Source organism: Bufo gargarizans, chromosome 6, assembly GCF_014858855.1.
Source record: "Bufo gargarizans isolate SCDJY-AF-19 chromosome 6, ASM1485885v1, whole genome shotgun sequence".
Taxonomy (NCBI): domain Eukaryota; kingdom Metazoa; phylum Chordata; class Amphibia; order Anura; family Bufonidae; genus Bufo; species Bufo gargarizans.
In genome coordinates, this window is record NC_058085.1 from 27,216,527 (window position 1) to 27,288,615 (window position 72,089).

Here is a 72,089-nt window from a genome sequence, read left to right on the forward strand (position 1 = left end):
CTAATAGCTTATTGGAATGGCGGAGTTGTCACCCTGGGACCCTTAAACGGGGTATCCCAAAGGGTCAATATCTACATCTCCACCGTAATTGTTCCACCATGAGAGATTTCCGAATGGCTGCAAATGATCTGAAACTGAGGTTCCAAAGCTGGAGATACCAGACACCGGTTTTGAATCAAGCGTATCATCAGGCTGAGTAGCAATAGGGAATCGTTGATAAACCCTCGCACGCGGATTGATAAATCTGACCAGATTCGGATCATTGGAAACTATGATGAAGCCCACGGTCCTGTGAGACAAATCTTGTCACAATATTGGGGCATTCTACAAGCGGACTTCGACATATGGCATTTGGTGGGCAGTACCCCCTCTATTACGTATCGAAGGGTAGACATATTAAGGACAGACTGGTTCACAGTTTTCAATACTCCAGCTGTGCAGCCTCCCTTTTGTAACACCCCAGAGTGGTGCTACCACTTTTGCACCTTTCTACTGTCTTTATAGTCTAACCTGTATGTCGCCTATATATTTATTTCCAGGTCCCTCAACACCGTGCATTTATAATGTTATGTAAATGTTCATGTAATGTGCCTGGTTCACCAGCAGGTGGCAGCAAACATGGCAGAGCTATAGTTAGATAGAATGGAACTCACCATTTCATCCCCCCCCCCCCACCTTTGGTCAGAAGTGGGCCAGTCCTGCTTGCTACCAGAAGGAGTTAGGGCAGTTCTGGTTTGTGCTGGTTGAGACTCCATGTTGGAGCTGCCAGGATTCTAACCTATTCCTTGGCGGAAGATAAGTCCGACTAAAAAGTGAAATGCAGCATAAGGATGAAGCCAAGTTATCAAGTCAGCGTGACAGTACAGCAGAGTGAGAGAAGGATAGAGCAGAGTTGAGTTTGCCTGCCAGTTTAATGCTAAAGCCTGCTGGAACCAAGACAAAGCCTGTAAACTGTTTAAATAAACGTTTATTCAAAGTAAAGCTGCCATCGAACTTCATCTCAAGTTCTGGATTCAAGTTATTATTTCCAATCCCTCAATTATTCCTCCTATTTATTGCTTCGGAGCCAAAGCCTGGGGTGCAGCCATATCAAGGTAGGAGCAGCGTGATACATAAATAAACAGATAGAATGCTGAGTGGTATAGTGGGGCCTTACACCTTGGTCGCGTTATTGGAGGGCCCTCGGGGGAGAGCCCGTTGCACTTCTTCTTCAGGGACTAATTGTTGGGGACCTATAGATGTGGGGGGGTGCATCGCGTGCGGCTCAATCAAGAAGGGTGGCACATTTTCGAGCACCACTACTGGATACATCTATTATATCAGATCTTTTATAAATTGTAAATCCATAGGTCTGATATATCTAATGACATGTGTATGGGGATTACAGTATGTGGGCAAAACGGTGAGAGAGTTCCACAGATGCATCGGGGAACACCTCAATGACAATAAAAAGGAGGTGGACACCCCGGTAGCAAGACATGTGGCGGAATGCCATGCGAGTGACCCTGGGGTTATTCAATTCCAGGGCATTGAATTAATTCAACCCTCACCTAGAGGGGGTGATTATGATAGGTGCATACTACAAAAAGAGGTGAGATGAACCTTTTCGGGTTAACACTGTATGACCAAAAGGTCTCAATGACCATATATCCTATACATTTTTTCTATAGGTCATTTTGCGGTACCCATGTGTCTTCAGCCCTGGTCTGGTGTTAATTGATACACTGACCGACTTTATGAAGGAACATAATAGGGCATACCCAATTGTATTCTTGCTCCAATTAGTATGGTATCTTCTCTGTTGCTGATTTTACCATTGCAACCATGGTTATTGATGCCGGATCATTTAAATACAGTATTAGGGTTGATACTGCTGATGTGGAACTGCACTTATTATATGCCATACTTGTATTATTGTTTATATACTGTACAATGGCATATTATTACCATCTATTAGTGGGGGTGTATTTGTAAATACTTATTTTTTCTCTTTTTTTATATATACATTTGCGATTTTGCACATTTGTCCTTTTTGATCGTGTGCATTCTATTACACATTTATGAATTTCTCTCTGTAGGCGTTTTTCTGTGAGCAGTATAATGAGCAATGAATCCCTCTCCCACAATGTATTTTGTTCCTGCGATTAGATATATCCGCCTTATGATCCCTGCTTTACCTAAAGGGGACATTTGGTGCCTCTGCATCTCTCCCTCCTCCGTGCAGTACGGGGTTCGTAGCGCGGCGCTTGATAACTTCAGCGCTGATTCCGGCACGGACCCGAGTGACTGGGAGGGCAGACTCGTGTCTGATGTAAGGATGGGTGGAGCCATGACATTTAAATAGCCGCGTTTCGGCGGCCACTTCACGGCCATCATAGCCCCGGAACGCTGCCCCTATGTGAGAGGGGTTTGCGTGCCTTTACTGCTACTATATTCTAAACCACTGCTCATAGCACTCTTCTGTCTGTTGGGCTCCTGAGGAGGCATCTAATGATGCAGAAATGCGTCGAGCCCGCGTTACTTCATAGAAGGGCTATTTAGTTAGAGCAGGGCAAACAGGTTTTACTTATGTCTGTGAAGGTTCTCATTTATCCAGGTCATGGTATATCTGTAAAGAATAAATCAAGGCAACTGGACGTACTGTCGATTTCTTGAAAACGTTTCACTCGTTCTTCCAACGAGTTTCTCAATTCTGAGGGATTGACCCAATGCTGGGTATAATTACCAGATGTGGATTCAGTTACATATTTATTCCCAGAATTTTTGTACAATCACTCAGAATTGAGAAAGCTCGTTGGAAGAACGAGTGAAACGTTTTCAAGAAATCTACAGTACGTCCAGTTGCCTTGATTTATTCTTTACAGATATAAGTTTTACTTAGCAAGCAGTATCTTTCCTGTTTGGACCGTTTGGGCCGTGTCCCAACTGCATACATAGCAGTGACTGTGTGGGATTAGCCCGTGCCCTCTCCATTAATTAGAGAAGAGTGGACACTTGCCTATTTAGTAACTACGGTTCATTCAAGATTTATTTTTATTCTGCAAGTGACTTTGGACCGTGGATTTGGTCTTTTATTTTCCCCTGTCCATTGCCACTTGCGTCTATTATTGCACCAGTGTTCCAATGTTGGACTAGGGATTGGTTTAGAGTGCAGAAGCTGCTCTCAACCCCTAAATCATTGAGTGTAGATCTCTATATCCATTGATTTCACAGAGTTATACCTGGTGCGACTATTTCCATGTACCCCTAATTTCTTTGATTACCGTAAAGTGGGGGGAAAATGGCCGTGCGTCTTATAAAGCGGATACTTCGCTGGCCGCTATGCTGCACAGCGCGGCCAGCGAAGTATCAGTGTGGAGGGAGGAGGCGGGGACACTCATGCTGTGGCCCGGTGCAGTGACTCTACTCTAATACACTGGGCCCCGCAACTGTTAAATACATTGAATCTTATCTATATCTAAATGTATACGCTCTGTTCGGTACTTACTGTAGTGCCGTAAGTATAGCATTAAGACGGCGCAGACCAGCATCTCCCTCGGTCATGCGCCGCCTGCCGCAGCTCCCTCTGTCATGCACCGCCTGCCCCAGCTCCCTATGTCATGCGCCGCCTGCCCCAGCTCCCTCTGTCATGCACCGCCTGCCCCAGCTCCCTATGTCATGCGCCGCCTGCCCCAGCTCCCTCTGTCATGCACCGCCTGCCCCAGCTCCCTATGTCATGCGCCGCCTGCCCCAGCTCTCTCTGTCATGCGCCGCCTGCCCCAGCTCTCTCTGTCATGCGCCGCCTGCCTGTTCATTCATAAAGTGAGATAAGCAGGCAGGCAGCGCATGAGGAGGGAGCTGGGGCAAGCGGCGCAAGACCGAGGGAGCTGGGGCAGGCGGCGCATGTGGAGGGAGCTGCGGCAGGCGGCGCATGACCGAGGGAGATGCCAGTCTGCGCCGTCTTAATGCTATACTTACGGTACTACAGTAAGTACCGAACAGTGCGTATACATTTAGATATAGATCAGATTGAATGTATTTTTTTTTTAACTCGCTTTATTGAAGAATAACAAGCAAGATATGCAATAGATCATTCAGAAAAGTATTCAGTGAATTACACATCTCCTAATACAGATTAGAATTCTTCAGCATCATGACAAGTAAGAACAAAGATACATCAATAACACAGTATGCCAATAAAACATCCATGTTAACAGTCTCACATTGTGTTGTGACTCCATTAAATTAACACCTTCCTATATTCCTGAATACTGAGTAGTAAGCTATGCAGGGTTGCTAAACCATAGAGTGTTGGTGAGCCGTCGTGACAGTCAGTGGAGAAGCACACCACGGTCCCCATATCTTTTGGAATTTCTGAGGGCATCCCCTGCGGGAATAGATAATCCTCTCAAAGAGAATGATATTATTGACAAGAACCTTCCATTGGCCAACCGTGGGGGGGCCTGTCCGCCATCCATCTGAGAGCTACCTAGGAAAAGGGCCTCCCTGATGAAAGTGAGTGTATAGCGTGAGCGCAAATCATCTTCAAGAATTCACAGAAGACAAGTTTTGGGGCAAACCTCTAAAGTATCTGGGATCAAGGTGGATATGACATCAGCTACCACCCTCCAGGATGGTCGAATGTGACTACAGTCCCACACTAGGTGCCAAAAATCTGTGTTTAACTGCGCACACCTGTGACATCTCGTATGGGGCCTCCTAGTCTAGTCGGGGTGAGGTAACATCTATGTAATATAAAACGTTGTATCAGTCTATTAGTGAGGGATAGTGATACAACTACCGGAGCCTCCAAGGCCTCACTCCATTCTTCATCCGATAAAGTAGGTATGTTCCCTCTCCATTTACACTCCGCACCCAAGGGAGAAGCTGAGATTTTGAGATTGAGCAGATGCGTATAAAGGGCAGATATCAGTCCCCTCGGCCCATGAGTTCTAAAAACCCCAATAAGTGGATATGCCGAGACTGGCCCTTTAAGAGCCCGTATCTGGGCCTGGAGGGCATGTCTCAACTGCAAATATCTAAAGAAATGTGATCTCAAAATTCCAACTTTGGTCTGTAACTGAGAGAAGGAAATCAGAATACCATTTTCTTTTAAATCTTTCAAGTAATGTATCCCGTATCCTTTCTACATAATTTCCCCTTCACAATGTAACAGATGAGGAAGCAGTGGATTATTCCACAGCGGAATATCATCCGGTAGATCATAGTATTGCTGCGAACCAGATACAGATGCCAGGCCTTCAAGAACGGGCCATAGAGCGGAGAGCCGCAAGTACTCCTGCAAATAATATTCCGAATTAGGAAGCGCATCCCGGGTCACCCATGGCACCAAATATCGCAGTTGACCAGCAAGGAAATACAAAAATAGGTCTGGCAAGGCCGCCCCACCTTTATCCCAGCTCCTCTGTAGGGACTTAATGGCTAGTTTCCACCTGTTCTTACCCCATATGAATGTCGCCATGATCGAGTGCAATCTATCAAAAAAAACAGGCAAGACAGCCCTATGCCTTGCCTGTATTTTTTGCACCTGAATTTCCCCAGTAAAGCACTCTGGTTTACTGCAGACCCTGACTCTATGGACTTCATTCCCATTGGGGTTCATCTTACCATCCCTTCTGGAGAGCAGCAACACATGGAGACACTTCGACGGAGTCTGGGGGATACAGAGTTGCAGCGCTACTGCAGTGCAAGGTATCAGACCCCTCAAACTCATCCAATCTGATAGTTATGGCCTATCCTGATAGTAGGCCATCAAGAAAACTCCTTTAATGACATACGCATTTATTAAGAGCATGTGGTGGTTTACTGGACCAATCTTAACCCCTTAAGGACCGGGCTCATTTTCACCTTAAGGATCAGGCCATTTTTTGCAAATCTGACCAGTGTCACTTTATGTGTGAATAACTTTAAGACGCTTTTACTTATCCAGGCCATTCTGAGATTGTTTTTTTGGTCACATATTGTACTTCATGACATTGGTAAAATTGAGTCAAAAAAATTCATTTTTATTTCCAAAATAATACCAAATTTACCCACAATTTTGAAAGATTTGCAAATTTCCAAGTTTCAATTTCTCTACTTCTATAATACATAGTACTACCTCCAAAAATTGTTATTGATTTACATTACCCATATGTCTACTACATGTTTGGATCATTTTTGGAATGCCATTTTATTTTTTGGGGACGTTACAAGGCTTAGAAGTAAATCTTGAAATTTTTCAGCAATTTTTAAAAACCCACTTTTTAAGGACCAGTTCAGGTCTGAAGTCACTTTGAGGCTTACATAATAGAAACCACCCAAAAAATTATCCCATTTTGGAAACTACACCTCTCAAGGTATTCAAAACTGATTTGACAAACTTTTTTAACCCTTTAGGTGTTCCACAAGAGTTATTGGCAAATGGAGATGAAATTCTGAAATGTTTAGCAAATATTCCATTTTAATCTATTTTTTCCAGTAACAAAGCAAGGGTTAACAGCCAAACAAAACTCAATATTTATTGCCCTGATTCTGTAGTTTATAGAAATGCCCCATATGTGGTTGTAAACTACTGTACGGGTACACGGCAGGGCGCAGAAGGAAAGGAACACCATATGGTTTCTGGAAGGAAAATTTTGCTGGACTGGTTTATTTACACCATGTACCATTTGAAGCCCCCCTTATGCACCCCTAGAGTACAAACTTAAAAAAATGACCACATTTTGGAAACCACACCCCTCAAGGTATTCAAAACTGATTTTACAAACTTTGTTAACCCTTTAGGTGTCCCAAAAGAGTTGTTGGCAAATGGAGATGAAATTTCAGAATTTAAATTTTTGGGCAAATTTTCAATTTTAATCAATTTTTTCCAGTAACAAAGTAAGGGTTAACAGCCAAACAAAACTCAATATTTATTGCCCTGATTCTGTAGTTTATAGAAACACCCCATATGTGGTGGTAAACCACTGTATGGGCACACGTCAGGGCGCAGAAGGAAAAGAACACCATATGGTTTCTGGAAGGCAGATTTTGCTGGACTGGTTTATTTACACCATGTCCCATTTGAAGCCCCACTGATGCACCCCTAGAGTATGAAATGAAGAAATGTTGTGGAATCGCACTTACCAGAACTTTTGGTCATCCGGAATGCAACAGCCTGTCTGGAGTCCAAGATCCATCAGGGCTCCTGTATATGTAGTCCAATAAATAGAGATGGAGGCAGCATGTCCGGTATAAAATGTCCCTTTATTGGGAGCCGCTACAGTGAATACACATGCAAAAGGTAGAGTAGAAACTCCAAAAAGTAACCCCATTTTGGAAACTACGGGCAGTTTTGTTGGGACTATTTTTAGGGTACATATAATTTTTGGTTGCTCTATATTACATTTTTGTGAGGCAAGGTTACAAAAAATTGCAATTCTGAAATTTCATCTCCATTTGCCAATAACTCTTGTGGAACACCTAAAGGGTTAACAAAGTTTTTTTTTTTTTTTTTTTTTTTTTTATTTGTATTTTTATTTTACAGACAATATAAAAGCAAATTTCCAATCAGATATACTATAATAGCGCACATTAGACAGTGTATCGTCTCCATGCCATATATCGGACACATACAACAAAACAATCTGTGACCAGAGGAGTCAGCTCTAATACCAGTACATAGGCATGGGATCCACAACCCAAAAAAAAAAAAAAAAAACACACAAGAAAAAAAAACAAAAAAAACCATAAACCCAACCCCCCTCCGCCCCGCCCCCTCACCCCCCACCCGTTTCCACCCGGCTTGGTGCGGCCGCCGCGAGGGGCGGCGGAGTATTCCTGCCCCCCTCATAAGGATTTTCATTAGAGCCTTTACAATTTCACACGTATTCTGGCGTGGGCTGTGTTGATAGAGTTTATCTAGGAATATATAATGGTTTGTTGGGGTATATCAGTGGTCTCCCCAGTTACTAGCCATCAATTCTGCTCTGGGGTATTACGGCTGGCTATTTCCCTTCTCTATGGGCCCATTCCGGTAGCGTCGTTTAATCCACGTCGTTTCATGCCCTCAAAATGTGTTATTCGCGTCATTAAACTTTGCCAATCATTGATTGTTGGGGGTCTATCTTTCACCCACTGTCTCAAGATTATCACTTTGGCCAAAAGAAACCCCTTTAACCAGTATACCTGTTCATTTTTAGTGGTTTTGTTTTTATACTCAGGAGGAAGCAATCCAAGAACTGCTACTTGAATAGTCATGGGAGGACTGTTCCTGCTGTTTGCCACCATTGTCTGAAATATGCAGCCCCAGAAAGTCCTAATAGCTGGACAGTCCCACAGCATATGTACAAGCCCTGCGGCTACACAAGAACATTTAAGGCAGCTAAATTCTTGACCCTTGTTAGTGTACATTTTAGTCAACAGGCTCGGAGTAACATATAAGCGATGTATTATTTTGAATTGTATCAATCGGTGTTGTCGTGAAAGAGAGGCCTTCTTTATATTTTGATATATTTCCTGCCATTGTGAGGGGTTACATTCCCCAATATCTGTCTTCCATTTATCCACACTTTTAAATTTAGTGATAGTGCTTATTTCCTCGATGAATCTCCTATATATTAGTGAAATCTTAACTTTATTCCCTACTATGTTATAACAAAAGGATAAGAACCCCGGAGTAACTTTTATCAAGGGTGTTTTTTTGAGAGTGTATGATAGTGCATGTTGTAGTTGACAATATCTATAGTGCTCTAGTGCAGTTATTGGTGCTTGTTTTATCAATTCCCGTATTGATTTACTATTCCCTTTTGTGTATATATGTGAAAATAATGAAATACCTTTTCGAGTCCAGAATTCGTTTTCGTTAAGTGTCAAAAATTCAGTTAGGGCAGGGTTGTCCCATAAGGGGGAGAAATCCAGAATTTGAGGGGCGTGGATCAATATCTTAATTTTATTCCAAACTTTCTGTAGCGCGGCTCCGATGGGGCAAAAGTAATCTGTACGTTGAAACATTCCGGATTCCAATATACTAAAAATGTTATTGGAGTGTAGTGGGCGTTGACCTAGGATATGTGATATTAATACACCATCCCCGACATTGACGCACCATTGTAATTGTGCACAGAGATAATAGATTTGAAAATGGGGCAGACCTAGGCCCCCGTTACTTACGGCCATTCGCAGGTATTGTAGTTTGATGCGGACCCTTTTTCTGCCCCATATCAGATCATTTATCAAGCGGTCAATCAGATTGAAGACGCTATCCTCAATCCAAGTGGGGCAGGAGCTGACCGTATACAATATCCAGGGTAACAAAACCATTTTAATCAACGCAATCCTATTGATCTGCGAAAGTGGGAGTTTCTGCCACACTCTTATTTTGTCTTTTATTCTCCCCACTAAAGGGGAAATATTTAACTGATTATATTCCCTGATATTATTGCTGATTTTTATCCCGAGATAATCTAAATGATCTGTCGGGGGAATAATTCTGATCCTAAGATCGTTAGGGGGGGGCATCCGGTTCAGGGGGAAGAGTACAGACTTAGACCAGTTTATCTCATACCCAGCAATTCTGCCGAATTCCTCTGTTATCCGCATAACATTGGGGACGCTTCTCCAACCGTCATTCAGGTAGAGTAAGACGTCATCTGCATATAAGCAAATCTTATCGTCTGTCCCTCTCCCCCCGAAGCCGGATATGCCAGGTTCAGTCCGTATCCTGCAGGCAAGGGGTTCCATAAAGATTGCGAAAAGGAGAGGAGAAAGGGGGCAGCCCTGACGTGTTCCCCGCTTTAGGGAAACAGCAGGGGTAAGCACCTCATTGACTTTAATTCTAGCAGTTGTTTCACTATATAGCAGTTTAACCCATCCAATAAATTCCTGGCCCAGATTCATCCTATACATAACACGCCAGAGGAAGGGCCACTCGACACGGTCGAACGCTTTAGCGGCGTCCAATGATAGTATCGAGCGGTCCTCCCCTCCGCCAATCTGGATATTAAGAAAGGTCCGCCGTATATTGGTCTGTATCTGTCGCCCAGGAATGAACCCTGTCTGGTCCACATGTATCAGGCGCGCTATTACTTTTTTTAAGCGATTGGAAAGGACTTTTGCAATTATTTTATAATCTGCATTGAGCAGTGATATTGGGCGATAGTCCTCAACTTTATTTCCCAGTTTCCCCTTTTTAAGGATCAATGTAACCGTTGCTTCGGCCAGAGACGGGGGCAGCTTTCCGCGTTTACTAGACTCATTTAGAACAAGCAACAGTCCGGGCAAGAGTATCTCCGCATGGCGCTTATAGATGCCAAATGGAAGTCCATCCGGACCCGGCGCAGAAGAACCCCGAGTCCCCTGCAGGGCCGTTTGTAATTCCTCCAATAAGATGGGGGCACACAAAGAGGCGGAATCGGAGACCGAGAGCGCCGGGATCCTGACTTGTTCCAAAAAGGCATCTATTTCGGTCACTATATCTACCGCCTCAGATCGATATAAATTATCAAAGTGATTAAAAAACTCTGCTACCATCTCCATTCCTCTTTCCAATCTGCGCCCATCCCCCGTCAGTATCTGTCTAATTCTTTGGGGGGGTTTTTGATTTGCTATAATAGAAACCAATAGCTTACTCGGGGTACCCGCCTCGCAGAAATCTTTATAGCCCATGAAAAATAGTTGATTCTGTGCTTTTTCCTTCATAAAGGTAATGTAATGATCTTTGGCAGATTTTAGCTTAGTACGCGTATTCATATCATTTCGTACTCGGATACAGCCCTCCAGATATGCAATATTTGCCTCCAGCTTTTTTTTGTTCGGCAGAGAAATCATTTTTTTTCGTTTTTATTCTAGAAAAATACAGCCCACGCATAAATGCCTTCATGGCATCCCAAACAAAATGAATGTGAGCTGTACCGATATTCTCTTGCCAAAATTGTGAGAGTTCTTTATCTATCCCAGCGGAATCATTTAATATAGTTAGCCAGTGTTCGTTCAATCTGAACGATCTGCTGATCCCGGTTTTTTGTCCGGTCTTCATCACCAGTAAGATCGGTGAATGGTCGGATATGCCATGGGTCTCGTATGTCATTTTTGAGATAGATTCAAGCATCTGCTCATTGGCCAAGGCCATATCGATCCTAGACATAGCGCTATACGCTTTGCTAAAGCAGGAGAACACCTGTTTGTTGCCGTAAAGCCATCGCCAGACGTCGGTTAAACCCATCTCCTCACAGAACCCGCGAAGTAGAACATGTTTATCCTGCGCACTTTTCCGGGCGGTTGAAAATCTATCCAGCGCCGGGTCGAGCACGCAGTTAAAGTCACCACATATTAATATCGGAGAGCGCTCTCTATTATGTATAAAGAGTGCCAGCTGCTTTAAAACTGTCATTGTGAACGGTGGGGGAATATACAAGAAAGCAAGGACGCACCTACTACCATTCCATTGGGCGAAGAGGAAGATATATCTCCCATCTCTATCAATCGACTGGTCTAGCAGGATAAAGTCGATGCTATGGTGTATATACACACTGATCCCTCGGGAATATGCCGAGAGACCAGAGTGAAATTGATGTCCAGCCCATCTCTTTATTAAATACTCAGGGATATTCGGTGTGGCATGCGTTTCTAATAAAGCAACTATTGCGGGGAGGTGTCGAGTAATTAAATCAAAGACCACTACCCTTTTCATTCTATCAGCCAGTCCACGCACATTCCATATCATGACTCTATTACTAGTCATCATGAATTATGGAGGAGGCGTCCGTCACCCCCCAAAGGCAGCCGCAACCAAGCCGGGGTCCCCCCCCACCCATTATCCACCCACACCCATTGATACCCACCCCCCATCAACCCCCTTACTGGTTCACTGATGCGAAGCATCGTTGTCAACCTCTTACATTTCGCCCATCCGTCCATGGGCCGCCCACCGCTATTACCCCACCCCTAGGTTGAGGGGCGTTGCTGCCACATCAACCGAGGTCCGGCGTCTGAACCCTGACAGAGTCAAGCCATTCAACGGTTTCTCTGGGGGAGTGAAAAAACATTACGGTGTCTCTATACACCACTCTTAACTTAGCGGGGTAAAGCATTGAATATTTAATATTCCCCTCACGTAATCTTTTCTTAATGTCAAAATATTCCCTACGCTTGCTTTGGGTGTCCCTGGAAAAGTCGGGGTATATCTGTATCGAATGTCCGTCAAGTGTAGTGTCAGCTAGATCTCTCTTCCGTCGGAGCACCCAGTCTCTATCACTAGAGGAGAGTATCCTAATTAGGATGGCTCGGGGGGGGCTACCCGGCGGCATCTTTTTTACAGGGATTCTATGGGCTCTCTCCACACATAGTGCGGGAGTATCTCCGCCAGAACCAAGCATTTCAATTAACCATTTTTGAATAAACGCCACGGGGTTGCCCCCCTCTACCCCCTCAGGGAGGCCGACTATTCTCAGATTGTTACGTCGTGCCCTGTCCTCCATATCAGTTAGTCTTGCATTAATACGTTTATTTTCCTTATCCAATTCTACAATTTTTTTTCCCATCTGTAACTGTTCTGTTTGAACCTTAGTTAACCCGGTTTCAACAAGTGCGATGCTGGCCCTAATTTGGTTCATATCTTCTCTAATAAGAGTAAGATCCGTCTGCAGTGTCTGTACGGTGATGGAGACATCTAAAACTGATTGATTGGTGGTCTGTACCACCGATAATATATCCGTTAATTTGTTCTCGATATTATCAAATCTCGTGTGTTGCTCAGTCTGAATAGATGGATCTATCTGTGTTTCAGCCAGTTCAGGTGTTTTCTTTCCCCCCCTCTGTCTCGGTGGGGGCGATTTCAAGTATTTATCCATTCTCGTCTGTGGACTACTACTGCCACCTGCCCTGGGAGATCCCGTACCCCCGGATCTCCTGTTATATTTAGCAGGCATGTTTTCGAAGTCTATCAAACGAAAGTACAATATACAAGGTTCCAAACCCAGATGCTGTCACAACGCCACCCAATGGTGAAGATATCCCAGCGCTACCACAGCATCTGGCGCTACAACACGACAATATTGACAAAATGAAGTTTGTATACAAACTTGACGTTATAGCTATATGGGGAGAAGTGTAACTACATGAACATATACGTACATAATGGAACGTCAGTTGTTTACGTAGCAAGGAAAAAAGGAAAAAGAAAATCAACAAAATATCAAGACCTTAAACGATATCAAGCTATAATGGCGAATATCAAACATAAGTCAAAAGCACTATTAAGATTGGTGGTGCAGACAAATTCAATAGTGATCAATAATAATGTGGAGGTAGTCCATCCAATCCGACCAAACTCGACACAATCACCTCTATTGATTTTTTTTTTTTCCCCTTCCTTTTCCTTTCTTTTTTTTTTTTTTTATGTGTGTTTTCTCCTTCCCCCGCTTCTTTTTTTTAACGGAAAGTATCAACTATAGGCCCCCATAGATCGTTATACGTTCCTTGTGGTGTAGGAATGCTCAATACTTATTCAGTATTGTTCAGCACGATACTGATTCAGTGTTAATCCATCATAGGGGAAACTGTGGGGGCTATTGCCGCCAAGGGATTAAATGACCAACGACAGGAGCTTGCAGGGGAACCACGTGTCAACCAGCCATGCAGTTAGCAAGTCCCCACATATCAAATGGAGTGTCGTCCCCGCCGTCACGAATTTCCTGAGGGGTTATGACAGGGCATCCCGCATCCCACACACCGTTCCAGAAAATATATGCAGGGATCCTACACCTAACTAACCCAATAACTGGTAGTTAGCAGATAGGCCGAAAATTGTACCATTCAGCCGGCGGCTATCCTTGCGCCCGTAGTTAATGTAAACAACCTGGGTTAGTAAGGGGGGTTGACAATAGGCGACTTGGCGCACGCAACACAGAGGTGATCTCACCGGTCTTCGGCAGCGGCCAACAGCCAGCATCCAGTCATCAAGTGCATCAGTGTGCACATAGCCCTTTAGATCGCAGCCATCCACCGTCGGCGATCCCAGCGTCGGCAATCCCGGCATACAGCATACAAGAAACTGCGCCCGACGACGCCTCTAGACACCTCCAGATCCACCGCCAACAAAGTCAGGTGAGTCAGGTGAGCGCCGGCACCGATCCTCAAGCCTCAGCCCGATCTTCACCTCAGTCCACGATACCAGGACGTAGCAGCAAGCAGCAAGATACGGCAGGGCACAGCAAGGCAGCAGGGCAAACATCCGGCCATTCAGCGTCTCAACATTTTCCTGCCACGGTCAGATCTCAGCAGGGGGACGCAGAGCAGCAGCGAGGGCCAGGGCGCCGAGACGCCGAGACGAGGCGAGGAGGTGGACGGTACCCATGCGGACGCGCGGCACGCCTACGCAGCTGCTCCGCTACGTCATACCGCTTGGCCACGTGTCTGGTTTATTTACACCATGTACCATTTGAAGCCCCCCTTATGCACCCCTAGAGTACAAACTTAAAAAAATGACCACATTTTGGAAACCACACCCCTCAAGGTATTCAAAACTGATTTTACAAACTTTGTTAACCCTTTAGGTGTCCCAAAAGAGTTGTTGGCAAATGGAGATGAAATTTCAGAATTTAAATTTTTGGGCAAATTTTCAATTTTAATCAATTTTTTCCAGTAACAAAGTAAGGGTTAACAGCCAAACAAAACTCAATATTTATTGCCCTGATTCTGTAGTTTATAGAAACACCCCATATGTGGTCGTAAACCACTGTATGGGCACACGTCAGGGCGCAGAAGGAAAAGAACACCATATGGTTTCTGGAAGGCAGATTTTGCTGGACTGGTTTATTTACACCATGTCCCATTTGAAGCCCCACTGATGCACCCCTAGAGTATGAAATGAAGAAATGTTGTGGAATCGCACTTACCAGAACTTTTGGTCATCCGGAATGCAACAGCCTGTCTGGAGTCCAAGATCCATCAGGGCTCCTGTATATGTAGTCCAATAAATAGAGATGGAGGCAGCATGTCCGGTATAAAATGTCCCTTTATTGGGAGCCGCTACAGTGAATACACATGCAAAAGGTAGAGTAGAAACTCCAAAAAAGTAACCCCATTTTGGAAACTACGGGCAGTTTTGTTGGGACTATTTTTAGGGTACATATAATTTTTGGTTGCTCTATATTACATTTTTGTGAGGCAAGGTTACAAAAAATTGCAATTCTGAAATTTCATCTCCATTTGCCAATAACTCTTGTGGAACACCTAAAGGGTTAACAAAGTTAGTAAAATCAGTTTTGAATACCTTGAGGGGTGTTGTTTCCTGCATAGGGTCACTTGTATGGAGTTTCTACTCTAGGGGTGCATCAGGGGGCTTCAAATGGGACATGGTGTCAAAAACCAGTCCAGCAAAATCTGCCTTCCAAAAACCATATAGCGCTCCTTTCCTTCTGCGCCCTGCCGTTTGGCCATACAACATTTTACGACCACATATGGGGTGTTTCTGAAAACTACAGAATCAGGGCAATAAATATAGAGTTTTGTTTGACTGTTAACCCTTGCTTTATTAACAGAAAAAAATTGATTAAAATGGAAAATTTGGCAAAAAATTGCTGTTTTGGCACAGTTTTAAAAAAAGTTTTTTTGACTGTGTTCATTTGAGGGGTTAGGTCATGTGTTATTTTTATAGATCAGATTCTTACGGACGCGGCAATACCTAATATGTCTACTTTCTTAAATTTATTTAGGTTTTACACTATAATATCCTTTTTTAAACAAAAAAATATAACATTTTAGTATCTCCATAGTCTGAGAGCCAGTTTTTTTTAAAATAGTTTTTAGCCGATTGTCTTAGGTAGGGTTCATTTTTTGTGGGACGAGAGGACTTTTTTTTTGGCACTATTTTGGGGTGCATATGACTTTTTGATTTTGTGATGTAAGGTGACAGAAGAAAAGCCGAAACGTGCATCGGGGTACGTGGCTCTCCTGAAGCGGACACTACTGGTTTATGGGTATGTTATTCCATGGTGTGAGGTGGTTGTACAAGTGGTTGGTGCCGCATATGTTATATGTCTTTAGTACACTTGACCATTTGCTATATGTGACAGAGGGATTACTTGTTGCGATCCCCTTGTTATAGAGTGTGTTCACTAACAGTGGACACGGCCATTTAAGTGACTAACTTATATGTATGTATACATCCCTGCTTACGGCCCATTTCTAGGGTATTGATGGTTATTTCCTCCATGTTTACAGAGATATGCACTTGCACTTTGATACGACTTGGATATTTGTGTGATTTTTGGATACATCAGTGTACCTAGTGTGTATTCCAGCCAATTGCGGTTGTTTTTAATTATCCTCCACCTATTGGTTTATTGTGTTATGTCCCCTCAGGTGTAGGTTTTATCCAATGTATTACATCTAATATTTTATGACAATTATTCAATAAAGTATATCTATATTTTGCTACAAAAACCTGTTTAGTCTCAGTTTATCGCTAGCCAAAAAGGAGCCCTGGTATTGAGCAATGAACTGTTGGGCGAACAAGTTTGTTTGCTCCACCATCAGATTCACAGAGTGGTCATGGAAAAAAAAACTAAAAAAGTCATATTCACTGTGGGAATCTGGATTCCTGCTTGGCCAACAAAGTCAGTAAATCGCAGCCTCAAAATCCTCTGGGGTACACCATGCAAGTTCACAGGTAGGGTGGACTTATCTGGTGGGCCAAAAAAATAGTACGAGCCCGAGGGGGGCTCATACTAGTGTGGGCCACAGGGTCCCTGGCATGGTGGTCCCCTTGCTCCACTGGAGGCATCTCCGCCGCCTTGGGGGCTCATCATCACTAGATGATGAGGAGGACGCGGATGACAAGAGGAAAGTGGGAAATTCAGGGGTTGGCAGCACTACTCATCCCACTCATTTGGGTACTGACCAGGAAATGGCTTACAAGCCAAATGGTGCGCGCAGATAGGGATCCTGACTGGGGGTCCCAACTCATCCAGACAATTCAATAATCCGCAGCACTCGCCGGTAAATGATGAAAATAGTGGTGATTTATTCACTCAAGCAGCCAGTATACAGCGACGTTTCGACCTCAGTTGGTCTTTATCAAGCTGCTTGATTAAGACCAACTGAGGTCGAAACGTCGCTGTATACTGGCTGCTTGAGTGAAAAAATCACCACTATTTTCATCATTTACCGGCGAGTGCTGCGGATTATTGAATTGTCAAGAGGAAAATGGGGTCATCCTCGTCCTCATTGAAGCATTCGGAGTCTGAGGCAAGCTGGGCGTATGCCTCCTCGGCCGAGAACGTCTGGCGTGCCATAGGGGAGACGGGTGTTCACGTTCACTACCCTAACCCACCATAAACCTAACAGAAATTTTATTTATTTTTTTAAATGTAAAAAAATGAGCCTCAAAAATTTGAATAAATAAATATAAAAATGATTCAAACTCGCTGATCAGCGGTCCGAAGTTACCAGCGGTGGGGTGGGTGATGCGCTAATAGTGGCCGGACGCTAAGAGCGCCGGCCACAGTCAGCGCACGCACAAAAAAAAAAAAAAAGCACTTGCGCCCCCTAAAAATGTGTGTGTGTGTTTTTTTCAAAATTATCCCTGCCTAATCTAACCTTTTCCTGCACGTCCTGTGTCCTTAAGGATTCGGACATCAGAGGTTAAAGGAGTTTTTAGTTTAGTATTTGGCGCAGTGAGTGAAGCCGTCTGCCAGCTTACGTCCTTCACTTACTGCGCCTGCGCCAAATACTGAACGGGGCAGCACAGGAGTGAGATTTCCATGTCAGACACGGCCGGCAGGAGGAGACCAAAGCTCTCTGGCCCTGTCATTCAAGTGTAGCAGGGTGCGGCCAGAGGTGGGAGAACGGTGCCTCTAGGAGCAGGAGCAATGCCCCCGTCCCCTCTCCTAGAAGCTCATTTGCATATTATAAAAGTTATTTTTTTCTCAATAACGGCGGCACGCAGTGAGATGGCGCTAATATAGTTATGTTCAGCTGACATTAGTACATCACTAATGTCAGCCAGGTTAATAACTATTTTCCTGCTGACAGAAACCCTTGAAGTCGGACGGCTCTGGGACGTGTTCAGCAGCAGTTTTTGAGCTCTGCTTGGCCGTTAGGTAAAGGGAATAAGAAGAGTGGAGCCCTCGTCAGGGCGTCAGGGCGCTCTGATGTGATCACACTGTTATCTGTACGTAAAGGGGAAGCTGATACAAGGAGCGGCTATAGCCGGGGGACGGGAGCCTGTGACATCCAGCTCTCTGCACTGGAGTTCTACTTCACCAGGCAGCTGACACTAGTGATATATGTGCAGCTGCTGGGCTATGTACCTGGACGGGAGCAAGCCGTGCAGCTGACACACTAGTGATATATGTGCAGCCGCTGGGCTATGTACCTGGACGGGAGCAAGCCGTGCAGCTGACACACTAGTGATATATGTGCAACCGCTGGGCTATGTACCTGGACGGGAGAAAGCCGTGCAGCTGACACTAGTGATATATGTGCAGCTGCTGGGCTATGTACCTGGACGGGAGCAAACAGTGCAGCTGACATACTAGTGATATATGTGCAGCCGCTGGGCTATGTACCTGGACGGGAGCAAGCTGTGCAGCTGACATACTAGTGATATATGTGCAGCTGCTGGGCTATGTACCTGGACGGGAGCAAGCCGTGCAGGTGACACTAGTAATATATGTGCAGCTGCTGGGCTATGTACCTGGACGGGAGCAAGCTGTGCAGCTGACATACTAGTGATATATGTGCAGCTGCTGGGCTATGTACCTGGACGGGAGCAAGCTGTGCAGCTGACACACTAGTGATATATGTGCAACCGCTGGGCTATGTACCTGGACGGGAGCAAGCTGTGCAGCTGACACTAGTGATATATGTGCAGCTGCTGGGCTATGTACCTGGACGGGAGCAAGCCGTGCAGCTGACATACTAGTGATATATGTGCAGCTGCTGGGCTATGTACCTGGACGGGAGCAAGCCGTGCAGCTGGGGAGAATGAGAGCTCAGAAAATGTAAGATATGACTACCGTCTATATACTATATATACTCAGCACCTCACTCAGTTTCTCCCTGGTTAGTCCCTGTACACATTACTATATGGCAGCATCAGGAACACACATCCAGAGCTCTGCATATCATCATGTGATAACATAGCTCCCCCCACATAACAAGCACAGTAGGAGAAGCAGGAGCAGAAAGGCAGTTGAAGATAATGCTAAAGTGGGTGATGGGAATACCCCTTTAAGGGGCAGCATCCAAAATCATCCATAGAAACAGTAAAGGATCACTACCCCCCCCCCCTCTCCATCTGAGGTATTGGCATTACTTGTAGAAGTATTGTCAGGTGTAAAACATCCGATTAAAAACCCAGACAATATCACCATACAATAATAGGAATGAAAATAGTCATAGGAAACAAAATGATTAAAAATTCAATATATCCAATACAAATATTTAATAACAAGTCTTCAATTATAAAACTTAAACAATCCAGAGCTGGTGGGAACATACAAAGAAGAAAATAACCAAGGATTCCCCCACTGGTAAATTCATTTGAGATGAGTGAACCACATGACTTCTACAAATACAGGGGTGGCGGGGACCCCACTTGTTGGGTTTATCTACAGGTACATTTTGGTCAGGGTGTACAGACTAAGATGATATTCCTTTAGGAGGATGAGTAATGGCTTCTATGTAATGAGGCAATCCTTGCCTGGATCACTTGTTGGGAGAACTTGCACATCACTGATGAAACCCAGTAAGAGCTGATGGTTTCTTGACAAGCTCATATTTGATGTTTTTAATTTTACAAATACTTATAAAAAGGTAGAACAGACTGGGGCTGGAATAGGTAGATAGTTATCTCTTTATATCAGCCGCTATAGCTTTTTTTTTTTATTTCCTCTCTCATTTTTGTTTAGAGGGGATATATATATATATATATATATATATATATATATATCTACACACAGTATAAACTTTCACTTTTAATTGGATCTGTCATTTGATGACCGGTATTCATTCAATACGTGTTTGGGGAGCTCTCACAGTGGTCCCAATCATCACTCCAAGCCCTCAACTACCTCTGGTAACTCAAAGCAAGGTTCTGTTTTATCGCTGTGTAAAAAAAAAAAAAAGAGTGTCTGACGGAATAAAGCCAGTTAGCGACACTGACTACCATAAAAACACGTAAGTGAGGTCACTAAAGGGCTAAGCATGGAGATGGCTTCTCTCTGAGTTTTTTGATGTGTAACAAGAGCTGATTTCTGCCTAAAACATTTTCCACATCCTGAGCATGAAAATGGCTTCTCCCCTGTGTGAACTCTTTGATGGAAAACAAGAGCTGATTTATGCTTAAAACATTCACCACATTCTGAACATGGTTATGGCTTCTCTCCTGTGTGAATTCTCTGATGTACAACAAGAGCTTGTTTATACTTAAAACATTTACTACATTCTGAGCATGAAAATGGCTTCTCACCTGTGTGAGTTCTTAGATGTATAACAAGATGTGAATTATTGTGAAAACATTTCCCACATTCTGAACATGAAAATGGCTTCTCCCCTGTGTGAACTCTCTGATGGAAAACAAGAGATGATTTATACTTAAAACATTCATCGCATTCTGAACATGGATATGGCTTCTCTCCTGTGTGAATTCTCTGATGTACAACAAGAGCTTGTTTATACTTAAAACATTTACTACATTCTGAGCATGAAAATGGCTTGTCATCTGTGTGAGTTCTTTGATGTATAACAAGATGTGAATTATCGTAAAAACATTTCCCACATTCTGAACATGAAAATGGCTTCTTCTCCCCTGTGTGGACTTTCTGATGGAAAACAAGAGCTGATTTAAGCTTAAAACATTTACCGCATTCTGAACATGGAAATGGCTTCTCTCCTGTGTGAATTCTCTGATGTACAACAAGAGCTTGTTTACACTTAAAACATTTACTACATTCTGAGCATGAAAATGGCTTCTCACCTGTGTGAGTTCTTTGATGTAAAACAAGATGTGAATTATTGTTAAAACATTTCCCACATTCTGAACATGAAAATGGCTTCTCCCCTGTGTGAGTTTTTTGATGTGTAACAAAATTTGATTTGTGCCTAAAACATTTTCCACATTCTGAGCATGAAAATGGCTTCTCCCCTGTGTGAACTCTCTGATGAAAAACAAGAGCTGATTTATACTTAAAACATTCACCGCATTCTGAACATGGATATGACTTCTCTCCTGTGTGAATTCTCTGATGTACAACAAGAGCTTGTTTATACTTAAAACATTTACTACATTCTGAGCATGAAAATGGCTTCTCACCTGTGTGAGTTCTTTGATGTATAACAAGATGTGAATTATTGTGAAAACATTTCCCACATTCTGAACATGAAAATGGCTTCTCCCCTGTGTGAACTCTCTGATGGAAAACAAGAGATGATTTATACTTAAAACATTCATCGCATTCTGAACATGGATATGGCTTCTCTCCTGTGTGAATTCTCTGATGTACAACAAGAGCTTGTTTATACTTAAAACATTTACTACATTCTGAGCATGAAAATGGCTTCTCATCTGTGTGAATTCTTTGATGTATAACAAGATGTGAATTATCGTGAAAACATTTCCCACATTCTGAACATGAAAATGGCTTCTTCTCCCCTGTGTGAACTTTCTGATGGAAAACAAGAGCTGATTTAAGCTTAAAACATTTACCGCATTCTGAACATGGAAATGCTTTCTCCCCGGTGTGATTTCTCTCATGTATAACAAGAGCTGATTTATGCTTAAAACATTTACCGCATTCTGAACATGGATATGGATTCTCTCCTGTGTGAATTCTCTGATGTACAACAAGACCTTGTTTATACTTAAAACATTTCCCACATTCTGAACATGAATATGGCTTCTCCCCTGTGTGATTTCTCTGATGTATCACTAATTCTGATTTATATCTAAAAAATCTTCCACATTCTAAACATGAAAAAGTCTTCTCTCTTACATGAGCTGTTGGATGTTTAACACCTTTTCTGTGACTTTTATTCTGTGTTACAGTCTGTGATGAATCAGAAGATTGGACCTGTTCAAAAGGATCAAATAATACATTTTTGCCGTGATTGGATGAAGATATATCTTGGATATTGGCATGCTCTTCATATATATCTTGTATGATACCACGATCATCAACTTCAAGATCTGAAGATACCAGATGTTTCTCTAAGTTCCTGGTACAGTCCTCTGCCAAGAACAAAAGACATTATCAATGAATAATATACCAAAATATTGTATTGAAATTTTATTACATTTAAGTTTTGGGGTTTTTTTATCCACAGAAAGGTATGGCACAAAATACAAGAATTAACTGACTAAAACAGTGGTGGCCAAAAAGATCATGATTTAATAGTAGACCAAGGGACATAACTAGGCCAGGTTGGCCCCCACCTTGAGCAACTTCCCTGCAACCTCCACCCAATCAATCAGTCATTTGAAATACATATAAATTTCGTAGTGATGGACAAGAGGTGTTGAATGCCCCCTTAGTTCCCCACACCATAGTTCTCTCTCCTAAGAGTCCCTTTCACAGTAGAATTCCAATTTAGTGCCCTCAGGAGAATGCCCCCTCGATTTCTCCAAACAGTAGTTATGCTCCCTTAGTGCCCCCACACAGTAGTTATGCCCCTTACAATAATGCTTTGCCTCAGTGGCCTTTGTGTCTCCTTCTACAGTAGTACTGTCCCTTAGTGCCCCTTACAGTAGTGAAGCTCTTTCCAGCAGCAGACATGATGTGATGACGTCATCTCTCCTGCTGAGCTGAGGAGAGCGCACAGGTCGGGGGATTATCTCTGGTCTGTGCACTCTCCCTCTCAGCCCAGCAGGTGCAATGACATCACTGTATCACACCTCACTGACCAAGCGTTTTTCTTCCTTTTTTTCATCGTCGCTTTCCAAGAGCTATAACTTTTTTATTTCTCCGTCTAAATAGCTTTATGAGAGCTTGTTTTTTGTGACAAGTTGTCGTTTTTAATAGTTTTTTTTAATGTTTTACCACTTTTGTGCAATACACCTTTTTTATTTTAAAAGAAAAAATGTTTTTGCATTCCTACTTCCCAAGACCTATAACTTTTTTTATTTTTTATTCTATGGAGTTGTGTGAGGGCTTGATTTTTGCAGGATGACTTGAATTTTTCATTGGTATCATTTTGGACTAAATAGCGCTTTTTGATCACTTGTTATTACGTTTTTTCGGTGGCAACTAAGAATAAATTATCAATTTTGTATTACTTATTTTTTTACCGTAGGGGATAATTTATGTGATATTTATGTAGTCCAGGTCGTTACAAATGCGGCAATACCAAACTATGGGGCAGATTTTAATTTTTTTTGCAATATTTTGAAAAGCTAATTTCAATGGAAAAAATGCATAATTTTTAAATGGTATTTTCTTTATTGAATAAATTAGTTTTTTATTACTCTTTTTTTACCAGTTAATAGTCCCACAAGGGGGGGGGGGAGGGGGCGGAGCTGGGCCAGAAGGGAATGAACGTGCGCTACTAAGCTCCGTCACACAGACTTTTCTCTACAGAGCTAAAGCAAGAAAACCCGGCCTGCAAATTGTCAAAATTGGACACCCTAAGTCTGGGGATTCCTCCTACCAATCACAAACCTCAAGTAGATAGCGGAGAAATTGACAAATTTGTTAAAAAAGCGGCAGCAGTCTGTGCCGCCAAAGAAGCTAAGATGGCAGCCGCCGCTCAGAATGAGGCCGGGCACCCTGGAGGGTGACAGCGACTCAAATGACGCAGGGAGCAGTCACAGCCTCCCGATCTCTAGGATGTACGTAAATTCAGCTTTATCTAAGGCCCTGGAGCTGGTATTGGGCGAATTGTCCTCCCTCCGCCAGGACATAAAGCATGTAGGGGGAAGGGTAGAAATACTGGAAAACATGCAGACCGCAATGATAGGGAGTTCCAGAGCGCAACATTAGTCAGCCTCCAAAAGTGCCAATCTCACCTCAACGAAGTATACAATGCCTTGGAAGACCAGGAGAACCAAGGAAGGAGGAACAATTTAAGATTTCGAGCTATTCCAGAACTAATCACGTCTCCTGAGATACCTGACACAATTAAGTCTATTTGTGCAGATATACTGGGCGCAGACTACCCGTGACCGATACTCCTAGAGAGGGCTCATCGTGCGCTTCATCCACGACCAACCACATCAGACCCTCCAAGGGACATAATTTGCTGATTTCTTAATTATCAATACAACAAAGCAGTCTTATCTAAATCGTGCAACCTAGCTGAAGTGCCATTTAAGGGAGAAAAAAAATCTATATTTACCAGGACCTGGCTCCAACTACTCTAAAAAAACGCAAAGCCGTCAAACCTCTCACAGATTGGCTCAGACAACATAGAGTATTGTATCAATGGACCTTTCCATTTGGCCTTTCTTTCTCTTACAATGGCCGTCGCATCACAATCTGAGCTCATACAGACCTTAGGCCGATTTACTGGAGATCCCGCCATTGGAAATCGAAAATTGGGATCTTATCCGGGACTTAGTCTCCCTTCCTGAAGTTCCCAAGAGCACCCTCTTCGAGAACCAGCGGACTTCAAAACTCAACGGCAAAGGAAGAAGACCTCATCCTTAACCCCAAGACGCATCGCCATGGATACCTTCTGAAGAGACTCCCTATGTTATTCATACTATAAACTCATTCTTCCACCAGAAAAACAATGGTGATGTCTTCTAAAGATTATGGTTTATTGGGACTCCTTATTGCCCACTTAAATGTTTACAGTCTATAGTCCCCCTCAGATTACATGGAAAAACAACATTGCTTACCGGTAATTGTTTTTCTCGATACCCATGACGGCACCCCATGCGACCAGGGACCTCCCATCCGGGACAGGAAACCTGAGAAGATAAAAGGTTCACACCCCCACCATGCACCAGTGATAGTAATAAACAGTACTCCGGAGGTGAATACACATAAGAAAGAAAAGAGAGAGAGATCCAATATGGTACATTATATCTCTACAATACTCAAGAGAGAGAGCTCTCAGAAACCTATAGGCAGTAGCGGACTACTCCGCATATAACCTAACAAAGGGTACTAAGCCCATTAGCTCCCCCTTTTTATTTATTTATTTTTACAGGGAAGGGAAAATTTTGGGGGTGCCGTCATGGGTATCGAGAAAAACAATTACCGGTAAGCAATGTTGTTTTCCCCTCACCCATGACGGCACCCCATGCGAGATAGACTATTAAGCCAACCTAGGGGGGGACAACCGCCTGAAGTACCTTCCTACCAAAGGCGGAATCCGTATGAAGTTGGAGCCTGTAATGCTTCAAAAAAGTATGCTGCGAGCTCCAAGTTGCTGCTCTACAAATTTGAGCCAGGGAGGCATCCGCCTTCTCGGCCCAGGACGTAGCTACCGCTCGGGTGGAGTGGGCTCCGAACCCTGAAGGGGGCGAGAGACCCTGCGCTAAATGGGCTTCGGAAATGGCCCTTTTCACCCACCTAGCAATAACTGCCGTGGATACTTTCCGCCCCTTATTCCTACCCCAAAACTGAATAAGGAGGTTTTCTTCCAACCTCCAAGCCGAGGTAGACTCTAAATAGGCAAGCAGACATCTTTTGACGTCCAGGCAATGAAACTCCCTTTCTAAGCTATTAGAGGGATTAGGACAAAAGGATGGAAGGACAACATCCTGACTTCTATGGAAGTCCGAAACCACCTTGGGCTGGAAGGACGGGAGAGGCCTAATAATAACCTTGTCGTCCAGAACCTGGGTATAAGGAGGAAAGGCCGAGAAAGCTTGTATCTCAGATTCTCCTAGCTGAAGTAATGGCCAGTAAAAAGGACATCTTAAAGGAGAGCATGTCTATGGGTATGTCAGACAAGGGCTCAAAAGGTTTCTGTGACAGGGCCGTCAAGACCGTGTTTAGGTCCCAAGGAGGGGACAAGGGTCTTATCGAAGGGCGGATCCTGGAAGCTGCTGACAGAAACCTTTTAACCCAAGGGTGCAGGGCCAACTGGGAATCGAAAAAGTAACTTAAGGCTGCCACATGCACTCTTAGTGTGGAAGCCCTAAGCCCCTTATCCAAGCCAGCTTGTAGAAAGTCTAGGACCCTAGAGACATTAGGAGGAGAGAAGGGGTCAGGACTGATCCCTAAAAAGGAGGAAAAGACTTCCCAAATCTTATTATATTTTCTGGCTGTGGTGGCTTTCCTACTCCCCAACATTGTGGATACTACAGATTGGGACAGACCCCGGCCTAAACAAATCTCCCTTTCAGCCTCCACGCTGCCAGATGCAAAATTTCTGGATTGGGATGCAGGATTGGGCCCTGAAATAATAGATCCTCCCGAGGGGGCAGCATCCAAGGGGGGGCTACTGCTAGGTCTAGGAGACAGGAGAACCAGGATCTTTTCGGCCACGCTGGGGCCACTAGGGTAATTGTCGCTTTCTCCCTCTGGACTTTTTTCAGAACCTGCGGGATTAGGGAAAAAGGAGGGAAGGCGTAACCCTCCTCCTGAGACCAATTCTGTGCCAAACCGTCTAAAGCTGTTGGATCGTCCAGACGATTTATGGAGAAGAACCTTTCCACTTTCCTGTTCTTCCTGGAGGCAAATAGGTCGACCGTGGGAAGGCCGAATTTCTGTGTTAACTGGGAGAAGACCTCTGGGTTTAGGCACCAGTCTCCCTGTTTTAGCTGGGTGCGACTCAGAAAATCGGCTACTATGTTCTCCTTCCCTTTTATATGGACTGCCGACAGAGATAGACGTTTCTGTTCTGCCAACTGAAAGATCTGTTGACAAAGTGTTGCCAGAGGAGGTACCCTTGTTCCGCCTTGATGGTTGATGTATGCCACTGTAGTTAAGTTGTCTGAGTATAGGATTATGTTCCTGAAGGATATGTCCGGAGCTATTGCTCTTAGGGCCATCTCCACTGCTTTTAATTCTTTGAAGTTTGAGGTGGCCCTTCTGGTTTTCAAATCCCATCTCCCTTGCCAACCTTTGTTCTCCGAGTGGGCCCCCCAACCCCACGGGCTGGCATCCGTTGTTAGTACTATCGGATCCTGAAAGGACCATGGTACTCCGGCTGAGAGATTCTCTGTCACAGTCCACCAAAGGAGAGACACTCTCGCCTCCGCGGATAAGTGGAAAATCCGGTCCAACGACTGCTTGCGGCCGTCCCACTGGCGCAGGATGCATGATTGTAGCTTCCTTGTGTGGGCTTGTGCATATGGGACTGCTGGAAAGGTTGCTGTCAGGTGGCCCAGCACCGCCATTGCCCTCCTGAACGAGCAGAGGTAGGATCTGAAAAGATCCCAAACATGCTCCCTGATGGAGAATATCCTGGTGGACGGGAGGAAGGACTTTTCTACTCGGGAGTCTAACAGGATTCCTAAAAATACACAGCTCTGAGATGGTGTTAGGCAAGACTTTACCCAATTTATTTTCCAGCCCAAGTTCTTTAATAGGGCGCAGGAAACTTCGATGTTTCGGACCAGGCCTTCCCTGGTCTGGGAAATAAACAGGAAGTCGTCTAGATATGGCAGCAACGGAACCCCTGACAACCTTAGAAAGGAGGCAACTTCCGCAATCACTTTGGTGAAGATTCTGGGAGCTTGAGAAACCCCAAAAGGCAGGGCTCTGTATTGCAGGTGCAGACAATCCCCCTGAACCCAGACTGCTGTCCTCAAATATTTCTGGGAGGACACATGAATTGGCACGTGGTAGTACGCGTCCTCTAAGTCCAGAGTCGCCATCCAGCAATCCTTTGATAGGAGATCTATGGCCGATCTTATGGTCTCCATACGAAATTTTTTGTAGCTGAGGAATCTGTTTAATCTCTTCAGGTTTAGGATTACCCTGAAGGAGCCGTTGGGTTTTTTTACAAAAAAAAAAAAGAGGGGAGTAGAACCCCCTGCCCTTCTCTGCCTGCGGAACCGGGACAACCACCCCTTTTTGCAGAAGCAGCAGGACCTCTGACTCTAAGGCCTGTCTTTTGACTAGATCCTTGGGGTAATCTGTCAGAATGAACGAATCCCGGGGACGGGACAGGAGCTCCAACCGGAATCCCTCTCCAATTCCTCCCAAGATCCAGCCATTCTTGGTTATGTTTTTCCAGGCCGGGAGAAACCGAGACAATCTTCCCCCTACCTGGGGTTCGGCGTCATTGCTTATCTTTGGGTCTAGGATCCTGGGATTTAAAAAGGAAACCTCCGGATTTCTTAGGAAATTTATCCTTTTCTCTTCTATCATATTGCCTACCCCTTTGCCTTTTACCTTGGTATCTACGAAAGGGGGGGCGATGAGGAGCTGGAAATGCCTTCTTTTTGTCTGAGGCTTTTTCAAGTATATCGTCGAGAGAAGATCCAAAGAGCCTGTCACCCTCACAGGGGATAGAACATAACCTAGCCTTAGAACCCTGATCAGCTTTCCAGGACTTCAACCAAATCGCTCTCCTGGCCGCATTGGACATAGCGGATGATCTGGCGGAAAACCTAACAATATCCGTGGAGGCATCGGCTAAAAAATCTACGGCCTTAAAAAAGGTGGGAAGGGAGGCCAACACCTCCTCTCTTGGCTTCTTCTCACTGAGATGCTGTTCTAACTGTTCCAGCCAGATATGCAGCGACCTAGAGACCCATGACGCTGCCACCGCTGGTCTCAGGCAGGTAGAGGATGATTCCCAGGCCTTTTTCAAGTAAAAGTCCGCTTTCTTATCCAGAGGGTCAGACAGGCTACCTAAATCATCAAACGGCAGTGCAGACTTCTTAGCAATCTTCGCTACCGGAGCGTCAACCGTGGGGGCCTTGTCCCAACAGGCTGCTACCTTCTCATCAAAAGGATATTTTCTTTTAACGGAGCTTGGGATAAAAAACTTCCTATCGGGATTTTTCCATTCCTTTTTAATCAATGCTTGAACGTTCTCATGAATGGTGAAAACCCTCTGTTTTCTGGGACCTAACCCCTGAAAGGCAATATCTGCTGTCGACTTAGCCTGTTTTTCCTCTTCTAACTGCATAGTTGCTCTGACTGCTTTAAGGAGGTTTTGGGTGTCTTCGGGTGAGAAATAGGAGCCCCCTGTTTCTTCCTCCGCTGACGAAGTAGCGTCATTAGAGAGTAACTGGCCCGCTTCTCTCTCTTCCACGTCAGACTGGTCTATATCCGAATCCCTAACATCCGGAGATTTTTCCGGAGACCGCGGGCGATTTTTACTCAGGGATCTTAAGGAGGCTTTCACCTCTGATCTTATTAAAGATCGCATATTCCTAGAAAGGCTCTGAGATTCCTCCGCCACCAATTTATCGATACATGGGGTGCATAACGGCTTAGAATATGAGGAAGCTAGGGGGGCCTTACATCCCGCACACTCCTTATGCTTCGTCTTAGAGGCCGCTTTTTTGGGGGGCTTTACCACCTACACAAATCAAGCAGATAACACCCCATTAGTAAGAAAAAGGTACGTCTCACCAAAGGTCTTTTTCTTTCAGCCCCCACTCCTCAGGACTAGTACCGGACTCGCAGGCCTTGAGGGTTCCAGGGGTTCGGCGCGTCCGTCTGCAGGCTCCGACATTCTTGCAGGAATCAAGAGCTTCTTCAGCACCACACTGTGTGCCACATCAGCCGGCTGGGTTCCCCCCCTCTGCCCCATTTATATTTTAAGGACGCGCCGGGGCACACATCAGCGCTGAACCCGACTTCCGGGTTAAGCCCCGCCCCCCCGCGTCGGGGCGCGCGCATGCGCAGACGCCCCCTGCGACGCCGCAGGAAGACCGGCAACCCCGGAAGTAAGGAGGGACGCCGCCTGAACACGGCCATAGCGGCTCCCTCAGGCCAGCGCCGGGATGTGGGGGAAGAAGGAGCCCAGACTTGCAGGCAGCAGCCCCGGAGAGCATAACGCCACCTGGGGGAGGCCACCCACCGGATAAGAACCTGGGCCTCCCCCTGGCTGCAGGTGAGAACCGACGAGGAGTCTTCCCAGGGACTTCCTATCCGGAGGACAGGAAACCTGAACTGGTGCATGGTGGGGGTGTGAACCTTTTATCTTCTCAGGTTTCCTGTCCCGGATGGGAGGTCCCTGGTCGCATGGGGTGCCGTCATGGGTGAGGGGAAATAATGTTTTCCTCACCTACCTTGTGGTTACATCCCCTACTACCCCATCTTCCCTTGAATTCCCCCCCATCTATATCCCCTCTCCCATTCCCCCCCCTTCATTCCCACTGACCCCCCCTCCCCCCCCCCCCCCCCCCCAATATATCCTTAACCACATCTTCCGGATATTAATCCCCGGAGTCTTTATCTTCATTTATACGCCAAACAAATAAGATATCCTGCTTTACGCTCCCTGTTCTCTCTTCATCTTTTCTTATTTGCTTTGTTATCACATAACCTGTTTCCTTTGTTTGTCCTCAACTATTTCTGCACATCCAGCTTGCTGGGGTCTGGGACCGGAGCGTTTTGACCTCTGTTCCTAACTCTGGGCCTAATATCTTGCCTAATTACTAAGTAGAGAAGCAGTCCAACAAGGGTAACACACCCATATCCCCCCCTATGCTTGTGCAGTTTCACTGCCTATTTATTTTTTTATTTTTTCTTCTGGAGCGGGTCACTGATGGCAAGGATCCATTCGGAAAGTTCCAGCATCTCCATCTGAAGGATGAGTGCCCTTCTTGGGACATATAATATGTGTGCTGAATACAACATAATGTAACACTAACTGTCTCTTTTGACAAACCCAATGGCGGATCTTGGGGTAGCCTCCTATAATGTACATAGCTTTAACTCACCCTCCAAGAGACGTCAAATATTTGGGGTTCTGAAGAGAGACAGAGCTAATGTGTTGTTCCTACAAGAAACACATCTAAAACAGAATAATTTCCCTAACCTCACATACATTTTTCGCAGTGGTATAATTGCAGATCTCCTTCCTCTAACTCTAAGGGAGTTAGTATAGGTTTTTTTGAAAATAATTCCCTTACTTCTAGCTGACCAGATTACAGATACTGAAGGTAAATACATAATGATTAAAGGAAAGATAGGCCAACAGCTCTATACCTTCATAAATGTATATGCCCATAACTCCAAACAAATCCTATGGCTAAAAGAGGTCTTGGATGTGGCAGAACCCTTCTGGGAGGGGGTGACGCTATTTGGAGGGGACCTTAACTTGGTGATAAACCCTTTGCTAGACTCCTCATCACGCAGATCCGCTCACTCCCAAAAAGCACTGCGTTCTCTTACTACCAGGTTGTGAAGGGCCCATTTGATAGATGCTTGGCACGCTCTGTACCCAGATATTGAGGACTACACTTTCTACTCCTCAGTACATAGCTCTTACCAGCACTTGGATTAACTTTTTATCTCAAAGGACCATCTTCCACTGTGTTCGGAGGCGGACATAGGTTCCCATATCAAAAGAGAAAGGACTAAACACATTGACGCTCTACATGACAAAATAAAACACCTAGAAACTACACATAAACATTCTCTATTACAGACGCATTTGACCAAATTAAACAATTGTAGAATCGCTCTTAAAAACCTCCTGAACACTGCTTCTGCGAAATATTATCTTCACTCTCAACAGAAGATTTTTGTCCATTGCAACAAAGCTTCAAAATTTGTGATTCAGAGGGTTAAGAAGAGGAAACTAGACAATTATGTTCATAAACTAACTAGATAGCTACACATTTCAGAAACTTTTATGAATCATTATATAATCTGGACCCTGCCCAACCAACACTCGAGGGAGAGAGGGTGACCCCCCTCAGGATCTTTTTTGAAGATGTTAGATCTCCCTGTACTGATAGACAGAATATAATATTTCTGTTCACATCGGCGGAGCTTCTAAATGTCATCCGGCAGTCTCCTAAAGGAAAGGGCCCAGGTCCAGGCGGCCTACCAATCATGTATTATTCCACTTTCCACAGCATTTTGATACCTCATCTACTTCCCATATACAATCAAACACTGGCAGACAAATCCCTGTCCACAGAGATGACCAAAGCACAAATAACCCTTTTCCCGAAAGAGGGTAAAGATCACGCCATTTGCTCAAATTACAGAGCCATCTCTCTTCTTAACAAGGACTTAAAACTATTAGCTAAAATGTTAGCCAACAGATTGTCAAGCATTTTGCCCTCTCTGATCCATAGGGATCAAGTAGGGTTTATTAAAGGAGGGGAGGGGAAAGATAATACCACAAGAGTACTCAACAACTACACTTTGTAAAATGAAAATCCCTGTCCCTGATCCTTCTTAGCACAGATGCTGAGAAGGCTTTCGATAGGGTTAAGTGGTCTTTCATGAAACAGGTCCTATCGACATTAAAATTTCCGTACTCTTTAATTTTTGCAATTGATGCCATGTATTCCAATACCTCAGATTCCATTTCAGGCAACAGTACCATTTCGGACTCTTTTAGAATCCGAAATGGTACCTGTCAGGGCTGCCCACTCTCCCCCCTCCTTTTTGTCTTGACCCTAGAGCCATTGCTGCAAATAATCAGATCAGACAGGGAGATCAGAGGTATCATATTAGGTGATCAAGAACACAAAATTAGTGCTGACCCCAATCAACTGTATTCCTTAAATTATACACCCCTTATGAAAAATATCTCAGACACTCTCACCAATTTGGACTTACCCATTTTATCTTGGTTTGGAAGGAGAAATATCCTCAGGTCACTCGTGTTACCTAAATTACCATATTTACAACAAGTACTTCCCATTCCAGTACCGTCCTACTATTATGCGGCTCTGAGGACCCTTTTCAGAACATTCATTTGGAACAAAAAGATAGCTCGTCTTTTCTATAAATCTTTAACTCGACCCAAGAGGCTGGGTGGAATTGCACTCCCAGATCCAGAACTTTATCAGAAAGCAGCACTTCTTTCCAGAGTGGTTGGTTGGCTGAGGGCCCCACCAAATAAATCCTGGGTCCCAATGGAGCAATCGATGCTGGGTTCCACTTTTAGAGCTTTCCTACTGGGGCACAGTTCCCCCCGGCCTCTTCCCCCCAGTACCTCCCCCATAATAAAAGCCACTTTCTCAGCCTAGATGTGGCTACAAGGTACCCAATATGCAACCCCCTATCCCTCCCTACTATTACAAACTAGGGATACATTCCAATTAGCTCCTAAAGCTCTTCATGAAAGCTTACCAACCCACATTAAGAATTCTAATATCCAGCTTTCAGAACTTTTCCAAGACACTCACATACTCACTCTCGAGGATATGAGACTCGGACTGGGAGCTAACCACTTAAACTCCACATCTTTCTATTTTCTTCCAGCATATGTACAACAACACATTAAGCTAGGAGACCTGCATCGTCCACAGGTCTGGTTTGAAAGCCTGATTAGTACCAGCTCGTGTCCCACCAAAAGTATATCACAACTATATAACAGATTACGAATTTGGGCTTTTGTCACTACCTCAGCATTCATCAGACTTTGGGTAAAGGACTTAAACCGTTCACTCTCCGTATCGGACATGGACATCATTCTCATATCCCCTCATAAAACGTCCAGATGTGTGAGACTTCAGGAAAACGGCTACAAAGTCATTACAAGATGGTATAAGACTCCCAACAATATATGCATGTACTCTATGTCCGCCTCTGACGCATGCTGGAGGTGCAGGAAAGAAAGAGAATCTTACCTCCATATTTGGTGGAATTGTCCTTTACTCCTACAATGGTGGAAACAAGTCTTCCAGTTATGTAACCAAATTTGTTGTGCAGCGCTACAACCCTCTATTGAAGTGACACTCCTAAATCTTTACCCCCTGTCCTGTCGAGTCCCCTCTTTAGGCAACTGATAAATGTGGCTAGATTTCTTATCTTTAAATATATGTTATCAACGGAAGTTCCCTCAATCGAACAATGGGCCATTAAAGTGGATGAGATTTAGATTTACGCAACTTTGGCAAGCTTGGAGAGTCCACAGAGGACTTGGAGATGAGGTGGGGAATAGCGATTCCAAAACCCAACACACTCTCATTAATCAACAAAATAGATGGAAGGAACCCGAAGAGTTCCTGCAAACTCGTCCTTCTTCCACTCTCCATACAGTTGACCTGCTCCAGAAGTGACCAAAGACCTATAAAAATAACCTTGGATTTAAAAGCGGATTCATCTTTTCTAATGAGAACTGTGATTTAGACGTGACCATGTTACTGTGTCTTGTTGACTTTATGGAGGATTGTTTCGCTCCTCCGCTGTTCTGTACTTTACTTTTACTTAATAAAGTGCTTGGAAAATGGAAAAAAAAAAAACCCTGATCCATTGTGCACATTGTGACACACACAAAAATTAAAATAAATAAATAGTCCCACAAGGGGGCTATAACAGACAGCTTTTTGATTGATTTTAAAATGCAATGCATTATCCCTACAGTGCATTGCATTTTAATGTCAGTGCTTTTCTGACATTGAACAAGAGGCTGCGCCAACGAGACGCAGCCTGCTGGAAATTACGCAAGGCTAGTCTGGGGTCTACACGAGACCCCAGCCAGCCTTCACACACATTGGCATTCTGCGTTCGCATTTACAGAGTGCCGATGGGAGACAGAGGGAGTCCGCTCCCTCTGTCAGCACTTTACATGCGGCAGGCGCCACTGCCCGTGGCAAGCAGTATGATATTTTCTCTACTGCTCTACATTCTGTGTTGCAGTCCTGGAAGCCGGTCTAACCGGACACTGTTCTTCTGCAATATATTGATGATCTGTTACTTTGCTGTCACAGTCCTGAACAGTGTAAAGAGGAAACTTTATAATTGCTTGTTTTTCTCGCTACAAATTTTTGGCAAATCCTCCAAAGAGAAGCTGCAACTTTGTGAATCTACTATTCCTAGGTCACTGTATTTCTCCAGGTATTAATCACCTTACATCTGAAAGGGTTACTGCCCCCTGCCAAGTACTCCAAGGGCTCTGCGTACCTTTTTTGGCCTTGTCAGTTACTGTTGCCCCTGGATTAGAGATTGCCCTCAGATGATGCAGCCACTATTTGACTGCCTCAAAGGAGAGACTTTTGAACTAACACCAGAAGCCGTGAGTGCATTTCATGCATTAAAACTAACTCTCACCACAACACCAGCATTGGGCATCGCCAACTACAAACAGAATTTTACATTGTATTGTCATGAGCAAGGAACTACAGTCTCAGATAACGCCTCAAGACAAAAAGGTACGGATGGAGGTGGGGGCCACGAAGACAGGAGAACTCTTTCAGGTAAATGGCAGAACATGTTTGCCTCGGATGTTGTATCCAATGATGGCCAATTTTGCATTTGTCAAAAGGAGCTATGAGCGCACTAGTGTTAGAACATTGGTTTGCCCCTGGAATTCAGACCCTCTTTGAAAAGTTTTTCAGGGTTGTCTTACATGTGGAAGACATAACCCTGGGAGGTTCGTAAAGACCCCCAAGAAACACACTCCCAAACCCTTGTACCCGTTTCAAAGAGTGCAGGTGGATTACATACAGCTACCCAAGGTGGGCACATATGTGGGGAGGAGCAGGCTAAGCTTTATACTCATAGGCTGATTTTAATAAGCATGAGTATAAAGCTTAGCCTGCTCCTCCCCACTCACTGGAAGCCCCTGACATGCATCCCCTGTATTCACTGGAGGCAATTTTCGCACCAAAAATGATAAAAACCAAAGGGGACCCAGAATGCATGTGGAACCTAAACCCTCTGAATTTCATGGTTGCCGTCATGGCATTTAACAGGTAGAACTTAGTGTTAGGTTCCCGTCTTACAGAGATCGCCTTGACGGGCTCAAATAATTTTGTACAAAATGTATTTTCCAAGCATCTCTACTTTGTTAGCGTAGCATTAGCATTACAATATGTTTTTGTACTTTATTTGGTTTGCAGAGAGCTGTTGCATTATATGTTCTGCTGTTTTGTGTTTTCAGTCAAAGCAGCGTGCACCTGCGCATTGGGATGTGCTGACCAACCCCTTTTGGGTTTCCCTTGTATTCCCACATTGCACAATATATCGATTTCTTTTTATTTGTAGAAGCAGAATCTTAGAGACCTCTCTGCGTTACTTAGTGGTCACTACTCACCTGGGCGGTTATCTGCAGGAATGTCCTCTGTACTCTGCTCATCACCCCTCACATAGGTCTCTGTAGGATTAATATTGTTCAGATCTTCACCCGGATTCACAAGCTGTGAAAGAAATATTGTAGAAGTCATCAGACGGATGGAGAAGTTGTGTGGAAGGTTTTATATGACCTGAAAAGATCAGTAATTAGAATGATGACCAAAAATGACCGGACAGCAGGAGTTATCTGACCCAAATATCTGCAGGTCTCCTGTATAAATCCGATCTGATTGCTTCATTATTCCAACCAGCTTACAATGCAGGGAGAGTAGCCCTTATATTCCATCCCTAACATTACATTGTGTGTATATAACATTACATTGTTTGTGCACCTGTTGCCCTTGCTGGCCGCCCCAGGACTGTGAAGCCGGTAAGCCAAAGTTCTTTTGATCCGTGGCTTGTTTACCTCACTGGAATCCCTTTGATTCACTTTGCTATAAGGACTGTTTGGTCTTACTATATTGAGTATTCCTGCCATACTAAGCCTTTATTCAGACCTGGCAGTAGTTACTGTATACTGCCTTGGAATATTTGTGTTTGGATCGGCGCTGGGACTTATTTAGCGCCATTTTGGAGAAACTGACAAGGATGCCTTTGACTTAACTGACATCCTCTCCCTTGTTTATCCGCCCCTTGCAGCATCACTGAAGGGGAGTGCCTGGTATATTACAGACACTCCTTATATTGATCCTGCGATTGCTGCTCCAGCTTCAAATAAAACAAAAACTAGAGGGCTGTGGTACGAGGACGGAGCCTCAGATGGAGCCTCTGCCACTACTGCTAAGCTAAGTTTTGGCTGCTCTTTGAACTTTATCTCTCAACTATTTTGCTTTGTGCACTTCATATATTGACTAATTTGTATTTTATCTATTCAAGTCCCCTGATGAATTGGCCCTAGGCCAATGAAACGCGTAGGGCAGTGTGTTTTTGGGATATACCTTTTCGCCTCCATTTGGGTATTTTTAATGATGTAATAAAAGTTAATTCTTAATTGAGGTTACCCACCAGTCCTGTTAAATTTTTGTATTTATAATTGGGTACCCATTTTTTGGGTTATCATTAGTGACCATTATACTCCCGTGGTTAATTCAATATTTATTCTAGGTTTAAGGGGCATGGCAGGTTTTCTCACAATGGGCCTTGACAAAAATCAATGGCTGAGTGAGGCTAGGGAGGTCTTTTCAGAAAGGGTCCTCTCCCAAAAAAGATATACCCCTACTTTCAATGTAGCTTTCAAAGAGTTAACAAAGGTATGCAAGGAGCACACTACTTCCTGGTGGGAGGTTCAGTCCCTGGAGAACTACATTTAACATCTAATAGTTCCCAGGGGCCTAAGAATAACACTCACACCAGCAAGTAGATGTAGAAGCTCGAGTCTAATGAGTAAATGGGAGGAGGTTCCCTCCGATTTATGCAATTAATTCTGAAAGAGGAGAAAGTCACTTTTGAGACACTTGAGAAAACCCTAAAGGATCAAATAGAAATTACACAGAAATTTAAACAGGAACCTGAGTTTGCAACTAAGGAATCACAACCGAAGAGCTCCCTGGAAAAATGTCAGCATCATTTGAAGGAGCGGAAGCACAGACAATTTAATCGTGATCTACAGGACTTCCGCGACCATAGGGTCTATACAACTATTATTCGGACTCCTAAGCAACAGAATAAAAAACAAGAGTCTGATATCTCGACAAGTGATACTGAGATTTCTGAAGGAGAAAAGGAGAGTTTGAGGAGTAATTGAGGCAGAGAGGGCAAGGGGTAGGGGGGGGGGAGAGGTTGACAAATAAATAGCAGACAGTGTTTTTTTAGATCAAGGACTGCCATACCACCTGCGGGGACGCAACTTGCAGAAATCTCCCCCGACCTATACCTAATCGATATCTCCCATCAATCTAGCCAAGTATTAAATCTGTCCACTATCATTTTGAAACCCGCTGAAATGGGGGTCCTAAGTAAGGGTCTGTCATACGTACCCACTCAGGCCTCTAATCTCTCCAATTGGATAAAAGATCTTTATTTATTTATTTGCTAGAAAACTGAGATGGCACAAGCACTTTCAGCTAGTGAATAAAAGGGAAAGCAGGGAATTAGGGGTCCCACAGGACATCCTACAGGACGTACGTCTCTTGTATAGCTTAGTGGGTAGTGCTCCCCAGGAAGGTAGGGGTTCTTTCACTTCACTGTAGCAAAAAAAGTACAAGGATGCCACCGATAGAGGACCCTTCCTGTATTGTTGCATTTGTAAATCAGGTTTCTGTTGATCATGAAAGACTTTAACTAACTCAGGGGAGACTCAACTGCACAAAAGAGGAATCCAGGACCCTAGGGAACTTGGAAAAAAAATAAGGAAATAACAATTAACCCTTCATATAAAGGTGGTGGGAACATATGAAAAGTTGAAGAGTAATCCCACTAAAACATATCAACTGAAACTCATCAATATCCTACGTGGGGCAAGATAATGTACTCATATCAGAAGAAGAGTTTGACTTCCTGAACTGTAAATGCCCTACAGTGGCTACCTTTTATAGTTTACCTAAAATTCATAAAAGGTACCACTAATTTGAAAGAACGACCAATTGTTTCAGGAGTCAACAGTCTTAGCCAAAACGTGGGTATATACTGTGCTGCCCATAATTATTCATACCCCTGGAAAATTTTGACTTAAAGTTACTTTTATTCAACCAGCAAGTAATTTTTTGACGGGAAATGACATAGGTGTCTCCCAAAAGATAAGACGATGTACAAGAGGCATTATTGTGTGGAAAAAAAAAAAACATTTCTCAGCTTTTATTTACATTTCAGCAAAAAGTGTCCAGTCCAAAATTTTTCATACCCTTCTCAATCAATAGAAAAGCCTTTATTGGCTATTACAGAGAACAAACTCTTCCTACAATTGCAGACCAGCTTTTTGCATGTCTCCACAGGTATTTTTGCCCATTCATCTTTAGCAATGAGCTCCAAATCTTCCATCACCCTGATCCTTAGCTCCCTCCACAGATTCTCAGTTGGATTCAAGTCTGGACTCTGGCTGGGCCTCTCCAAAACGTTAATGTTGTTATATAACATACGGTAATACGGCTCGCAGGCCTTCCTCAGACACGGACGCTCTTTACAACAAACATGTATGATACATGACTGCTTCTATACTGCGTCCTCTGGCTCATTTCCTTACCTTCTCAATCACAACTGTGGCATAGTGTCTGAGGTAGGCCTGCGAGCCGAAACGGCACGAATCAATATTGCCGTATGTTATATAATAATAAAACTCTACTATCAAGATCAAAATCTACAAGCTGTACTTGTATTCATTATTGAAAATAATCCTGTATAGCTTTTCCAATAATCAACTTCCAATATTATCAGGGGCATAGCTGTAAGGCAGTAGTGGGGAACCTCTGGTCCGTGGGCCGTATGCAGCCCGCGGGATCATTTCATGTGGCCCCAGCCTCCTGCCAAAACACATTGTGAAAATGCTAATGGTCAATGACATGCGGGAGGCACAGGAAGGTGAGAACAGCGCATTGCTACCTGTACTCACCTTCCCTGGTCTTCTTCCGGCCCCACGCTGTGTTCTGACACGTACAGCGTCAGGACGTAGTGCATGTAGATGAGCACTATGACCTGACGCTTTGCGCTGTCAGGTCACAGTACAGCGTGGCGGGAAGAAGACCAGGGAGGGTAAGTGAATCTACCAAGTGGCAGCGCCGTCCGGAGCTCGAGAGGCAAGTTTATTTTTTTTAAATGTCTGATTGGGGTCTGATCTGAGGCTGAGGGGTCTGATGAGGGTCTGATCTGAGGCTGGGGGGGTCTGATAAGGGTCTGATCTGAGGCCGGGGGCTCTGATGGGGGTCTGATCTGAGGCTGAGGGGTCTGATCTGAGGCCGGAGGGTTTGATAGGGGTCTGATCTGAGGCTGGGGGTGTGATGGGGATTTTATCTAAGGCTTGGGAGGGTCTTATCTGAGGCCTATGTAGGCCTATGTAGTCTTATAGGAGAGTAATTTGAGAACGATGCAGGTGGAGGCAGATCTGAGGCTGAGAAAGGGACAAAGGCAGGGACAGTGACAGGGAGAGCGAAAACTGGGTGAATCCGTCTCTGGACCCCTCTGGGTTTAGCTTGGCTGCCCTTAATGCCAAATAAAGAACTAAATTTATAACATTCTCAACTTAAAAATTAGACTGCTATATGAGGTCAAAATGGCGCCTGTACTATTTGTAATATATAGCGCAGGTGCCATTTTGTGCTGCAAAAATACAGCGCTCTAGATTTTTTTAATTGAAGCGCAATTTCTGTAACTTACCCCTAAGTCACTTATATCTTTGACCAAGTATAGCCGTCAAATTTTTAAGTTGAGAATTTTGTATAGCCCCTGAACGATGTTACAAATATCCAAATGGCCCTCAGCAGCAAAAAGGTTCCCCACCCCTGCTGTAAGGGGTGCAGTCACTACAGGGCCTAGGAGCCTGAGGGGGCCCAAAGACCCTTGTGCCACATAAGAAGACACCGGTACTATACAAAGTTCATGCAGGTCAAGTTACATCTCTGGCTGGAGGGAAGGGGTAAGGTCAAGAATTTGGTTTGGGGCAGGGGATGCAGTTTCAATTTTCGCCTCAGGCAGCACAAAGGCTATGTGCTTCCCTGCCCCTGGCCACAAAGCACTGAGGGAAGGGGACCAAGCTGAACTCTTGCACCAGGGCACATGAGCCTTTAGCTACACCCCTGAATATTATATTATACTCCATGCAAGAAGGATGACTTGCATCTACGTGTGCTAGAATATAATCTGTGGTATGATCTTGGTACTGCCATTCTGACAGTAAGGAGACACCAGGAGACTGCACCCTAGACTACAAAACCTTTGAAGATAATGATGCATTTATCTCCTGATGTTCATGTTCAAGCTGACAATCCGAGCACAACTTTGGTTGACCATTTGTAGTATTGCATGGTCCTGGCCTAAGACCTCTCAGAAAACTGTTGTGCCACTCTTGTCCAACCACAAAAGATCTGCAGCAGTTGACAGAGAAGGCCATCTTAAAAGTCTGTACAGGCAGACAATAGTGAGAAGATCCAGACAACATGTAACGTCTATGGTCAGTTGTAATCCTACCATCTCCATCTTTCTCATTATACAAGGATAAAACATATAATACTGGTGGATAAAACAAGACTGAAGACAAGATCTTCACAGCCTTCTACAGATCATAGGGGACATTTCATGAGACCTTATTTCCATCTACCTTATCATCCTGTGGGACATTGTGATGTTCTTCTGAACCATCCTGTGGAAGAAGAGGACATGGACATCCCGCCGGTGTTCTTCTATCTTCCTTAACTATAGGAAACACATCCAGTGGCCAAATTAATTCCTTACATACAGATAATTAGAGGACGTGTGTATTTAGTCATGTCTATTACCTGGTGGTGTGAGGGGTTGGTGATTCTCCATCATGATGTTATATCGATCTACTTGATCCTCCTGTGGGACATAGTGATGTCCTTTTGAATTATTCTGTGGAAGAAGAGGACTGGGACATCTCTCGGTTGTTGTTCTCTCTTCCTTAACTGTAGGTGTTGCAGAATCAGGATTAGATCGGATGATAATTCACAGACTACCACCCAAATTAAAATGTAGCCTTTAATAAATATTCCATAAAAAGTAACCCACAATCAAAAGGAACTACAGGTAGATGCTGAATGGCCATCATGGACACCACGCTGCAGCGGACCCTATATCTAGCCAGCCGCACATTTTGGGACTTGGGATGTGCAAGTATCACTGGGCCATCTATGATGACAGCATAATCTTGATTTGTGTTTACTACATATTAGGGGGTCAAATGACCTACTGGCCACTAAAACCAGTGCATGATTTCTTGTGATCTATTAGTATTGGCTGGTTCTGGCAGCAGCACTTTGTCGGATCATTATATCTGTACTATCACTGCTTGAAGGCAGCACTATTTACAGTGACTTTCTTGTCCCCTGATGAACCCGAAACGCCTTGTTACTACAATATTGGGACATTTGATGAGACTATTTTGCGACAAGTTGCCAATTATTGGCGACTTAGCAGATTTAGCTTTATTGGTGGTATCACATTTTTTTTTTTGGCATTTATGTTAGGTCATCTGATAAACCTGCTCTAGGCCACACTAATCCTCCCTTTCAGGACCATCTAGGGCAGTGTTGGCGAACCTATGGCACGGGCGCCAGAGGCGACACTCGGAGCCCTACCTGTGGGCACCGGCACCCTGGAAAAAAATCTATGGTGTACCAATATGCCGTAGATCTTTCCTGCTTTAAGTAATGTCATAGCCAGACCCTTATTTCTGATATTTGCAGACTCTAAACTGACAGGTAATGTCCCACAGGACTGGCACATGGCAAATGTGGTGCCAATATTCAAAAAGGGTCCAGAAACAGAGCCTGGAAACTATAGGCCGGTAAGTGTAACATCTGTTGTGGGTAAAAAGTTTGAAGGTTTTCTAAGAGATGCTATGTTAGAGGATCTCAACGGATATAAGCAAATAACGCCATATCAGCATGGCTTTGTGAGGGATCGGTCATGTCAAACTAATTTAATCAATCAGTTTCTATGAGGAGGTAAGTTCTAGACCTGACAGCGGCGAATCAATGGATGTCGTATATCTGGACTTCTCCAAAGCATTTGACACTGTACCACATAAAAGGTTAGTATATAAAATGAGAATGCTCGGACTGGGAGAAAATGTCTGCATGTAGGTAAGTAACTGGCTCAATGATAGAAAACAGGGGGTGGTTATTAACAGTACACACTCAGATTGGGTCACTGTCACTAGTGGAGTACCTCAGGGGTCAGTACTGGATGGGGTCACTGTCACTAGTGGGGGTACCACAGGGGTCAGTACTGGAGGAGTCACTGTCACTAGTGGGGTACCTCAGGGGTCAGTACTGGAGGGGTCACTGTCACTAGTGGGGTACCTCAGGGGTCAGTACTGGAGGGGTCACTGTCACTAGTGGGGGTACCACAGGGGTCAGTACTGGAGGAGTCACTGTCACTAGTGGGGTACCTCAGGGGTCACTGTCACTAGTGGGGTACCTCAGGGGTCAGTACTGGAGGGGTCACTGTCACTAGTGGGGTACCTCAGGGGTCAGTACTGGAGGGGTCACTGTCACTAGTGGGGTACCTCAGGGGTCAGTACTGGAGGGGTCACTGTCACTAGTGGGGTACCTCAGGGGTCAGTATTGGGCCCTATTCTCTTCAATATATTTATTAATGATCTTGTAGAAGGCTTGCATAGTAAAATATCAATTTTTGCAGATGACACTAAACTGTGTAAAGTAATTAACACTGAAGAGGACAGTATACTGTATATATACTACAGAGGAGAGTATACTTATATATATATACACACACACAGTGGGATGCGAAAGTTTAGGCAACCTTGTTAATCGTCATGATTTTCCTGTATAAATTGTTGGTTGTTAGGATAAAAAATGTCAGTTAAATATATCATATAGGAGACACACACAGTGATATTTGAGAAGTGAAATGAAGTTTATTGGATTTACAGAAAGTGTGCTATAATTGTTTAAACTAAATTAGGCAGGTGCATAAATTTGGGCACTGTTGTCATTTTATTGATTCCAAAACCTTTAGAACTAATTATTGGAACTCAAATGTGTTTGGTAAGCTCCGTGACCCCTGACCTACATACACAGGTGAATACAATTATGAGAAAGAGTATTTAAGGGGGTTAATTTTCTCTGAAGAGTAGCAACATGGGGGTCTCAAAACAACTCTCAAATGACCTGAAGACAAAGATTGTTCACCATCATGGTTTAGGGGAAGGATACAGAAAGCTGTCTCAGAGATTTCAGCTGTCTGTTTCCACAGTTAGGAACATATTGAGGAAATGGAAGACCACAGGCTCAGTTCAAGTTAAGGCTCGAAGTGGCAGACCAAGAAAAATCTCGGATAGACAGAAGCGACGAATGGTGAGAACAGTCAGAGTCAACCCACAGACCAGCACCAAAGACATACAACATCATCTTGCTGCAGATGGAGTCACTGTGCATCGTTCAACCATTCGGCGCACTTTACACAAGGAGATGCTGTATGCGAGAGTGATGCAAAGGAAGCCTTTTCTCTGCCCACAGCACAAAAAGTGCCGCTTGAGGTCGGCTAAAGCACACGTGGACAAGCCAGCTTCATTTTGGAATAAGGTGCTGTGGACTGATGAAACTAAAATTGAGTTATTTGGCCATAACAAGGGGCGTTCTGCATGGAGGAAAAAGAACACAGCATTCCAAGAAAAACACCTGCTATCTACAGTAAAATATGGTGGTGGTTCCATCATGCTGTGGGGCTGTGTGGCCAGTGCAGGACTGGGAGTCAAAGTTGAGGGACGCATGGATTCCACTCAGTATCAGCAGATTCTGGAGACCAATGTCCAGGAATCAGTGACAAAGCTGAAGCTGGGCCGGGGCTGGATCTTTCAACTAGACAACGACCCTAAACACTGCTCATAATCCACTAAGGCATTTCTGCAGAGGAACAAGTGCAACGTTCTGGAATGGCCATCTCAGTCCCCAGACCTCAATATAATAGAGAATCTGTGGTGTGACTTAAAGAGAGCTGTCCATGCTCGGAAGTCATCAAACCTGAATGAACTAAAGATGTTTTGTAAAGAGGAATGGTCCAAAATACCTTCAACCAGAATCCAGACTCTCATTGGAACCTACAGGAAGCGTTTAGAGGCTGGAATTTCTGCAAAAGGAGGATCTACTAAATATTGATTTCATTTCTTTTTTGTGGTGCCCAAATTTATGCACCTGCCTAATTTTGTTTAAACAATTATAGCACACTTTCTGTAAATCCAATCAACTTAATTTCACTTCTCAAATATCACTGTGTGTGTCTCCTATATGATATATTTATCTGACATTTTTTATCGTCACAACCAACGATTTATACAGGAAAATCATGACTTAACAAGGTTGCCCAAACTTTCGCATCCCACTTTATATATACACACATATACACATACATATATATATATACACACACACTACAGAGGACCGTATACTGCTACAGATGGATCTGGATAGATTGGAGGCTTGGGCAGTTAAGTGGCAGTCGAGGTTTAACACTGACAAATGTAAAGTTATGCACATAGGAAGGAATAATGCAAGTCACCCGTACATACTAAATGGTAAAACACTGGGTAACACTGGCATGGAAAAGGACATAGGAATTTTAGTGAACAGCAAACTAAGCTGCAAAAAACAGTGTCAGGCAGCTGCTGCCAAGGCCAATAAGATAATGGATTGCATCAAAAGGGGCATAGATGCCCGTGATGAGAACATAGTCATACCAACATTAGGGTTATTCACTTTAGAAAAAAAGACAACTGAGGGGAGATCTAATTACTATGTATAAATATATCAGGGGTCAGTACAGAAATCCTCCCATCATCTATTTATCCCCAGGACTGTGACTGTGACAAGGGGACATCCTCTGCGGATTCTTTACTGTAAGAGCAGTGAGACTATGGACTTAACGGTATAAGCAGTGAGACTATGGACTCTTTACTGTAAGAGCAGTGAGACTATGGACTCTTTACGGTAAGAGCAGTGAGACTATGGACTCTTTACGGTAAGAGCAGTGAGACTATGGACTCTTTACGGTAAGAGCAGTGAGACTATGGAACTCTCTCCCTGAGGAGGTGGTGATGGTGAGTACACTAAAAGAGTTCAAGAGGATGGTTGTATTTCTGGAGTGTAATATTATTACAGGCTATAGCTACTAGAGAGGGGTCGTTGATCCAGGGAGTTATTCTGATTGGAGTTGGGAAGGATTTTTTTCCCGTTAGTGGGGAAAATCGGCTTCTACCTCACAGTTTATTTATATTTTTTGCCTTCCTCTGGATCAACTTGCAGGATGACAGGCCGAACTGGATGGACAGATGTCTTTTTTTTTCGGCCTTATATACTATGTTACTATGCCATTCATCAGCGCAGGGAGTGCTATGGATGGCACAGGCAGCACATATAGCTAAATGATAAAGTACATGGAAGATATACTATATTGGACTGTAATATTCAGGATAAATTGCCGTGTTGGCACTTTGCGATAAATAAGTGGGTTTTGTGTTGCAGTTTGGGCACTCGATCTGTAAAAGATTTGCCATCACTGATCTAGGGGCATTCAGGAGGTTCCTGAATATGGGATCGCCACTATCGGGGCGGCCAATCCATTTTGTAGGAAGGGCCTACAGCATAGGGCATATACCTATTCCTATAAAACTGCCCTAATCTCCATTGCTGATTTATTATTTTGTTTTCATTTATCATCTATTTTCTTTTGATTGTGGGTTACTTATTATGGAATATTTATTAAAGGCTACGTTTTAATTTGGGGGGTATTCTGTGAATTTCCATACATATAGTAACTTTACCCTATGACGGGTTATAGTCTTAGCTTAGATCAGATGGTCAGCCATGTTGTCTTAGGCATACATCTTGGGGCACATTTATTAAGACCTGTGTTTTAGGCGCAGGTCTTAAAGCCCTAAGCTGGCGGTGGTTCTGCCGATATTATGAAGTGGTGCAGGCCTCTCCATAACTTCAGGGCTTCCAGCACTAGTTATATATATAAGACATCTTCCAAGATGTCTTACATTTAGACGCTTTTCTACACCTTTTGTAGAAAATGGTAAATGAGACAGGCCTGCCGACCCGTTCCCTTCCTCGCACACTGCATGCCGACAATTGTAGACCTTCCCCCCCTATTGCATGGACATCTGCGCCTGGAATACATCAGATTTAGGCTTATTTCAGAATAGTAAAGGACCCCCCCCCCCCCCTTGTGTTTACACTTTAAAAAGGATCTTACCTAAAGAGTTTATCACCATTTTGAAGTGAATACTGAGCACTTTTGTACTAAATACTTTTGCTGAGAAAATAGAGGCCTTTAAGTAATCGATTAAAGATGTTATGATGGAATGGTTACCTTTAGAAAGTAGATAATATTTGCACTAGAAGTTGAAGCCTTGGCCAAGATAAATGTATTTGTCTATCAAAACTAACCATTTTCATGTTTGTGATCATGATCGATCCTTGCTGTTGGACCGGTGATAAATCAAAGAGCCTATCTTGGCTTTATGGTCCATGGGGCTCTTTGGAAAGAGAAATGGAGATTGGTACTTGAATTGGAGAGGATTAATGGAAGGCCCCAGGAATATATTATTTATGCAACAAGAGATCGTGATAAGGAAATGTTATCCAATTAGAAGTTGTTGTCGGTGTAACTTGTGTAGATCTATGGTTACGTAAAATGATGATGGAACACTTCCATTTACCTCTTATGCCATAGTTTGCCTACATTTTACATTGACTTCAATGATGTCTTGCTGCTCTTTAGATTTCCATCAGAGATTTTAAGCCAAAACCAGGTGAGACTCTAAACACAGAACAGGTACAGAGTTTCCCCTATAACCTATGTCTATGGAGTCTCAAATCCTGGTTCTGGCTCACAATCACTGATGGAAATCATCAAATCATCAACACTGATGTGTGAAAGAGGCTTAAACGAAAATCTTCTGAGGAAGAAGTTGCTTCAAGACATTTTGTGTTGTTGTGGCCAATTTTCAACTGTAGGAAACACATCCAGTGACTGAATTCATCCCTTACATACAGATAATGAGAGGATATGTGTATTTAGTCATGTCTATTACCTGGTGATGTGAGAGGCCGGTGATCCTCCATCATGACGTCCTTGTACAGATCTTTGTGTCCTTCTAAATACTCCCACTCCTCCATGGAGAAATAGACGGTGACATCCTGACACCTTATAGGAACCTGACAACACAATGATACAGTCATCACCCAGATCCCTTCATAGCGTTCCTGTATAATGTCCCAGCATTCCCAGCAGTGTCACCTCTCCAGTCAGCAGCTCAATCATCTTGTTGGTGAGTTCTAGGATCTTCTTTCTATTGATTTCCTCATGTATCAGGGGGTTAGGTGGAGGCCCCATGATTGGGCTCAGGGTTCTTCCCCATCCTTCAGACACAGGGTCCTGACAGCGCTCACTAGAGGTCTTCTTCACTACTGTGTAGTCCTGGTTATGGAGAGACACAGTAATAACTATCACTCCATACATCTCCAGAGTCCCTCACCTCTCCACTCATGTCCATCTGTTAGTAACATAGAGAAGATGATGTAATGTGACATCATCAGAATCTCTCACCTCTCCAGTAAGCCGGAAGAGGATCTCTAGGGTGAGATTTATTATCCTCGCCGCCATCTTGTCCCTGTCCATCCTTGTGAGGTCAATCAGGAGAAGGATCTTATATAGAAGATCTCCACTGAGCGGATCCTATATTGTAGGAACCTGAATGGAAAGAAGATGAGAAGATGGAAAATCCTACAAAATCTAATGTAAAATACAAAAACTGGAGATAAGAGGAGACATCGGAGGAGATAATAAAGTGTAGATGTTGTGTTCTCTCTTTTTATATGGATCGAAACATGTGTGAGGTCAAGGCAGTTTCATGATAGGTCATAAAATCCAATAATATAATATACAAAATATAAAAGTTGATGAACAAGTCATAAAACTGGGAATGAAACAAAATATAGAATAAAATGCAGACAGACCTGCAGAGCGAACTAACACCCCGGAATGAAGACCACATTAGCCCTTTTACACTACATGTGTCTATTTTATTATATTTTTTTTTTTACTCCTAGTTTTATGACTTGTTGATCAACTTATGTTTAGTATTTTCTATAGATTGGATTTTATCATCTAGATCATTTGTATGTTTCATTTGTTGCTTTATAGAACAACTGAAGAAACCGCAGGGTGTGCATTGTGAATGACTAGAATACTACAAGAACAGCCTGACACGGTCCGGCCCAGGTTCTGGCATCAGCACAGCTCCGGATAAGGAGCGATTGGTCCCTCATTTTTATACTATTGCAACCACTGAGGAAGAAAACGTACAGTTTGGAAATGCGTCTGGTGTAACTGCGGTATTAATCCATCGAGTGCAATTGCGGCACCAACCTATTGAGAGGAATAAACGTATCCTTCATACCATTCCGGACACTGAAACAGCAGAAGTCGGCGTTCCCGTATCCCTACTACACATGCGCAAGAGAACTATAGGATCCAGCAGTGCATCGAGATCATAGGTGAGCGGAGGTCATCAATATCAGATCGGGGGATGGGAAGTCTGACATCCGGCACCCCCAGTCGAATCAGCTGTATAAAGAGAAGGTACACGCTGTGCGCGCCTGCCGTCTCCCGTCTCTCTTCCGTTTTGCCATAGACATGGCAGCGGCGAGCAGGACAGGAGATGGCGCGCGCCTTCTCCTCATACAGCTGACCTGTGGGGGTCCTGGATGTCGAATCCCCACCAATCCGATATTGATGACCTATCTTTAGGATAGGTCATTTTCATGTACGGGAACCGCCCTGTCACGTGACCCAAGTGCAACTGGCAAGTGTTGATCTATTTCACGATCACACCGTGACACAGCCTCTCATGCACCCCAACAAGCTGCCACCATCTATGACATTTAAATCAATACACTGATTAATTAAGGGCTCATAGAAAAGAAGAAGAAGAAGGCTCACAGTGGCACAAGCCACACTTAAAATACACGGTAACACAAACCGCACTCATACACCTAAAAAATAGAGGTTACTGGGCTCGTTCAGGGCACAAGGAAAAACCATTAAAGATCTGCTTTAATGTACTAAAAAGGTACAGTACTTAGTTACAAAAAGTTACAAGAAATAAGACATACATAAACGTGCACAAAACAGTATAAAAATATAAGGATAAAAAGCAGAAAGGTTCTTACTCAACAAATTGTGTGGTCAGAGTTCCTTCTGGTTTCCGGGGAAGGGAGGAAAGTTAAACACAACCCAATGTTGATCGGATCCCCAAATGTTTCCAATAGTTCATTTTTATCCCCATTCGGCAGAGGGTGGAACTGAGAGGAGTCTTCCTCCTATTGTGTCCCAGCCTTCTAGGATGGACCCTCATTACCTCTGCATGCTCCACCTCTTACTCGGCTGGCAGACATGAAATATTAATAAAACATGGCTTCCCGTCCACACTAATGGATATTCGGGACCCAACAGGTTTTAATAATGTATATTATATCCGACTGATCATTTTGATCCCACACATGACTGGTGTGGTTGTCCCAGAAGGTGACATACTGGTTATGTGGGAATGCTAGTTGTCAGGATGGGAGGTTTAGACCCCCTACGATGCCCACATCAAGCGGAATGCAATAATCACAATTATTACGTGAGTTGTACCAGAGTTATCACTTATGAGATATTTTCTCCATCCTCTGGCACTGTATTTGAAAAGCTTCTGGACCTCACTGGTTCTGCATTTCCAGGACCCATCTTCATTACCACTTGCAAAGGGACAGTTTTTTAACATTCAGGTGATAAACTGATTTTTTTCAAGGGTAATGCGTATTCCACCTGCAGGCCCAGACAGAACGGCACGTACAATCACAGAATGGCATCAAAATGTATAGGATCACACGACAGGAATAAAACATACACAGATAATAAAAGTTATGAGAATTGTTGTCCATTTCTCACAGTCATCAATATTAATAGCCCGGAGAACCCCTTTAAAAAATCAGGTTTGTGAAATATTTGTAAACATTTCAAGAATTGTTTCTAAACTTCTAAGCCTGTTCTAAAAAGAAAATATGACATTTACAGAATGAGGAACATAAAGCAGACATATGGGGGATGTAGAGTAATAACTGGTTTACGAGGTATCACTATCTGCCGGAAAAGCAGAGAAATTAACATTTTGAAAACTGTGAATTTTTCCCATTTTTTTCTGAAGGGGTTAATTATGGGGAAATCTAACCGCAGTTTGTCCGTCATTTCACCATCACACATAATAAAGATGGCGGTTTGATACCTAAACGGTTAGAGATGGGTCTGCACGGCTGATCGGTGGAGAAGACTTCTGGAGGGTCAGGATGCGGACTCTGACACCGGAGGGATTGAATGAAGAAATCCAAGGAGTTCCAGAATCTCTCCCTGTTTCCCGGGTCATTCTGCCCTTCTCCAATATGGAGCATTAATACTCCTCCTCATGTGCGCATGCGCTGCACTCTGCTTGGCTCCTCCTCCCCTGTGCTGGCGTGGTGAGCACGAGACCACTGCTTCCTGTCCCACTTCCCCCTGCGTATCCTCTTAGTGCTGGGGACAGGGTTTCCTTCCTTCCTGTACGCGCATGCGCCACATAAATAAGTGGCGAGTATTATATTATACACTGATATAAAAGGCTTCTCACACACAGCAGCACCAACCCCAAGATGAAGACAGCAGCTGAAACGTGCGTCGGGGAGCACACATCCCCTACAGACGTCTGTCATATCGGTTGGTGATTTTACTATTATTTATTTCAGTCACTTTATTTATGAATTTCCTTTCGCCGTTCTATGATTTCTGTCTCGTCAGCGCCTCACACTGGAGACCTGCGCACTTCTTCTCCGTTATTAGTAATTCTCTATTTATTAATATATTTTTGGAGCCCGTTATATCATATTTATCATCTACAAGCAGAATTACCGGCTTCACACACTGCAAGAAATAAAAAATATTGCTTTTATAAAGCAATACGTTATTTTAAGAAGGTTTTCCTTATTAGACTACTTGATTAATCGTAAAAATTATCGTTAGAATACTTGATTGCTAAAATAATCGTTATGCTGCAGCCCTACATCACATCATATACAGTTCAGTTCAGCTCAGCCCAAATTCATTTAACCCTATAAAAACACCAGTTACTTACTGAAATCAGTGACAGAGTCCGTCTGTCCACTTTGCTGCCAGTTCTTGTGCCCAGAACCTGTTTGGGCTGAACTCCCCTGCATATGGTGCGGGCACCACCCTCTGTATGAAAAAGAAATACCGCATACAGAGGCCGCACATCATGTTAAAGAAATATAGAATTTATTTAGAAACACAAAGCCCAAAAGTTTAAATCATTGAATACAATTCCAGCATTGTGTGTGGACTGTGCATCTGTCCAACTCACACCTACCACCACCAGGTTCAAAAGAAGAACAAATACGCGCCGCCAAAGTAGTAGACAGTAAATAGGACATCAAAATAATGCCGAATACTTATCCAATAGTAGAATCGGTGGACATTGTGTGTAGGTGAATACGCCCCACGCGTATCACCAGCCAAGTCTAGTTTACTCAGGGGTCCATATAACAAGGACAAATGTGCCCAATATATATGTGTGTAAATAAATAAGCTTATGTGTGGCCTCTGTATGCGGTATTTCTTTGTCTTGTTGTGTTTGGCTTTGTGTTGATACAGCAGCTGGCACTCTGTGATATTCATTTACTTGGTGTGCCCCCATATTACAATCTGTTCACCACCCTCTGTATGTCACCAGCGTGAGATCAGTGACCGAATTCATTTCATTCTGCTCATCATTTGTATTTTGCTGCTTTCATCCGATTCCCCTCGGGATGCTCACTGCAACTTTTGAATAAGAAACCAAATTCAGCCTTTTTGTCACGGGGTGCCAAAGGCGCACTTGGTCTCCCGTCAGCCGCGGACCTGCTGCTTAGCTTCGGGAGCGAGGATCTGTGTTTGGCCTCGTTCCCAGGGCGGCTTTGCTAGATAGGAGGCTCCCTGCTCCTAGGTCTGCCTTGAGCGCCAAGCTGATCACTCGGTGCTCGACTTGTCTGTCTGTCGGTCATGTGATCCTGGCCACGTCACATGACCCTCAGACCCCACTATAAATACAGGCAGCCTGCTGGCCACAGGTTGCCTGTTAATTCTAGGTTCCTGGCTATTTGTTGGACTACTGAATACTACCTGATCCTGTTCCCGACGATCCTTTGCCTGCTCCTCCTGTACTGCGCATCTCTCCTGGTATCCTGACCCCGGCTTCCACCTGATGATTCTTTGCGGACTCCTGTTGTACTTCGTTTCTCTCCTGGTATTTGACCTTGGCTTTTCCTGATTATTCTCTGCTCATTCCTAAGTACTGCGTAGCTCTCTAGGTATTGACCCGATCCGTTCACGTTCCGTTATTTGTCTGTCTTCCCAGCACTTATCCTAAGTTAGGGACTGCCGTCTAGTTGTCCCCTGTCATTAGGACTTGCTAGGCAAGTAGGCAAGGCCAGGGGTGAGGGTGGAGCGCAGGGGTCACTATCCTCCCCCTGTGTGTAGTGTACGTGACCGTCACACTTTTGTCCTGTATTTATATATCCTTGAGGGAGTGATCCTCTTCTTGCAGTGCAACTCATTTTTATCCACTCATGTTTTAAGTGATTTTTAAGAAAAGTAGGAATTTTTCATTCTTTGGGCATTCCAGTCCTCTGCTCCAGTCCACGTCTCTGAGATTTCCTGGACATGTCTTCTATATAACGCCCCTTCTCCAGTCCAAGCTCTGAGATCTCCTGGATATGTCTTCTATATAACGTCCCCTCCTCCAGTCCACGTCTCCGAGATGTCCTGGATATGTCTTCTATATAACGCCCCCTGCTCCAGTCCATGTCTCTGAGATCTCCTGGATATGTCTTCTATATAACGCCCCCTGCTCCAGTCCACGTCTCTGAGATCTCCTGGACATGTCTTCTATATAACGCCCCCTGCTCCAGTCCACGTCTGAGATTTCCTGGACATGTCTTCTATATAACACCCCCTCCTCCAGTCCAAGCTCTGAGATCTCCTGGATATATCTTCTATATAACGCCCCCCTCCTCCAGTCCACACCTCTGAGATCTCCTAGATAGTGATGGACGAACATTGGCCAGGACGATTCAAGAACGCAAGTTTGCGGCGGGCCCCATTCACTTTAATGTCAGGCGAACCTGAAAAACCTTTAGGTCATATTTGCAGCCAGAAGTGCACAAATTGTCCTACAACATGGACAGTGACATACCAGAGGGGGATCAGTTGAAAAAAATTCCCACAAAAAATATGTATTTTAATCAGGGGCCATTTTTATGCGTCTTAAAGGGAAACTCTCAAAATTGTGCCCTGCTGGAGCCTAGAGAAATTTTATTTTAGGCCACGGGAGTACAGGCCCCCACACATTAGGCATTCACTGGACAGAAAACATCAAGCGATTACGTGGCTGGAGGTATATTAGATGGTCAATGGATATCAATTTTACTGCAGGCCAGTGGACTACAGGCCCCAAAAATTATTCATTCACCAGACAGAAAAAAACTATTGATAATGTGGCTGGAGGTACATTAGGCGGTCACCGTATAACAATTTTACTGTTGGTCAGTTAGATTACAGGCCCTAAAAATTATGCATTTACCCTACAGAAAAGAACAAGTGATTATGTGGATGGAGGTACATTAGGCGGTCACCGTATAACAATTTTAGTGTTGGCCAGTTAGATTACAGGCACGAAAAATTATTCATTCACCGGACAGAAAACATCAAGTGATTATGTGGCTGGAGGTATATTAGACGGTCAATTGATATAATTTTACTGCAGGCCAGTACAAATACCTGTCAAATACATGTTTAAAAGAACTAAAAATATAAAACTGGATTAAAAACATGTAAATAGAACAGGCACTCAGACCATAGGGGCTGCATCAAAATGTAAGTTTATTAATAAACAATACTATAAAAACTTAACTATAAAAACAAGAATGATCTCATATCCGAAGTGACCAACACATCTTCAAACCGCCCTCTTCTTGCAGGCGCGGTAGGATTGGTACCCGCAACTGTTTCTCTGTAGGTGGAAATTCCTCTGCCAGCACCTGCAAAAGCAGAATGCAGCATCTCTCGACGCAAGGAAATGCTGCATTCTGACAGTCCTCTGTGATGCTGGTCACATGTCCGCCATTTTGTGTTTGTAACGCGGGTCTAAGTAAGTTGCCACCCAGTACTGGTCCTTGCCATTTATGATTTTTATACGGGGGTCCCTCTTCAAACACTGGAGCATGAAGTCCCCCATTTGCACTAAATTGGAAGCGGTGGAGCGGCCTGGCTCCTGCTCATCACCCAGGAGAATGTCATCCTCGGTCTCCTCCTCAAATCCACGGACAACAACAGGGATCCCCGAAAGGTTTAAAGCCTGCTCCTCTTGCTCCTCCTCCTCCCCCCCCGGCACCATCCTCCTCTGGTTCCTCTTCAGACTCCTGCTGAATTGTCTCAGATGGAATTCATTCAGCATTGCGACTTCCTCATCTTCCTGCTCCTGCTCCTCGACGGCGTGATCAATGACACAACGTAATGCACGCTCCAGAAAGAAGGTGTGAGGTACGATGTCACTGATGGTGCCATGGCTGCGACTGACCAGTTTGGTGATCTAAATTCTAGACGTGTGCCATTTTGCCCTGTTTCAGCGCGCTCAGCAGATTGACACCGTTGTCGCACACCACTTTACCAACTGTCAAATTGAGCGGGGTTAGCCACTGATCGGCCTGTGACCACAGAGCTGAAAGCAGTGCAGGAACGGTGTGGCTCTTGGCTTCCAGGCACAACAGCCGCAGCACAGCATGGCAACGTCTCACCTGGCACATCGAATAGGTTCTGGGGAGCTGGGGGGGGGGGGTGCAGCGGAAGAGGCGGTAGCAGTGGAAAAGGAGGAGTCAGCTGAGGAGGAGATGGAGTATGGAGTAGGATGAGGAGAAGAAGAGGCAGGCCTGCATGCAATCCTTGGCAGTAACACCAAATCCTTACGGGTGCCACGGGTAACATGCTTGACAGCCGTCAGAAGGTTCACCCAGTGGGGAGTAAAAGATATGTACCTTCCCTTCCCGTGTTTGCTATACCACGTGTCTGTGGTCAGATGTATCTTGGCACCGACACTTTGTGCCAGAGATACATTCACTTGCCGCTGAACGTGGCCATATAGCTCTGTGATGCCCTTCTAGGAGAAATATTTCCTTTCGGGGACTTTCCATTGTGGTGTGCCAATGGCCACAAAGTTTCTAAAGGCCTCTGAGACCACCGATTTATATGGTAATAGTTGGCAGTTCCGACAAGCCGGCGGTCAGCCGTTAGGCAAGAGGGTTATCCGGCGTCATCAACATTTTACGTTCGAACATTTGGGCCACGGAAGCCTGCCTTCTGCCAGATGAATGCAACAATGGCACGGTGAAAGCTGGAGAGGAGGACAAATGGGAGGAGAGAGGAGAAGGAGAAGAGGCAGGACGTGGAGCGCCAGGAGTGTGGCTTTGTGGGTTCTGACGGCGTTGCTCCCACTGGGCTATTGTCAACAGCTGACACGTTAAAAAAGCCCAAACTGCGGAGCCATGTGCCGGCGTCCTAGGAGCGCCAGATGTGACGGTGCATGGAGGATGGCTCATTCCAGATACATTAGCAGTCTGTGTTTTACCACCTGTGCACTGCAAGTTCTGCCTGCTTCTCTTCCATATCTGCTGCTCCGTCTCTCCCTCTGAACTCCCCTCCTCTTCCTCTCTTGTGGGCATCAATGTGACATCCATTGACACGTCATCATCGTCACCTTCACCACCACTGACATTAGAGATCTCGGAGTAGGCAGCAACAACAGGGACCACCCTCCTTGGGCTGACCTGGGTACTGTCATCAGACCGCTGGGGGGCAGCCGTTGCTACCTCCTCTTCCTCATCAGATGCCAAGAATGGCCCGTGCATTGGTAAAGTCTGGGAATGGATGGGAAAATAATTCCTGACTCGAGTGGAGGGGCTATGGTGGTGTCTTTGGGGGTGCACACAGCAGAGAGTGAGGAGGGTGCAGATACAGAGGATGAGGAGGGTGCAGAAGCGTAAGGCTGAGTGAGCCACTCAACCAACTCTGGTGCGTCCTTTGAAGTAATTGCACGCACCTTCTCCAACTTCCCACTTAGGCTCCGGCCTGGTGCACCTACCTGACCCCTACCACCCCTGCGGAATCACCTGTCTCTTTCTCTGCCTGTCATTTTCAAAATGACCCTGTGACAGAAGTCCCTATAGAAGAGCATTATTTCTGGAAGTAGGTATTTAGAACCCCTTAATTATTCGCTGGAAGCAAAGATATCAAACCCCTTAATCATTGTTTTTTGGGGCAACAGTAATATCACACAAGTTGCAATTAGTTGTTCCAATAGTGTTTGTCACTCTGTGTGGCTGCGGTATGGCAGAAGAACCTCACGCAACTGCTGCCCAATACCATTGCACTATAATATACTTTCTATGTTAGGAAGTATATTATAAGTGTATTACACATCTCAGTATGTCACACCTATCGATAGCACACCTATACCAGTCCTTAAAAGGACTTTTGTGGCCCTATTAGCTGGCGTTTGGTGTCCCGAACAGTCTGTCCCTGCTCCACACAGCAACCTCTCCTTACACTGGCAATAGACTGAATATAAATTTGCAGCCAGATCAGGTTTATTTATAGGGTAGGGGGTATGTCCGTGTGCTGAAACGCCTCAATTGGCTGTCCTGTACCACCTGATGGAGGTCTCAATGCAAAAAAAAAATGGTCATATGTTCGCATGTTTGGCGAGTCGGAAACGAGCAAATGCCATCTATACTCCTGGATATGACTAATATATAACATCCTCTACTCCAGTCCACGTCTCAGAGATCTCCTGGTTATGTCTTCTATATAACACCCCCTGCTCCAGTCCACGTCTCTGAGATCTCCTGGATATGTCTTCTATATAACACCCCCTCCTCCAGTCCACGTCTCTGAGATCTCCTGGATATGTCTTCTATATAACGTCCCCACCTCCAGTCCACGTCTCAGAGATCTCCTGGTTATGTCTTCTATATAACGCCCCCTCCTCCAGTCCACATCTCTGAGGTCTCCTGGATATGTCTTCTATATAACGCCCCCTCCTCCAGTCCACGTCTCTGAGATCTCCTGGATAGGTCTTCTATATAACGCCCCCTGCTCCAGTCCACGTCTCTGAGATCTCCTGGATATGTCTTCTATATAACGTCCCCTCCTCCAGTCCACGTCTCAGAGATCTCCTGGTTATGTCTTCTATATAACGCCCCCTACTCCAGTCCACATTTCTGAGGTCTCCTGGATATGTCTCCTATATAACGTCCCCTCCTCCAGTCCACGTCTCAGAGATCTCCTGGTTATGTCTTCTATATAACGCCCCCTCCTCCAGTCCACGTCTCTGAGATCTCCTGGATATACAGTCAGTCCATAAATATTGGGACACCGACACAATTCTAACATTTTTGGCTCTATACACCACCAAAATGGATTTGAAATGAAACAAACAAGATGTGCTTTACCTGCAGACTGTCAGCTTTAATTTGAGGGTATTTACATCCAAATCAGGTGAACGGTGCAGGAATTACAACAGTTTGCATATGTGCCTCCCACTTGTCAATGGACCAAATGTAATGGGACACTTGGCTTCTCATCTGTCCCATGGCCATGTCTGTGTTATTCCCTCATTATCCCAATTACAATGAGCAGTTAAAATGTCCAGAGTTCATGTCAAGTGTGCTATCTGCATTTGGAATCTGTTGCTGTCAACTCTCAAGATGTGATCCAAAGAGCTGTCACTATCAGTGAAGCAAGCCATCATTAGGCTGAAAAAAAAAAAAAAAAAACAGAGAGATAGCAACAACATTAGGTGTGGCCAAAACAACTGTTTGGAACATTCTTAAAAAGAAGGAACGCACCGGTGAGCTCAGCAACACCAAAAGACCCGGAAGATCACGGAAAACAACTGTGGTGGATCACTGAAGAATTATTTCCCTGGTGAAGAAAACACCCTTCACAACAGTTGGCCAGATGAAGAACACTCTCCAGGAGGTAGATGCATGTGTGTCAAAGCCAACAATCAAGAGAAGACTTCACCAGAGTCAATACAGAGGGTTGACCACAAGATCTAAACCATTGGTGAGCCTCAAAAACAGGAAGGCCAGATTAGAGTTTACCAAACGACATCTAAAAAAGCCTTCACAGTTCTGGAACAACATCCTATGGACAGATGAGACCAAGATCAACTTGTACCAGAGTGATGGGAAGAGAAGAGTATAGAGAAGGAAAGGAACTGCTCATGATCCTAACCTTCCACCTCATCAGTGAAGCATGGTGGTGGTAGTCTCATGGCGTGGGCATGTATGGCTGCCAATGGAACTGGTTCTCTTGTATTTATTGATGATGTGACTGCTAACAAAAGCAGCAGGATGAATTCTGAAGTGTTTGGGGCAATATTATCTGCTCATATTCAGCCAAATGCTTCAGAACTCATTGGACGGCGCTTCCCAGTGCAGATGGACAATGACCCAAAGCATACTGCAAAAGCAAGCAAAGAGTTTTTTAAGGGAAAGAAGTGGAATGTTATGCAATGGCCGAGTCAATCACCTGACCTGAATCCGATTGAGCTGCATTTCACTTGCTGAAGACAATACTGAAGGGAATGCCCCAAGAACAAGCAGGAACTGAAGACAGATGCAGTAGAGGCCTGGCAGAGCATCACCAGGGATGAAACCCAGCGTCTGGTGATGTCTATGCGTTCCAGGCTTCAGGCTGTAATTGACTGCAACGGATTTGCAACCAAGTATTGAAAAGTGAAAGTTTGATTTATGATTATTATTATGTCTTCTATATAACGCCCCCTGCTCCAGTCCACGTCTCTGATCTCCTGGATATGTCTTCTATATAACGCCCCCTGCTCCAGTCCACGTCTCTGATCTCCTGGATATGTCTTCTATATAACGCCCCCTGCTCCAGTCCACGTCTCTGAGATCTCCTGGATATGTCTTCTATATAACTTCCCCTCCTCCAGTCCACATCTCTGAGATCTCCTGGATATGTCTTCTATATAACACCCCCTGCTCCAGTCCACGTCTCTGAGATCTCCTGGATATGTCTTCTATATAACACCCCCTGCTCCAGTCCACGTCTCTGAGATCTCCTGGATATGTCTTCTATATAACGCCCCCTGCTCCAGTCCACGTCTCTGAGATCTCCTGGATATGTCTTCTATATAACGCCCCCTGCTCCAGTCCACGTCTCTGAGATCTCCTGGATATGTCTTCTATATAACGCCCCCTGCTCCAGTCCACATCTCTGAGATCTCCTGGATATGTCTTCTATATAACGTCCCCTCCTTCAGTCCACGTCTCTGAGATCTCCTGGATATGTCTTCTATATAACGTCCCCTCCTCCAGTCCACATCTCTGAGATCTCCTGGATATGTCTTCTATATAACACCCCCTCCTCCAGTCCACGTCTCTGAGATCTCCTGGATATGTCTTCTATATAACGCCCCCTGCTCCAGTCCACATCTCTGAGATCTCCTGGATATGTCTTCTATATAACGCCCCCTGCTCCAGTCCACGTCTCTGAGATCTCCTGGATATGTCTTCTATATAACGCCCCCTGCTCCAGTCCACATCTCTGAGATCTCCTGGATATGTCTTCTATATAACGCCCCCTGCTCCAGTCCACGTCTCTGAGATCTCCTGGATATGTCTTCTATTTAACGCCCCCTGCTCCAGTCCACGTCTCTGAGATCTCCTGGATATGTCCTCTATATAACGCCCCCTGCTCCAGTCCACGTCTCTGAGATCTCCTGGATATGTCTTCTATATAACGCCCCCTGCTCCAGTCCACATCTCTGAGATCTCCTGGATATGTCTTCTATATAACGCCCCCTGCTCCAGTCCACGTCTCTGAGATCTCCTGGATATGTCTTCTATATAACGCCCCCTGCTCCAGTCTATGTCTCTGAGATCTCCTGGATATGTCTTCTATATAACGTCCTCTGCTCCAGTCCACGTCTCTGAGATCTCCTGGATATGTCTTCTATATAACGTCCCCTCCTCCAGTCCACGTCTCTGAGATCTCCTAGATGTCTTCTATATAACGCCCCTGCTCCAGTCCATGTCTCTGAGATCTCCTGGATATGTCTTCTATATAACGCCCCCTCCTCCAGTCCACGTCTCTGAGATCTCCTGGATATGTCTTCTATATAACGCCCCCTGCTCCAGTCCACGTCTCTGAGATCTCCTGGATATGTCTTCTATATAACGCCCCCTGCTCCAGTCCACGTCTCTGAGATCTCCTGGATATGTCTTCTATATAACGCCCCCTGCTCCAGTCCACATCTCTGAGATCTCCTGGATATGTCTTCTATATAACGTCCCCTCCTTCAGTCCACGTCTCTGAGATCTCCTGGATATGTCTTCTATATAACGTCCCCTCCTCCAGTCCACATCTCTGAGATCTCCTGGATATGTCTTCTATATAACACCCCCTCCTCCAGTCCACGTCTCTGAGATCTCCTGGATATGTCTTCTATATAACGCCCCCTGCTCCAGTCCACATCTCTGAGATCTCCTGGATATGTCTTCTATATAACGCCCCCTGCTCCAGTCCACGTCTCTGAGATCTCCTGGATATGTCTTCTATATAACGCCCCCTGCTCCAGTCCACATCTCTGAGATCTCCTGGATATGTCTTCTATATAACGCCCCCTGCTCCAGTCCACGTCTCTGAGATCTCCTGGATATGTCTTCTATTTAACGCCCCCTGCTCCAGTCCACGTCTCTGAGATCTCCTGGATATGTCCTCTATATAACGCCCCCTGCTCCAGTCCACGTCTCTGAGATCTCCTGGATATGTCTTCTATTTAACGCCCCCTGCTCCAGTCCACGTCTCTGAGATCTCCTGGATATGTCCTCTATATAACGCCCCCTGCTCCAGTCCACGTCTCTGAGATCTCCTGGATATGTCTTCTATATAACGCCCCCTGCTCCAGTCCACATCTCTGAGATCTCCTGGATATGTCTTCTATATAACGCCCCCTGCTCCAGTCCACGTCTCTGAGATCTCCTGGATATGTCTTCTATATAACGCCCCCTGCTCCAGTCTATGTCTCTGAGATCTCCTGGATATGTCTTCTATATAACGTCCTCTGCTCCAGTCCACGTCTCTGAGATCTCCTGGATATGTCTTCTATATAACGTCCCCTCCTCCAGTCCACGTCTCTGAGATCTCCTAGATGTCTTCTATATAACGCCCCCTGCTCCAGTCCATGTCTCTGAGATCTCCTGGATATGTCTTCTATATAACGCCCCCTCCTCCAGTCCACGTCTCTGAGATCTCCTGGATATGTCTTCTATATAACGCCCCCTGCTCCAGTCCACGTCTCTGAGATCTCCTGGATATATCTTCTATATAACGCCCCCTGCTCCAGTCCACGTCTCTGAGATCTCCTGGATATGTCTTCTATATAACGCCCCCTGCTCCAGTCCACATCTCTGAGATCTCCTGGATATGTCTTCTATATAACGTCCCCTCCTTCAGTCCACGTCTCTGAGATCTCCTGGATATGTCTTCTATATAACGTCCCCTCCTCCAGTCCACATCTCTGAGATCTCCTGGATATGTCTTCTATATAACACCCCCTCCTCCAGTCCACGTCTCTGAGATCTCCTGGATATGTCTTCTATATAACGCCCCCTGCTCCAGTCCACATCTCTGAGATCTCCTGGATATGTCTTCTATATAACGCCCCCTGCTCCAGTCCACGTCTCTGAGATCTCCTGGATATGTCTTCTATATAACGCCCCCTGCTCCAGTCCACATCTCTGAGATCTCCTGGATATGTCTTCTATATAACGCCCCTGCTCCAGTCCACGTCTCTGAGATCTCCTGGATATGTCTTCTATTTAACGCCCCCTGCTCCAGTCCACGTCTCTGAGATCTCCTGGATATGTCCTCTATATAACGCCCCCTGCTCCAGTCCACGTCTCTGAGATCTCCTGGATATGTCTTCTATATAACGCCCCCTGCTCCAGTCCACATCTCTGAGATCTCCTGGATATGTCTTCTATATAACGCCCCCTGCTCCAGTCCACGTCTCTGAGATCTCCTGGATATGTCTTCTATTTAACGCCCCCTGCTCCAGTCCACGTCTCTGAGATCTCCTGGATATGTCCTCTATATAACGCCCCCTGCTCCAGTCCACGTCTCTGAGATCTCCTGGATATGTCTTCTATATAACGCCCCCTGCTCCAGTCCACATCTCTGAGATCTCCTGGATATGTCTTCTATATAACGCCCCCTGCTCCAGTCCACGTCTCTGATCTCCTGGATATGTCTTCTATATAACGCCCCCTGCTCCAGTCCACGTCTCTGATCTCCTGGATATGTCTTCTATATAACGCCCCCTGCTCCAGTCCACGTCTCTGAGATCTCCTGGATATGTCTTCTATATAACTTCCCCTCCTCCAGTCCACATCTCTGAGATCTCCTGGATATGTCTTCTATATAACACCCCCTGCTCCAGTCCACGTCTCTGAGATCTCCTGGATATGTCTTCTATATAACACCCCCTGCTCCAGTCCACGTCTCTGAGATCTCCTGGATATGTCTTCTATATAACGCCCCCTGCTCCAGTCCACGTCTCTGAGATCTCCTGGATATGTCTTCTATATAACGCCCCCTGCTCCAGTCCACGTCTCTGAGATCTCCTGGATATGTCTTCTATATAACGCCCCCTGCTCCAGTCCACATCTCTGAGATCTCCTGGAGATGTCTTCTATATAACGTCCCCTCCTTCAGTCCACGTCTCTGAGATCTCCTGGATATGTCTTCTATATAACGTCCCCTCCTCCAGTCCACATCTCTGAGATCTCCTGGATATGTCTTCTATATAACACCCCCTCCTCCAGTCCACGTCTCTGAGATCTCCTGGATATGTCTTCTATATAACGCCCCCTGCTCCAGTCCACATCTCTGAGATCTCCTGGATATGTCTTCTATATAACGCCCCCTGCTCCAGTCTACGTCTCTGAGATCTCCTGGATATGTCTTCTATATAACGCCCCCCTGCTCCAGTCCACATCGCTGAGATCTCCTGGATATGTCTTCTATATAACGCCCCCTCCTCCAGTCCACGTCTTTGACATCTCCTGGATATGTCTTCTATTTAACGCCCCCTGCTCCAGTCCACGTCTCTGAGATCTCCTGGATATGTCCTCTATATAACGCCCCCTGCTCCAGTCCACGTCTCTGAGATCTCCTGGATATGTCTTCTATATAACGCCCCCTGCTCCAGTCCACATCTCTGAGATCTCCTGGATATGTCTTCTATATAACGCCCCCTGCTCCAGTCCACGTCTCTGAGATCTCCTGGATATGTCTTCTATATAACGCCCCCTGCTCCAGTCTATGTCTCTGAGATCTCCTGGATATGTCTTCTATATAACGTCCTCTGCTCCAGTCCACGTCTCTGAGATCTCCTGGATATGTCTTCTATATAACGTCCCCTCCTCCAGTCCACGTCTCTGAGATCTCCTAGATGTCTTCTATATAACGCCCCCTGCTCCAGTCCATGTCTCTGAGATCTCCTGGATATGTCTTCTATATAACGCCCCCTCCTCCAGTCCACGTCTCTGAGATCTCCTGGATATGTCTTCTATATAACGCCCCCTGCTCCAGTCCACGTCTCTGAGATCTCCTGGATATATCTTCTATATAACGCCCCCTGCTCCAGTCCACGTCTCTGAGATCTCCTGGATATGTCTTCTATATAACGCCCCCTGCTCCAGTCCACATCTCTGAGATCTCCTGGATATGTCTTCTATATAACGTCCCCTCCTTCAGTCCACGTCTCTGAGATCTCCTGGATATGTCTTCTATATAACGTCCCCTCCTCCAGTCCACATCTCTGAGATCTCCTGGATATGTCTTCTATATAACACCCCCTCCTCCAGTCCACGTCTCTGAGATCTCCTGGATATGTCTTCTATATAACGCCCCCTGCTCCAGTCCACATCTCTGAGATCTCCTGGATATGTCTTCTATATAACGCCCCCTGCTCCAGTCCACGTCTCTGAGATCTCCTGGATATGTCTTCTATATAACGCCCCCTGCTCCAGTCCACATCTCTGAGATCTCCTGGATATGTCTTCTATATAACGCCCCCTGCTCCAGTCCACGTCTCTGAGATCTCCTGGATATGTCTTCTATTTAACGCCCCCTGCTCCAGTCCACGTCTCTGAGATCTCCTGGATATGTCCTCTATATAACGCCCCCTGCTCCAGTCCACGTCTCTGAGATCTCCTGGATATGTCTTCTATATAACGCCCCCTGCTCCAGTCCACATCTCTGAGATCTCCTGGATATGTCTTCTATATAACGCCCCCTGCTCCAGTCCACGTCTCTGAGATCTCCTGGATATGTCTTCTATATAACGCCCCCTGCTCCAGTCTATGTCTCTGAGATCTCCTGGATATGTCTTCTATATAACGTCCTCTGCTCCAGTCCACGTCTCTGAGATCTCCTGGATATGTCTTCTATATAACGCCCCCTGCTCCAGGCTTATGTTGTACCTGAAGGAGGGGAAGGCCGGTCCGCTAAACGCGTTATACGTTAGAAGTGAACTCTTGTCAGTTGCTTTTTATAATAATATCTTTGAGCTGTGTCCTGCCCCAGAAGCCTGCGCGCTTACTTGCTGGTTCAGGTTGTTGGGAATCTGTTCATTACCTGCGGATCTTCTCAGCTGCGGAGTCTTACATGTGTGGAGCTGGTGAGTGTCCACTTACCTGTGTTTCTATTTCTTCCTGCGTTTACAGGAGGAGTCAGACCCCAGGTTGTGCTACAGGAGAAGGTACAGGACCTGTGATGATGTCATGACCATGTGACCAAATGTGGGCGGAGTCAAGCTCCAGGCTGTGCTGTTGGAGGAAGTGAAGGACCTGTGATGATGTCATGACCATGTGATCATGTGTGGGAGGAGTCATTGAGATCACATGGCCAGGTTTATCTGTTCTATGTATGCAGGGCTCTGCTATGCTATTTATGTAATTCTAGGGCAGAATCCTCAAACTACGGCCCTCCAGCTGTTGCAAAACTACAACTCCCAGCATGCCCGAACAGCCTACAGCAGGGCATTGTGGGAGTTGTAGTTTTACCACAGCTGGAGGGCCGCAGTTTGAGGATGCCTGTTCTAGGGTGTATGTAGCAGAGCTGTAACGTTTATGTAGTTGAGCTGTATCTGCATGCAACAAAGCAGTGTATGTGTAATATGCCTCTGAAGACTTGTATCAGTGTGTGCAGCAGAGCTGTGTATGTGTAATGTTCAGTTACTACAGCAGAGTCTTTGTCATGTCCATGTAGCAGAGCTGTGTATGTGTAATGTTCAGTTACTACAGCAGAGTCTTTGTCATGTCCATGTAGCAGAGCTGTGTATGTGTGATGTTCAGTTACTACAGCTGAGTCTCTGTCATGTCCATGTAGCAGAGCTGTGTATGTGTGATGTTCAGTTACTACAGCTGAGTCTCTGTCATGTCCATGTAGCAGAGTTGTGTATGTGTAATGTGCAGTTACTACAGCTGAGTCTCTATCATGTCCATGTAGCAGAGCTGTGTATGTGTGATGTTCAGTTACTACAGCTGAGTCTCTGTCATGTCCATGTAGCAGAGCTGTGTATGTGTAATGTTCAGTTACTACAGCTGAGTCTTTGTAATCTCCATGTAGCAGAGCAGTGTATGTGTAATGTTCAGTTACTACAGCTGAGTCTCTGTCATGTCCATGTAGCAGAGCTGTGTATGTGTAATGTTCAGTTACTACAGCTGAGTCTCTGTCATGTCCATGTAGCAGAGCTGTGTATGTGTAATGTTCAGTTACTACAGCAGAGTCTCTGTCATGTCCATGTAGCAGAGCTGTATATGTATGATGTTCATGTACTACAGCTGAGTCTCTGTCATGTCCATGTAGCAGAGCTGTGTATGTGTAATGTTCAGTTACTACAGCTGAGTATCTGTCATGTCCATGTAGCAGAGCTGTGAATGTTCCGTTACTACAGCGGAGTCTCTATCATGTCCATGTAGCAGAGCTGTGTATGTGTAATGTTCAGTTACTACAGCTGAGTCTCTGTCATGTCCATGTAGCAGAGCTGTGTATGTGTAATGTTCAGTTACTACAGCGGAGTCTCTGTCATGTCCATGTAGCAGAGCTGTGTATGTGTAATGTTCAGTTACTACAGCTGTGTCTTTGTCATGTCCATGTAGCAGAGCTGTGTATGTGTAATGTTCAGTTACTACAGCGCAGTCTCTGTCATGTCCATGTAGCAGAGCTGTGTGTGTGTAATGTTCAGTTACTACAGCTGAGTCTCTGTCATGTCCATGTAGCAGAGCTCTGTATGCGTAATGTTCAGTTACTACAGCTGAGTCTCTGTCATGTCCATGTAGCAGAGCTGTGTATGTGTAATGTTCAGTTACTACAGCTGAGTCTCTGTCATGTCCATGTAGCAGAGCTGTGTATGTGTAATGTTCAGTTACTACAGCGGAGTCTTTGTCATGTCCATGTAGCAGAGCTGTGTATGTGTAATGTTCAGTTACTACAGCTGAGTCTTTGTCATGTCCATGTAGCATAGCTGTGTATGTGTAATGTTCAGTTACTGCAGCTGAGTCTCTGTCATGTCCATGTAGCAGAGCTGTGTATGTGTAATGTTCAGTTACTACAGCTGAGTCTCTGTCATGTCCATGTAGCAAAGCTGTGTATGTGTAATGTTCAGTTACTACAGCTGAGTCTCTGTCATGTCCATGTAGCAGAGCTGTGTATGTGTAATGTTCAGTTACTACAGCTGAGTCTTTGTCATGTCCATGTAGCATAGCTGTGTATGTGTGATGTTCAGTTACTACAGCGGAGTCTCTGTCATGTCCATGTAGCAGAGCTGTGTATGTGTAATGTTCAATGTCCACGCCCCAGAGCTGTGTATGTGTAATGTTCCATTACTACAGCTGAGTCTCTGTTATGTCCATGTAGCAGAGCTGTGTATGTGTAATGTTCAGTTACTACAGCGGAGTCTTTGTCATGTCCATGTAGCAGAGCTGTGTATGTGTAATGTTCAGTTACTACAGCTGAGTCTCTGTCATGTCCATGTAGCAGAGCTGTGTATGTGTAATGTTCAGTTACTACAGCGGAGTCTCTGTCATGTCCATGTAGCAGAGCTGTGTATGTGTAATGTTCAGTTACTACAGCTGAGTCTCTGTCATGTCCATGTAGCAGAGCTGTGTATGTGTAATGTTCAGTTACTACAGCGGAGTCTCTGTCATGTCCATGTAGCTAAGCTGTGTATGTGTAATGTTCAGTTACTACAGCTGTCTTTGTCATGTCCATGTAGCAGAGCTGTGTATGTGTAATGTTCAGTTACTACAGCTAAGTCTCTGTCATGTCCATGTAGCAGAGCTGTGTATGTGTAATGTTCAGTTACTACAGCTGAGTCTTTGTCATGTCCATGTAGCAGAGCTGTGTATGTGTAATGTTCAGTTACTACAGCGGAGTCTCTGTCATGTCCATGTAGCAGAGCTGTGTATGTGTAATGTGCAGTTACTACAGCGGAGTCTTTGTCATGTCCATGTAGCAGAGCTGTGTATATGTAATGTTCAGTTACTACAGCGGAGTCTCTGTCATGTCCATGTAGCAGAGCTGTGTATGTGTAATGTTCAGTTACTACAGCGGAGTCTTTGTCATGTCCATGTAGCAGAGCTGTGTATGTGTAATGTTCAGTTACTACAGTCTTTGTCATGTCCATGTAGCAGAGCTGTGTATGTGTAATGTTCAGTTACTACAGCTGAGTCTTTGTCATGTCCATGCAGCAGAGCTGTGTATGTGTAATGTTCAGTTACTACAGCTGAGTATCTGTCATGTCCATGTAGCAGAGCTGTGTATGTGTAATATTCCGTTACTAAAGCGGAGTCTCTGTCATGTCCATGTAGCAGAGCTGTGTATGTGTAATGTTCAGTTACTACAGCGGAGTCTTTGTCATGTCCATGTAGCAGAGCTGTGTATGTGTAATGTTCAGTTACTGCAGCTGAGTCTCTGTCATGTCCATGTAGCAGAGCTGTGTATGTGTAATGTTCAGTTACTACAGCTGAGTCTTTGTCATGTCCATGCAGCAGAGCTGTGTATGTGTAATGTTCAGTTACTACAGCTGAGTCTCTGTCATGTCCATGCAGCAGAGCTGTGTATGTGTAATGTTCAGTTACTACAGCTGAGTCTTTGTCATGTCCATGCAGCAGAGCTGTGTATGTGTAATGTTCAGTTACTACAGCTGAGTATCTGTCATGTCCATGTAGCAGAGCTGTGTATGTGTAATGTTCAGTTACTACAGCTGAGTCTTTGTCATGTCCATGCAGCAGAGCTGTGTATGTGTAATGTTCAGTTACTACAGCTGAGTATCTGTCATGTCCATGTAGCAGAGCTGTGTATGTGTAATGTTCAGTTACTACAGCGGAGTCTTTGTCATGTCCATGTAGCAGAGCTGTGTATGTGTAATGTTCAGTTACTACAGCGGAGTCTTTGTCATGTCCATGTAGCAGAGCTGTGTATGTGTAATGTTCAGTTACTACAGCTGAGTCTCTGTCATGTCCATGTAGCAGAGCTGTGTATGTGTAATGTTCAGTTACTACAGCTGAGTCTCTGTCATGTCCATGTAGCAGAGCTGTGTATGTGTAATGTTCAGTTACTACAGCTGAGTCTTTGTCATGTCCATGCAGCAGAGCTGTGTATGTGTAATGTTCAGTTACTACAGCTGAGTATCTGTCATGTCCATGTAGCAGAGCTGTGTATGTGTAATGTTCAGTTACTACAGCGGAGTCTCTGTCATGTCCATGTAGCAGAGCTGTGTATGTGTAATGTTCAGTTACTACAGCTGAGTCTTTGTCATGTCCATGTAGCAGAGCTGTGTATGTGTAATGTTCAGTTACTACAGCTGAGTCTCTGTCATGTCCATGTAGCAGAGCTGTGTATGTGTAATGTTCAGTTACTACAGCGGAGTCTCTGTCATGTCCATGTAGCAGAGCTGTGTATATGTAATGTTCAGTTACTACAGCTGAGTCTTTGTCATGTCCATGCAGCAGAGCTGTGTATGTGTAATGTTCAGTTACTACAGCTGAGTGTCTGTCATGTCCATGTAGCAGAGCTGTGTATGTGTAATATTCCGTTACTATAGCGGAGTCTCTGTCATGTCCATGTAGCAGAGCTGTGTATGTGTAATGTTCAGTGACTACAGCTGAGTCTCTGTCATGTCCATGTAGCAGAGCTGTGTATGTGTAATGTTCAGTTACTACAGCATAGTCTCTGTCATGTCCATGTTGCAGAGCTGTGTATGTGTAATGTTCAGTTACTACAGCTGAGTCTCTGTCATGTCCATGTAGCAGAGCTGTGTATGTGTAATGTCAGTTACTACAGCGGAGTCTCTGTCATGTCCATGTAGCAGAGCTGTGTATGTGTAATGTTCAGTTACTACAGCTGAGTCTCTGTCATGTCCATGTAGCAGAGCTGTGTATGTGTAATGTTCAGTTACTACAGCTGAGTCTCTGTCATGTCCATGTAGCAGAGCTGTGTATGTGTAATGTTCAGTTACTACAGCTGAGTCTTGTCATGTCCATGCTAGCAGAGCTGTGTATGTGTAATGTTCAGTTACTACAGCTGAGTATCTGTCATGTCCATGTAGCAGAGCTGTGTATGTGTAATGTTCAGTTACTACAGCGGAGTCTCTGTCATGTCCATGTAGCAGAGCTGTGTATGTGTAATGTTCAGTTACTACAGCTGAGTCTTTGTCATGTCCATGTAGCAGAGCTGTGTATGTGTAATGTTCAGTTACTACAGCTGAGTCTTTGTCATGTCCATGCAGCAGAGCTGTGTATGTGTAATGTTCAGTTACTACAGCTGAGTATCTGTCATGTCCATGTAGCAGAGCTGTGTATGTGTAATGTTCAGTTACTACAGCTGAGTCTCTGTCATGTCCATGTAGCAGAGCTGTGTATGTGTAATGTTCAGTGACTACAGCTGAGTCTTTGTCATGTCCATGTAGCAGAGCTGTGTATGTGTAATGTTCAGTTACTACAGCGGAGTCTCTGTCATGTCCATGTAGCAGAGCTGTGTATGTGTAATGTTCAGTTACTACAGCGGAGTCTCTGTCATGTCCATGTAGCAGAGCTGTGTATGTGTAATGTTCAGTTACTACAGCATAGTCTCTGTCATGTCCATGTTGCAGAGCTGTGTATGTGTAATGTTCAGTTACTACAGCTGAGTCTCTGTCATGTCCATGTAGCAGAGCTGTGTATGTGTGATGTTCAGTTACTACAGCGGAGTCTTTGTCATGTCCATGTAGCAGAGCTGTGTATGTGTAATGTTCAGTTACTACAGCTGAGTCTCTGTCATGTCCATGTAGCAGAGCTGTGTATGTGTAATGTCCAGTTACTACAGCGGAGTCTTTGTCATGTCCATGTAGCAGAGCTGTGTATGTGTAATGTTCAGTTACTACAGCTGAGTCTCTGTCATGTCCATGTAGCAGAGCTGTGTATGTGTAATGTTCAGTTACTACAGCTGAGTCTCTGTCATGTCCATGTAGCAGAGCTGTGTATGTGTAATGTTCAGTTACTACAGCTGAGTCTTTGTCATGTCCATGCAGCAGAGCTGTGTATGTGTAATGTTCAGTTACTACAGCTGAGTATCTGTCATGTCCATGTAGCAGAGCTGTGTATGTGTAATGTTCAGTTACTACAGCGGAGTCTCTGTCATGTCCATGTAGCAGAGCTGTGTATGTGTAATGTTCAGTTACTACAGCTGAGTCTTTGTCATGTCCATGTAGCAGAGCTGTGTATGTGTAATGTTCAGTTACTACAGCTGAGTCTTTGTCATGTCCATGCAGCAGAGCTGTGTATGTGTAATGTTCAGTTACTACAGCTGAGTATCTGTCATGTCCATGTAGCAGAGCTGTGTATGTGTAATGTTCAGTTACTACAGCTGAGTCTCTGTCATGTCCATGTAGCAGAGCTGTGTATGTGTAATGTTCAGTGACTACAGCTGAGTCTTTGTCATGTCCATGTAGCAGAGCTGTGTATGTGTAATGTTCAGTTACTACAGCGGAGTCTCTGTCATGTCCATGTAGCAGAGCTGTGTATGTGTAATGTTCAGTTACTACAGCGGAGTCTCTGTCATGTCCATGTAGCAGAGCTGTGTATGTGTAATGTTCAGTTACTACAGCATAGTCTCTGTCAT

General features: G+C 44.6%; 1 protein-coding gene across 1 annotated transcript; it reads right to left on the minus strand.

The window, feature by feature from the left end:
* Positions 1-19,325: 19,325 nt before the first annotated feature.
* On the minus strand, positions 19,326-47,861 carry LOC122940935 (zinc finger protein 271-like). The gene is made up of 5 exons (XM_044297867.1): positions 47,806-47,861; positions 41,504-41,650; positions 41,326-41,420; positions 36,043-36,145; positions 19,326-22,192 (listed from the first exon to the last, which is right to left on the minus strand). Exons 1-5 carry the CDS (start codon positions 47,837-47,839, stop codon positions 20,337-20,339), a joined length of 2,235 nt encoding a protein of 744 aa, XP_044153802.1. The 5' UTR covers positions 47,840-47,861; the 3' UTR covers positions 19,326-20,336.
* Positions 47,862-72,089: the final 24,228 nt, after the last annotated feature.

Excerpts from the sequence above, each read along its gene's own strand:
- LOC122940935 (XM_044297867.1), bottom strand. The coding sequence starts at position 47,839 with ATGATGGAGGATCACCGGCCTCTCACATCACCAG. Across the intron at positions 41,651-47,805 it reads CCGGCCTCTCACATCACCAG|TTAAGGAAGAGAGAACAACA; the intron begins GTAATAGACATG and ends CAACACCTACAG. Across the intron at positions 41,421-41,503 it reads CCAACCCCTCACACCACCAG|TTAAGGAAGATAGAAGAACA; the intron begins GTAATAGACATG and ends TGTTTCCTATAG.